The following is a 62,500-nucleotide window of genomic DNA, read 5'->3' on the forward strand; positions in this document are numbered from 1 at the left end:
ATTCAAGACTGATATCACCGGTAGAGTTAGATGTTGTTGGCTAGGAGGCAAGCACTTGGACGTTACGTGTAGAGAAAACTGGTGAAGAATAAATTCACAATCTAATAACAAAACATACGTAAAGGTTGTAAGGTAACTCACAGCATGGCTGCTAATATACGTGCATTTGTATGATTTCCCACGTGTGTGTGTGTGTGTGTGTGTGTGTGTGTGTGTGTGTGTGTGTGTGTGTGTGTGTGTGTGTGTGTGTGTGTGTGTGTGTGTGTGTGTGTGTGTGTGTTCAGTGCAATCAATCAAACCCTGTATCCAGTCTCTGAAGTCTCTAGTTCTAAGCAGCGTCTACGGAAGTTCTGTTACAGATGATATTTAGATCCATGACTTCTAAAATATTAGATAATGTTTCACTTAGACTGTATAGTATGTATGTTAGCGTAGACTCGAGCCAGTCTTTCCCCGCCTTTGTCATTCCCCGGATTGTGAATCCTCGCCGTGCCCCGCCTTCGTCATTCCAAGAATTGTCAATCCTCTCCACGGCGAGGATTCACAATCCGAGGAATGACGAAGGCGAAGAGAGACTGGCTCGAGTCTAATGCTAGCGTAAAAATTCATGTATGTGTGCTTGGTACGGTAACCGGAAGATAGACCGCTAAGTTGAGGGTTTCCGTAGTTTAAGAAATACAAATACAAATACAAGTCTCAGTCAGCTCTTTTAGGCAGTCAGTCTATGTCACGTGACGGTAACAAACACCAACCTTTTTTCTCCTCTACATCATACATGTCGACTGATAGTGTTCCGAGTTTCTGCTGAAACTTGTGAGAAGTTTCTGAAGTCAAGAAATTGTAAACAAAAGGAAGAAACGAGTTGACAGTTTCATTGACATAACTCTGATCGGGTTGTTTGATTATGACTGAAACGTAAACACCACAGTACTGGACAATCCGCCAACGCTAGTGGTCGTACGTTTCATTAACTAAATTCATCTTTCTTTACAACCTCGTTTCCACGTGCAGCTAAGAGGCCAATAATCCTAGCTTCCAAAACCACAATAAACGTTTCGCAAAGTATTACGAATTGAAACCAGTGACGCGCGTGAGGTGAATTTTCCGACTGTACAAGCTCTCACTTAATTTTTAAAAATTGATGCTACATGCACGACTTGCACGAGCAGCTGAACAGTAGTTGGTAGAATACATTAGAGATTGAAACTCTATGCAATGGGCAAGCAGTCTGTCTAAATTATTTTTGTTTGAAATCAACCGTCAGTCTCGTTCTTCAACCATTAAAATTTTATTAAAGATTTGGCAAAATATACATTGTTGGAGGACTTCTTAGAGAAAGTTTGCAGGTGTAGTAAACATGGAAGGTGTTTCAGCGTGGTAGGTAGTGGTAGAAAGCTAAGATGGACTTGCCATCTAAATACGAGGTTACAAACTATCGGGAAGTTTGGTATTGAGTAACATACGAACAACGGCAGGGATTCACTCAGAGATGCACTCGCATAGTCTACGTTCCACAGTCACACACCGGAAGTTTGTGTTGTATCAACCCAATTGTATATACGATGCCCAAACTTGAAATTGCATGTGTACGTTGGAATTTGTGTTATTTATCGTAATTAATTTGCCCAGGCAAAGAACGGGTACAGTACTCAGCTAGTTATCTTTAAGTACACGTTGGACACACGGGAAGTACAGCGAAATATTTTATACAATTATGTGTGGGAGAGGCTAGGGAAAGTCCCTACGACATTTTAACATGCATCTATTACTACGAGCAACATGTTGTCGATCGGATCTAGACTCTAGATTATACGCCAAATAGCGACTGTCAATAGACACACGACAGCTAGTAAGTTAACAAACTAACAATTATTGATCTACAACGACAACGTGCTTCAGTGAGATGAAGTTCGCTGTATTGTAGTTACAAGCCTAGCATCTAGAGACCATACAAACAGCAATTGATTATTCTACGTCTTACCTAGATTGCTGAGTCTTGCTGCTGACAATGGATAGAGATAAAACACTAGACATACACAGAGCGCAAGCATGGCTGACGTGTGTAGAGTCGGAGCTGTTTGACAGCCAAATGAAAAACAGCATGGCATTACCAGAAGTCATGCACGACAATCTGGTGTGTTTTTATAATGCGATTGGTTAGTTCCTAATATCTAGATCAGTAACTATAAACAATGAAGTTTGTGGCTAGTATTAGCATATGAGGTAATGTCTAGGAGCGCGTTCAATTTGCAGGCATTACTAGTAGAACCGGGAATGTGTCGCAACTGTTGGACTGCCAGAAATAGAACTAGACTGAACGAAAAATCTGCTTTGCATGTGAACCGGAACCGCTAGCCGAAGAAATGTCAACAGCTACGGATGCATCGACTACCAGACCGACTTCAGCTAGCAGCACCTCTCGCTGACCTTGTGATGAACGCCAGTCCTCCTCAAACGAAGCGATAAAGAGAAAGAAACTATCTAGAATAGCTGTTGCAAAAATATGGTGTGCTATCAGACTTCCGGAGAATAGAGGCGTGTCCGTTCTGTCACTTCATGAGCTTCAGCAGTTGTCATAGCCAGTCTCGCCTCGCCTTGTTATTTCCGGATTTCTGAGAATAACCGGGAATGACATTAGCGCAATGGTCACGAGTTGTCAGAATCAGTTCGAACAGTTCCGGAAATAAATCGAGTGCGAGTTCAAGCATTTGCGGCAGTTCTATGGACTGCAAATCAAACGCGTCCTAAATAGCTATCTAGAGACACAGCTTATTATTTAATTGTCTAGACTATGATCAGCAGTGCATGTCAATTGATCTTTCTCCAAAAGTCGAATTGATTAGAATAGCACGGTATGTAGGCTCCGAAAGACGCAGGAAGCAATAATACGCCTTTGTTAACCACGCCTTCTTCTAGCGTGCGTTAGCCATTAGTAATTGCTGCTCCAGTCGCGCACTCATTAGACCGTATTTCCTCGTATACAACCCCAGGGCTCTTATCATAATGAAGTGCTGTTGTACAGTATGGTTAGAAAATAGGTCAAAAGTCATGGATTTCTCTGAAAAATTGAGGACAAAGGAAGACATCACTGATGGCTAAAAGTTTGTAGCATGTTAGAACTGATCAATGACAGCAGTTTGCCAATTTTAAATTTGTCTGTGCAGAAAGCAAAAAATCAGAAATATGGCGATCAGTGATGTCTGCAATCCTCGTGGGAATTACATGGCTTCTATCCTATTCCCTATATCCATACTGAAATAGCACATAGTGCCAAAAAGTTTAAATATGAGCGCTGGGGTTGTCTAAACAAAGAAAATTTAATACAATATCATACACCAATCACTTCAGAAGAAAAACTACAATGAAGGTATACATGCAACTTATTAGAAATCCAGATGCATGCCAACATATGTATCTACATACTGTACTTGAAGTGCATGCATGCAATATCATTGAGTACCTGTAAGACAAGACGTATGATGGACTGCATTCCATACACTCGTTCACACCCAAGCACCGTCCCCTTCTGACGTCGCCCCGTTGTTACTCTCGACATTCACCTTCTGTTTTCTCTTCTCAATGATATCCATCAATGTGCTCGGCTTTGGTTTCTAAACAAGCGCAGCGATTGCATTAAACGATAGATTTATAATAAGCAAGGCATATATTGATAACCTATATATAATATTATATATACCTTTTCATCGCTCTCTTTTTTGTGTGATATAACAAGCGCAATGATCACGGACAGCCCAAGTGTTGAAGCTAAAACCGTAAAGACTCCCGTCATTTGTTGTAGAGAAACACTCTCTGCGTTGCTCGCATCTTCAGAGCTCGAAGTCCCGTCGCCGCAGCTACCCGAATCAAGCCACTTCGTTTCCAACGCTTTGATAACGCCTTCATCTCTCAACTGCAAGATGGCAAACGAAAATTGTTCGTGGTAAGGCATGTTGTGATTCATGGCCAGTGAGTAACCAATTTGTCCAAACGTAGAGCCAAGTATCTGGCTAGTGCAAGGTTTTTGCATTGCTGCATACTTTAGTAACGATTCTTCCCAAATAAAAATGTAGTTGGAGCCGTTGTTGACTCGTTCGATTCCTTCGGCTGATGTATTGACCATTGCATTAGGTGAAGATGACATAAACGCATACATATCTTGAAATGTAGAAATGCGAGAGTTCTTTAAAAACTCATATTCATACGTATCATGCACAGTCCCGTAGATAACTTCTGTCTGGTCTGCAAGTTCGTCCACGTTGCGAATCCGTAAAGGAAAGCTCTGTACCGTCAAAAATGCCGCCAAATTGGCAGTGTACGTCGAAACGATAACAAGACAGAAGAGAAACCAACCAGCAAAAAGAATTCTTCCCGACGCAAATGGCATGCCCTCGGGAGAGTGCTGAAGTATGGTTGACAATATATACCAAAAACTGTTGTAGAGTTTGTATGTGTATGGATAACCATCACTCAAGTCTTCACTTTGCAAGCCATAAGGACTAAGGCGATGCACAACAATAAGGAAGAATGAAAATGCTATCCAAGATGCCACTATCACTCCCCAAGTGTCCATTTCAAATGGATCCAAGAAAGACCAAATGCTGTAAGTTTTAGGTTCTGGCTTAGCTGCAAACAACGCAATGCCAGTGTCGTAATAGGGTGGAGTAAAACTGACGTATTTTTGTCTAGCTGTTGATCGTACAAATGTTGCTGCCACCAGATCAGCACTCTAAGTACAATAACCAGAAGTGCATAAATTTTAATGTACACACATTTTCCAACACACACACACACACACACACACACACACACACACACACACACACACACACCCACACCCACACACACGCACACACACACACACACACACACACACAGACACACGCACACGCACAGTCACAGGCACACACACACACACACACACACGCGCACACACACACACACACACACACACACACACACACACACACACACACACACAACCTTACACAGTGTATCAGCTCTGCCATCAATCCTGTGGCATTTTCACCGTCAAAATTTCCGTACTTGCCGTCGGGAGCTAACGACATCGTGTAGTCAAACTTCAACTTCTCAGCCAAATGCTCCATCATCTCTATCACAAATCCTGTCAAATTTTCTTTATGCACCCCAACAAAAGTGTTATTAGGATCGTTGATGACAAATGGTACCTCCTGTAAAGACATCAGTAAATTAATGAACTGTTTGTAGGGAAAAGACAGATGTAGTCTGGATGAGTAGAAGAGTAAGTGGGAAAGCATAATGAGCAAAAAATAGCAAACTAGTAGTGAAGCAGACAGACAATCTAGCAAGCAAACAGTCAGCCAGAATTGAAAGCACAAAGAATTGCATGTTAGTTTACAAGAATGTGATTGCTGGTAGGCATGGCCGGATCCAGAGGGGGGTTTAGGGCTTGCAACGCCCTCTTTTTCAATAGGCGTGTTTCAATACTTTCATATAATTTCAATAGAAAAGAGAAATTAGTAATGCTTTAGATAACTCCTAACGGTGAACCCCCTCTTTCAAAATTTCCTGGATCCGGCCCTGGGTAGGTGTAACCCGGTAACTGAGTAATGAAAGAGTAGACTGCGTTGGTCAGAAAGCTAAGGAACACCAGTTAATTGCGTACCACAAATTTGCATTCTATCGACAAAATCAATAAATAATAGCAAAATGTTGGAAAGTCTTCTTACCAATACAGTGCTAACTCTGTAGTGAGGTCTACTTCTATTAACAGCAGCAGGTAAACATTCGTCACCGGCACGTCTCACTCTAGTCTCAACGTCACTACTTGGCAACACAAATTTATCCAGCCATTCGGTTAGACTAACACTGTAAGTGCCAATCTGAAAATTATTAACGGATAACGTTACTCACATAGGGATTGTACAAAAAAGCGGTATACGTACAGATTTTATGAGATTTGAAGACACTTGCAGAATTCTGTAGTGTAGTTTCTGTCGTCCTTTTTCAATGGTATCCTATAAAATATATCATCAATTATTTAATAATAAAAATGCATTCTGACAAACTTTGATTTTGTTATAAATGCATGTTTCATGATAAAAATACAATTTTGCATAAAAATTATTTATAAATACACTCATCAAGACTGAAACTATTGAGATTTGAAGCATACAAATCACCTCAACACATTACAACAGAAAGATATGCATTGATGTTTTGCAGAAAATCAAGATGGGCATATTGTGATCAAACATCTCACAAAAATTCTAATCAAGACAAAACTATTCGTCAATTCTTACACGACTTTTTGAGAAATGAAGATCGTAGAAAAGTTGGATAATGTCGTATACGTAAGTTAGATCATAGCCACTCTATACACAACAAAATACAAAAGACTGTGCACAGAAACAAAAGCAACCAATAATAAGGTCGTATACTTGGGAATTGATGTCGTTGTAAGTTGCCATAGCGTGAACAAGTTCTTGTAACTTATTGCTGATATTTTGATAGCATGGTACTTCTAATCTCAGCAACAAGAAATTGTATCTGTCTTCAGCTAAGGGTATCACTGACTGCCAGAAAGGGTCCGCTACAACCTAAATTAACCAAAATACAAATCAACGTTACATGACAACTTAATATACCGAGAAACGTACACCAACCTTATCAGACAGTGACGAAGAAAAAACAAAATAGGCAGTTAATGATACTGGCTTTAGATCATGAAGCAACTGAACAAACACCTACACATACATAAAAACCCTCAACAAAATTGTCATTCAATGTAAATTTCACTACTAATTTTAGTAACCCGACCTGTCTGATTGTTCTGTGACAGTGAATACTTTCGCAATGCAAGTAGAAAGCATCTGCATTGACAGAGGATAATCTCCTTGCTAATACTTCAGCGTTCGTGCTCTCATCAATTTGGACATAAGATGTGGACAGTCGCTCAAAGGCATATGAAGACAGGTCCGCAATGGCTTAATAGTAAAATAGAAATGTTTACAATAAAAACCAAAATCATGTGTAAATTTATTAATTAATATAACTATTAATTAATAAATATAAAGCAGATGCTAACAGTGTGTCTGTTAGCATCTGCTTTAGTAAGGATAATAACTATTGGTTTCTTATATTTAAGTTTACTGGACACTAAAATCAACGTTTGTTCAAAATCAGTACATTTGATGTTTTCTTAGTCACTATACTCTTACTGGTATTGTACGTTGTAGGTATGCTTCGCTCCTCATGTATAGAACATGCGTTCTCTTTCCTGCTAGACTAGTAGAGTAGATGTATACTAATTAACATATACAGTGTTATTTGCTAGTAAGTTGTATTTGCCAGTAAGCTGTTGTATTTCATATCAACCATGCATGTGTACAAACGTATAACAGCTATACCACTACCACTATGCATAGTAGATCCCGACCCGCAGATCTAGCATAAACAAATTGCAGAACGCATACATGTTCTGTTACGCTGTTTCCGTTTCTGTGACGCAACTTTCGTGGCGCAACTTTTGTGACAGATGAACAGAGTCGCACGCACACACAAGCGCATTATGATCTAGATAGACTCTAATGCTGTCTAATTAGAACAGGCGCATTCCCTTCATGACACTACATGTCCAAAAATGGCTAACCTCTCGGAACTACACAGTAAAGTAGTACATTTCATGGTACGTTCATAACGTTACTATACTTAGATCTTGACTCACGCTTACGAAACCTATCTAATAATGCGGAAACGCAACCGATCAGTGTTTGTCCGTCACCGTAGTTGCGAAGTTCTGACGCCGTCACAGAAGTTACATCATTCTCTATTCAACTTTCTTAGCTAACTACAGTGTACAATTGTCTAGAATATACAGAGTAGAAGCGGAATTTTCTACGTGTGCATATTGCATGGAATTGGGACTACTTGGTATCTAATGTCCGTGCAACTAGTTCAAGATTTAAAGCAGTTGCAAACGCAGACATGAGACAACAGGCGCGCCGAAACACTAGAACAATTGGACTCAACCAGGATGCAATACTGATTAATTATATATTATAGAAAGTCAGACAAGTGCCGGCAACGCCTACCAAAGCCCTATTTCTCTAGAACAACCCCTAACTTTAATAGCTTCTCTTTGGAGTGCACTTTCTGATTGCGTTTTGACTGGCTAAAAATACTGTGGTACAATGATTGTGCCTGCGTAGATAGATTGGTCAACATCAATCAAAGAGGCGTTGGAGAATGTCATCTGAACAAACAGCACTGACAAACTGATTCGTTACCTCGTTTTATTTTTAGACAAACAACCCATCAATGGACTGTTATTTGCAACAGAAATATCATTTTAATTAATACGCAAAAGTTTTCTTCATAGATAATTCTTACTTTGTTTTGTTTCGACAACAATAACTGCTTTCTTCCACTCCAATTCCAAACTCAGAGCATTGAGTACATTCATCTCTTCATCCAATCTACCGTTTCGATGGATAAGCGTCGTCCCTAGATGAGAGTCGGCGACTGACACGACCGGAAGCGACGTCCCATCACGCTTTTGCAAGTTTCCAGTCAAACAACGTGGCGAGAAATGCAGCACAGTTGAATTGTTCACTACATTGCACGCTAAAGAGACAACACAGCAACATATGACTTAATTAATTAATTACAAATACTAACTCCATGCATGACCACTAACCATTTCCGTCTCCTTGATATGTCTTCAGTAGGCCAACATCCTCTAATCGAATGACGTCGACGTCGACGAGACTAGGAAAGATACAGCCGTCTGCGTTGTTGTCAGTCAGCAGTACACTCAAAGCGTCTTCCAACTGAGAGTTAGAGTCAACCATGACGACTGCATTAGAAGAAAAAAACCTACTAGTAAAACCGTAACTCTAGACAACAGCGCGGCGTGAACACGTACACGACTTGTCTGTATGTTCTAGAGATGAAGTCTGTACTTTAGAGAAAATGACGCAGCAAACCAGCAGTAAGTATACCGGCCAATTGATAGTCCACCACACAGTCATGTTCTACAGAGTCTAATTGTAACCCGGAGGAAAACCAGGATATACGCGCAATGGTCTGACATGCAAAAAGTATCCGGGGTAAGGAAATTGCTCACAAGTGCAAGGCTACGTTACAACGGTAAACAGCAGAAAGCAAGTAAAGGAAAGACAGTCAGTGATTTCTTTACGAAATCTGGTTAGATTCAGAGTGCTATGTAGTCTTGCGTAGCCAGACCTTACAGCCGGTAATCCGCGACTGTAGTTGACGAGTTACTAATTAATTAAATACAAAGGAGTGCTACCACACTATCTCTGATTGCGTTATTTATATATAGAGCAGCTGCATGCTACATTACCAGAACTAAATCACAAAAATTTAATTTAGCTTTTTCGAATCATTAATATGCAAAACTTCAATGCATGCAACTAATTTGTTACACACCGTTGACGTGGTCATGAGTAAACAAGAACTTGCAAGACCGTAAACAGATTTGCAGACGTCAGTAGAGCAGAAAATTTCAATTCCTAATAGCCCCCCATCCCCCAACCCCCCCATCTCCCAACCCCCCAGCCCCCAACCCCCCAGCCCCCATCCCATCCCCCATCCCATCCATTCTTTTCTTTCGAAACTATTCTTTATTGGTGTCTTGTACAAAACCACTGGTACAGCTATAGTCAACTGGCATTAATTAATTAGATATTATATTGATGCGGCTATATTGCCTTTCTTGGACCGCAAGTTATATATATATATATATATATATATATATATATATATATATATATATATATATATATATATACTTCTTTATAACCGCTCTATGGGCGAAACACTGAACAGTAAACTGCATACAGAGAGCATAGAAAAAAACCGGTTTGTGAGTTTAGCACATATTAAAGTTCCACTTATGTCTAAGATGAGATAAGAGAAAAGTGTAAACAGTAACAAAAGTTTGGAATGTAGATAGTCAAAGGTAGAGAAACAGTAACATGTCCAGAAGCAGGTATCACCAAAGCTGACAAGGCACGGCAGCCGTAGAGTGATATTGCAGAAATTCTTGACAACCCCAGAGACAGGCTGATTGATGGAATAGAAACAAGACATAATTGAAGAAGGTTGATAGTAGAAAGGAAAACCGAAAAAATGACGAAAAGATTCACCAACAGTTGACACCAACGTTGACAAGGCACCGCCGTTCGATAGGGGTAATGCAGAAATCATTGACGACATCAGGGAAAGGCTGATATATATATATATATATATATATATATATATATACACACACACACACACACACACACACACACACACACACACACACACACACACACACTTTATACAAGTGTAACTGAAAAAATAAAATGTACTAGAGATAAGGTAATGTTGGTGTCCCGCCACGAAATCTGCTTGAGTACTAAGCTTTTAATTGTCTAGGCAATGAGCCTCATACCTGTCTTGGATTCGAAAAGAACAACTGCAATCTTCCACGCAAATTGAAGCCCCACGGCAATGAATGCGCTTATCTGTTTATTCAATCAACCGCTCTGATGCAACAGCTTCATTCCCATAAACGAGTCGGCCACAGACACAACCGGAAAAGACGTCTGAACTTGTAAGTATTGTTTCTGCAGACACAACCGGAAAAGATGTCTGAACTTGTAAGTCTTGTTTCTGCAGCTTCTCGGGCAAACAATGCGGCGACAAATCTAATTGAGTTGTTCACTACAGTGCATCTAAAGCAGCAACCTAGAGCAAACAACGTTTGAACTACTAAAGTCGACGCCTGCCGTCTAGCTACTTCTGTCTTCTCTATAGTTACTTGCAAAGTGTCGAAACCAGTGCAGTGGCGACGGAACTGGGGGGGCCGTGGGGGCACGTGCCCCCACAAAATGCTCTCCGTTATCCATGTCATCTTGGCTGGTCAAGCTATTTTGGTAAAATCTAAGTATGTTTTATGTTGCTTAGTATTCCTAGGCATAGAGTTAGCAGTGTTCTTGGATTTCTATGGCCTGACAAACCGTTGTGCCCCCCCACTCAGCAGAGGCTTCCTTCGCCTATGCAGTGGCAACTTGAATTAATGTCATGTCCGTATTCGCGGTTGCCTGCATACTTCTCAGAGAGCAGCAAGCTTATAGCTTCTTCCAACTTTGAGTTAGAGGCAGACGAGACAACTAGAACGACTAGATACAAATGCATGCACACGTGCAATGAAACCGTTGAAACGACCTACAGGACTGCAGTATATTCTATAGAGATAGTATCTATCTAGCTAGAAACAACTTACAAGACTTGTCCTTTTGTTTTAGTGCAGTCTGTACTGCAACAGACGCAGAAAACATTACACTACAAACGAGAAGTGAGTACGCCAAGTTACAACACAAACTGACAGCCGGTTGTACAGTCATTGCAAACAGTCAATGGTATTTATCGTTCGGACTATAGTTTGTGTGTGTTCCTTTGTTTGATCGTAGGATTCACCAAGGATTTATTCTAGAAAAATATATATTTCTCACTTCTACTCTTGATAACGTCACATTATAACGTTCTGTATTTCTCTACTCTATACATATACGTGACTCGATCTGCACAGGCGTAGAAATTCTACAGGTTTGTGTGGCTAACGGTAGTAATCTTGTGCACCGTTATAATAATTATTCCATTCCGGAGTAATTTATATTTGCACCTTCGACCCTTTAGGGTTACCGTATAACTGTAAATTACAGACGTCAACATGCAATGTGTAAACTGCAAAATAATATTATGAGTAGTATTTATAATAAGCTAAGAACGTTGCAGTATAAATAATTTACTAAAAATTTCATTAATTAAGAAAATTACAACATTTAATTAATTAATCAAGAGAAAACATGACATGACCTGCTAGATTAGAGAGAATAAATCTTATAGTATTTAGGTAAAGTCTTTGGTGCTGGAATGCAAAATGAAACACAGGCGTAAGAACCGGGGGGGCTGGGGATAGGGAGATGGGGGATGCGGACATGGGGAATGGGGGATGGGGAATGGAGGGATGGAGGATGGGGAGATGGGGATGGGGGATGGGGGAAGGGGGAAGGGGAATGGGGGATGAGGATGGGGAGATGAGGATGGGGGTTGGGGATGGGGGAAGGGGAATGGGGCATGAGGAAGGGGAATAGAGGAATGGGGATGGGGATGGGGGATGGGGGATGGGGGATGGGGGATGGGGATGGGGATGGGGATGGGGATGGGGATGGGGATGGGGATGGGGATGGGGATGGGGATGGGGATGGGGATGGGGATGGGGGATAGGGGATGGGGATGGGGATGGGGGATAGGGGATGGGGATGGGGATGGGGATGGGGATGGGGGATAGGGGATGGGGGATGGGGATGGGGATGGGGATGGGGGATAGGGGATGGGGGATGGGGATGGGGGATAGGGGATGGGGATGGGGGATAGGGGATGGGGGATGGGGATGGGGGATGGGGATGGGGGATGGGGAAGGGGGATGGGGATGGGGGATGGGGAAGGGGGATGGGGATGTGGGATGGGGGATGGGATGGGGGATGGGATGGGGGATGGGATGGGGGCTGGGGGGTTGGGGGCTGGGGGCTGGGGGGCTGGGGGGGGTTGGGGGGGGAAGGGGGGTTGGGGGATGGGATGGGGGATGGGATGGGGGATGGAATGGCGGATGGGATGGGGGATGGGATGAGGGATGGGATGGGGGATGGGATGGGGGCTGGGGGGTTGGGGGCTGGGGGGTTGGGAGATGGGGGGGTTGGGGGATGGGGGGCTATTAGGAATTGAAATTTTCTGCTCTACTGACGTCTGCAAATCTGTTTACGGTCTTGCAAGTTCTTGTTTACTCATGACCACGTCAACGGTAAATCCCCCCGCTCGTAAACATCTTCCCTACGCTACTGCGAAGTCATTATTTGTAAACTCGCGTATCAGAGGTCTGACCTGCGAGCCTTATCCGGGTAGGCAAATTGTTGAAGCATGGCGAAGGGCAAGGCTGAATCTTCAAACAAAGCTACAGAGCCACAGACGGACAAAGAGAAGAAACCAGACGAAGTTACTGAACCTCAAGAAGATGAGCTTGTAACTATGACAAGGATTCTCAATTTAGGACTCGACATTCGAATATTTTTGTCATTTTTTTCAGACCGAGGAAGACAAGCAACTCAAAGAAGCACTAGCCATGCTTGTAGAAAGGATAACAGTGAATTGGACTAAATTGGCTTTGTGTTATAGTCTCTTCTACAACAGGTTTTCAATTTTTGTGTAGGAGCTCGACACCTCTCTTCACAGACCGGCGTTGGAGCAGCTGCGAACGCAGATTCGGACGTCGACAAGCTCTATGACTTCGGTCCCAAAGCCGTTGAAGTTTCTACGCGAGCATTACGATACGTTGAAGACGGCCTATGCCAACTGGCCAGACGGACAGAACAGAGTACGTAGAGCAGTTCATGTGTTGGTTAATTTAATTGTTTGACGTTCGCCTTCTAAGCGTGAGTTTAGACTTTCTTCGTCTAGCTTAGAAATTTGAGGACGGTGGGTATATCAGTTTATATTGGTAGCTGCACAGAACTGGAATGACGGGAGGTAGCTTTCATCTATAGTCTCCAAAATGTGCTGTATTGCCTCACATATAAGTGAATGCCACGTTATAGTGCAAGGTTTAGCAGACAGGCTCTATACCTCAAGGTGTATATGGACATGCCCTTCTGCACAAGGGAATAAACTGCAACATCTATTGCCTACACATTCTATGTAACTTACTGCGGAGGTATTCGAAGTCTTCGTCTTATAGGTGAAAGTCCATATTGTATAACTAAACATTTATGAGATCATGGGTTTATCCTTCCGGGAGTCTGATACAGCAGTCACATTGGTAGACTAGTCAAGTATGCTCAGAACTGGCAAAATGAAACTGTCTGGAGTTACACTACCTTTCGTATAAGAGCATGCCCTACTATGTGAGTTAATACAGTAGCTGTAGAATTTGGCTGTCAGTTAGGCTACCTTGCTTAGAACATGCCCTACTATCATGTGAGGCAATACTGTAGCTCTAGAATTGGCTGTTAGTGCATGTTGAGCTCTTCAAGCACTAGTAATTGCTGTGTGCTTTGATCCCTTAAAGGGAACTCCCACTTAATACAAGTTAATGTTTAATCGAAGTACTAGTTGCCACAACTCCATTCGCAGAACAAGTTTTTGCCTAGGCCTGTCAGGAAGAGAGAATCAGGATAGCAAAGTTGGGGGCGTGTCACATGAGTGCCGCCATCTTGGGATGATGACGTAGAAGTGTCTTACCTGTGGGCATGTCTCACAGCGGCTGAAGAGAACAATGGAAAGTATCCGTTCGTATAACATTGAACTTGTTCGAAATGCTGGACAAATGTCAGACGATGACCAAACAGTTCGTCCCTGTTACGCATACGGAACGAATAGAAATAACTGATTTCTGTACTTGTGGTATGCGGTTTGTGTATCGTCATGCTGAGCATTACAAAATGCATCTGCTGCAAGGAGGTCGATGCTCTGAACTGGAGACTTCATGGCGTGAGATGTGTGACAGCGCATGGCAGTTTTCACACTGTCTGCTTGCACTATGAAGTTCTACACACAGCGGTAAGGGTCATGAACGTGTCTCCAGGCTCCATTACAGAACCTCTTATTACGGTCAGGTATGATTTGAAGCTACGATCACGTTTGTTCTCACCTGCTAGTGCATGGTCACTCTGTGTTGGCTTTTGAGACTGGTGGCTTACTGCAAATTTGCTCACGAGAAGTTGGGGAGAGGAGTACGAGCAGTCATATACAAGTAGTCATACCATCGTGTGTGGGGTCTGTCGTATGCCGAATGTTTCCAGAAGAGAATGGGAATTATGTTGGCTCTAGAGATGCTAATGATTGTCAGTGATGTATTGGCAAATGAATAAATAGTTGACACAGACAACTGACAGAGTACTTCTAATGGAATTGAGTATCTTGGGAGGCTGTTCATGCCCAGCTATATTTGTGACTAAGTCCACTGGTGGAGGTTTTAGCTTTCTGGTGCCTGATGGGATTCTTCTCCATTGATCTACTCTTTAGCACAGACGTTTGAAATTTTGTGGAGGTATTCATACGATTTTGTCTCAGCTATAGGCTTTGCTACCCAGGCTTTAGCAGCTTTAAGAAATACAATGTTGTACCTCTTGATTCCTTTACTCTTTGTTGCTTGTTCTCGACCAATGTTGTGATCGTGGTCCAGAGCAGGCAGCCGAATTCTTGCCATCATACCCTTATACCCAAAATGCTGCCTTTTAGGATAGTACTTTTTGTAACAAGTGAGTGATACACTTCTAGCATGCCTGTCTGACAAAACTTGGTAGGCTTTTTTATGTCTTTCAGTAACTTTTTGTCTAAAACAACCTCTTTAGGGCCTCATGAGCATCGGAGCCAGGATTTTTGTTACATTCCTCACAAGTTAGCTCTTTGTGTTCACATCTTGTAAACTTGCTAGCACTTTCCCAAGAGTAGACATTTACTATATGGTGGATAACTGATGTCCACCTTTTAGTAAGTATTTGGGAGTCTCCATCACAATACTGAGAAGACCGCCGCAGGTGATTGGAGATGGATTGAATCCATGACAGGAGTTTAGTGCATCTCTTAGATGTTTCCTTCTGTGTCAGCGTTTTTGCTATTCCTTTAAACACATGCCAAATATCAAATTGATGGTCTACGTTGGGGTACTTTTTTCATGGTAGCTGCAATTTGGATGTCTGTCAGTTGTAATTTGTTTGATGTGCAAGTCTTCAGCTTGAAGATTTTGAAGTGAACGTTCAAATCCTTCCCGTTCCATGACAACAGAGTTGTCAACTTGACTGGCTTGAACAAGTTGGAAGTCAAGTATAATTCAGTTTCCTGCTCAATGTGAGTGTAGGTGCCATATTTGGCAGAATAGCTGGGACTATCACAGCGCTCGTCTCCTAGGAGACGTAGGGGGTGTCTTTGAACTGTTGAAGAATGGATCTCTGGTGTTTTTCCCAAAAGTCATTTATGACTGGAACCAGGTATACATCTCGGATTCGATAGAAGGTAGACTCGCTCATGAACTGCAGTTTAAAAGCATGGGAAAATTGCGAAAATTTTGCAAAAGCTTCCACCAAGAGAGGATTGCATTGGCTGCAAATAGTTGCTTGCTGGAATGTTCTTGACTAACGGCTGTGAGTTCCAAGTAATGGAATGACGATTGAAACACTGCAGTGTCACAGTCAACATGCTTTCTTGTGAGTATTGTGATGTGCTTTCAACAACTGCTCCGCAGGTTGGACAGAACCAAAGAAGGGTGTGGAGGCAGCTACTGAAACATTGTATTTTGGTTCTGCTCTTGGTGGTTATTTTTTGTTTTGTCTAACTGAACTGATGTTATTGATGTATCTGTAGCAGTTATATCTTTGAAAGGATCGTAGTGTAGCCCAGTATAAATGTCACATGATACCTCTCCCTCCGACTCTATACAAGAAGCAGTAAGACTCCCTGGGTCAGCTGCAATCAAGAATGAAGGGGATGAAATGCCCTATAAGCTGAAAGAATGAGAGAGGAGGTTAAACAATATGAATGTTTGTCTGGATTCACAATGTGTGACAGATCGTACTGCATTGATGCATCACACATTATTGGTAGTGTTTGACTCTGGTATCTCCTGGTCTTTCAATTTTTCAACTTCTTGCTGAGAGTCCCCTTTAGCTACTTTAGTAATTAGACGGTGACTGTTCTAGTACTTCAGCAACAGCCTGCACATTACATAAAGATTATTCAACTTCCTAGTTACACTATAGAAGTAGAGACTGTTTACGTGAACATGCTGTTGTTGCTTGTTTGTCACCCTCGCTGATGGACTGCTTACAAAAGAAAGAGTTTTGGAACAGCATTGGGCTTCAGGCACACCCTTTGTTTTGTTTCTAAGAGCTCTGCTTGTAAATCTCGCTCAAAGTAGTTGGAGTGGAAGTGCTCCGTACTCACACGACTGTTCGGTGACAAGGCGGATTCTTCAGACGAAGCTGGGACAACCACTTTTTCAGCAATGGTTTGTTATTTAGCAGTAGTTGATAGAAACGGGCACTACGCTGTCTGTCCTTATCTTTATTGTTACAGCTGTACGCAATGCAATACACCATTCTAAACAGATTTGCCTACACAGCAGTGTACACATGCGCGAAGGTAAGACACTTCTACATCATCATTGAAGATGGCGGCGCTCATGTGACACGCCCCAACTTTGCCTTTTTGTTACTCTCTTCCTGACAGGCTTAGGCAAAAACTTGTGCGAATAGAGCTGTGGCAACTAGTACTTTGATTAAACATTAACTTGTAGTAGCGTGGGAGTTCCTCTTTAAGACTGTGATACTTAGTAATACCGTATTTCTTCAAATAGTGGCCGCCCTTGAATAGAAGCCATAGCTGAATAGACTTGTTGAAAATAAAGGCCGCTCTAGTCTGCAAAGTTACTGGCCATGTCCATATCACATGCTTTTGATGCTTTGTTGTCAATCTCATCTTATTATGTGCACTTATCAATGATAACATAATCTCCGTAGCATTTACAGCTAACAGTGCTGTAGCAGTGCTGTGGTTAGCACTTCCCAAAGTGTCCAATTATGTCCAACAGAAGAAATGTGACGTTCAAGTACCAACGTGTCAGGGTGTCAACTAGAGACTTAAAAGTAGAGGCCGCGGCCATTTGGTACTTTGATTTTTATGCTAAATTAACTGGAAATATTGGTAATCACCACTAATATATCTGGTCTAGTTCTTTGCAAGATTTTGAAAGGATCAAAACTAAATGCTTAATCAAAGTTCAAACACATTCTGAGTATAGAGAAATGTGTTTCCAGTTTTGTTTTTTTGCGATTGATTAATTAAAGTGATTCGGTTGCCTCTGTAGCATTGTGCACTGATGGTAGTGTGTGCACCAATGTTAGGATATTTGTCAGACAGCATAGCATGACTTAATTGACAATGTTGCATCAATTAGTTGAGTTACTCGCCAAATTCTAATTTTGCCTGACATTATTTTGTAGCTATTTGTTACTTTACTTTTTGTGAGTGTGAGTCAATGCTGTTAGTCTAATCAGATTTATTGTTGTGTATGTAAAAAGCAGCTTTACTTTTTGTTACTTGTTTGTATCTATTTATCTGTTTTGTAGAAATTTCTGGCCGACGTGATTTCTGTTCTGGCAATGACAAACGTTGAAGGTCATGAAAGTCTTGAGTATAGGCTGAAGGGATCACAAGAACCGTTGGAATCGTGGGGCCATGAATATGTTCGGTATGTTTTGACGATGTGTCTGTAATGTCAGATCGAGTACAATACATGGTAGTACAGCTGCTCAAATTTCTTTGTCAGTTAATGTCAACTGATTACTCAATGCCCAGATATCCAGGCTATGGGTATAGTTGTCGTCTAACTTACGACCGTACGTACGACTGTATTTATACTCGATGAGCACAGACACAAATGAAGCTATTCCAACCAATAGACAAACGTGATGTCATTCTAAGGCTCTACCTCTCTTAGTTTGGTAACTGCTAACAACAATTTCGCCATCAGGTGTCCATCCTGTACATTGTGTTTAGTGCTATGCTTTACATAAGGGTTTAGCACATAGAAACAACGCCTAGTCTGCATTAGCATATGCATGTTTTCCCACCAACAACCAGGAGTCTAGAGAGCAAAGTTGTTGGATTCTGGCTCCATGCAGTACGTGTAGCTGTACCTGACTTGTAGTCTTTTGCATGTTCCACAGTGTTTCTGCATAGTGGTTCTGCAGTCTGACAGCTTGAATTTTTGTTGTCCGTGGCTGAGCGGTGGCGGTGTTGTGCAAAATCACTAGTGTTGTCTTTAACAGAAACTTGGCACTCCACGGGAATTTGTGAAGGGGAACGTGAATGTGCCTCTGTTGGTCGTAAGGCTTAATATTCTTGCACATCTAGTTTAGGATTTTGAGACTCGCCAATTGATTCCTGAAATGGTCATTGCAAATGTTGATTGGAAACTATTAATTAAACAGTTGCGGACTGTTCTTGTATAGCTCATTTGTAATTTTATAAAATTAGACGTAGTTTTCTTGTAAACTTTTCTTCTTACATGACAGCAAATGATGAATGATTTCAGCTCTGAGCCATTAGAATCGGGACGTTGTAAGAGATAGCAAGTAACACACTGGCTGGAATGGTTGTCGGTTTGGGACTATGTGTGTGTTGATGTGTGGTTGACTATTTCTGTCATGCTTACCAATGTGTTATGGCCATAATGCAATCTACTATCACTGACCAGTATTTGCGATTTGTTGTACATGGCAACCACAGACGATGGATGAACCACCAATCAGATTTGCAAATTGTCTTTAAGAGAGTATTTTACCAGAGCAGTCTAAAATTCATGTTTGCGATTGCCGGTTCATGTTGGAATAAGCAACAGGACTTACCTGTCTGCATCTGCTAACGTGATCAATCGCTTGGAATGCTATAGTTATACGAAAACCTAACATTGCATAATCAAAAGCTACATCTCATACGTGATAACTTTGATAATTACAGACTATTTTAACAGTGTTGTTGTTGCCTTTGTGGTCACATGACCGGGGTCAATATAGCAGCCGGCCGATGGTCGACAAAAAATGCCAATTGGCCGGCATTAGTAGACCACAGCCTGACATTTCACGGACCAAACAGGAGACACGCATGTGCATGTACATGCAGTGATTGGCTTGTTGTTGCAATTGTTTATACTAGGAACATTTGTTTATGTTGAGTGGCACCAGATGACTGTTATCATATTGTGTGCACTCAAACATAATAACCACAGGTGGATTAGGATCTAATCTGAGCAACACACACACACACACACACACACACACACACACACACACACACACACACACACACACACACACACACACACACACACACACAATTAGTGTGAAGTGTACAGTAGGCAAGTAGGTTTAGATAGCGTGTCCAATCCTAAAACAGGGAAACTGTTTCTAATTAATAGGCCTTCAGTCAGTGCTTGTCACCAGACTCATTAGTAAATTTCAGAGACTGCAGCAGTGAGTGCATGAGTGCATGGATTGAGTGAAAACCATGAATGTCTTGCAAACTGTGTGTGGTTGGGTGTCTAATTACTACATGTGAAAGCTAGCATCTTCTAATGTTATAATTGCATAGGGAAGTATGACAAATTTGATCCTTTACTACATTCTGTTTGAACACCAAGAACAGCTGTTTTGATATTTCTTCTTCACCACATAGGACCTTCCATTGCCAAAATATTCTCAATGTAGCAGATTTTTGCTTTAGATTTTTCAAGGTTTCCAGTAACAGATATCTATTTCACACCTTGTTGTGGTACACCATTTAGAACAGTTTTCATGATTGACATTGAAAGTACAGGGAATGTACAGCAGCTATACACGCGCTTGCATTTGTCTGACTGTGTGAGTCTGCAAGTAGATCTAGTCGCTGCTCAGTTGTGTCCAGCTGATGCTCCATTAACTTACCAACCATTTCAGGTTGCAGGGGATGGCAACTTCTTCTTCCATGCTGCATCGCTGGCATTGACTGGGTGCACTGAAGGTGAGCATGCCAAGCTTCGAAAGTAAGTAGCTCAGGAACTACAACACAATGCCATATCTATGCTTCTTCCATTGTCGCAAAGGCAAAATTCTGTGCCTGTAATATGAAAACATCTAACCTGCTAGTTGGCTCCATGCTACATGATGATACTTTGGACACGTTTACTTCTACAATGGATTATGGCAGCTAGACATTAGAAGAGAGCCCGTCGAGAGCATTGGTGGAGGAAGGAAAGAAGACAGTGCTAGATGGTAGATGGTGCGGTATCCACCATATCTGGGCACTAGCAAATGTCCTGAAGAGACCCATTTATGTTCACTATCCAGAAGTGAACAAACGCAGTCGGCCATTTTTAACACCATTGTGCAAACCATCCATATAATGTGATCTAGTTTATCTCTATCAATCAGTCTGCAAGGAAATGTTGAGCTGAATCACTTTGTGCCACTGTTGCGTATGTCTAGTGTAGATCAGTCAGAAGAATTTACTGAAGTTAGAGGAAGAAAGCGAAAGTTGTCCGAAATTCTGCCTAGGAGTATTTCAAGTACTGCTTCACTGTCCAAGAATGTTTGGCAATATGATGACACCAGCAGGAAAGCTACCTCACCAAGTAAGAAAATTAACCAGACCAAAATTTGCAATACATTAATCTCCTGGCTAGCAACAACGCCAGAGGAGAGGAAAGGCAAAAAATAAATAGTTCTTCCTCAGAGAATATCACTATATGTCATTCAGACACCGAACAACCGGATTTGACTTGTTCTACATCACCTAAAAACAACAGCCTCTAATGTCAAGCTCCACTCAGAAAGACGCCAGGTCTCTATTGAGGCATTTAAAAATGGCAACGAACTTATGAGCGAGAGTACTGTACCAAGCAATGTCATGGCTTCGCCTTGACGTAGAGGCTACCAACAGGTCTCGTGTTGCATCACTTTGGTGTGAATTGTGCCGGCGCTATGAAATGAAACTTTGTGGATTAAAGCAGTTTTCTAAGGTATGGCTTGATGGATCAAGTAATTAGAAAAGTAACAGTATTATGGATCACGCAAAGTGTGACCAGCATAAGCGTGCTGTCACACGACAACAAGAAGATCAAGCTAAAAAAAAGATGAGCCAATGACGGCATACAGCTCGATAGGCAAGGCTATTACAACAATGGATGACTTGACGAAAGAGCGCATGTGAAAGAAATTTGATATTTTATATTTATTGGCAAAAGAGAATTTGCCTTTTACAAAGTACCCAAACGTTCACGCATTAGAGGTCAGACATGGTGTTGATCTTGGTCATGTCTATCAAACAGGTGAGGCAGCGAAGCAATTTGTCTATTACATAGCTTGTCCATTACATGGCTGATTAAGTTTACCAATGGCCGGTCAAAATTAAATTTGATCTGACATTTGCCTGGCTCTTGAGAAAAATTACATTGATCATTGCATGAAACAGACAGTAGCAGTGTGTGATTTTATATATATATTACAAGTTGTGGAGTTAGAAGTCTACACGGAAATGGCATCTTACACAATACATTGTGGTTTTTGAAGGGTTATAGGTGTGAAAGCAATCATGTAAACAAAGCTTCAAGTACTAGGGTTTATCGGAATATAGTCAGGCTATCAAGATGTGCATTAGGTCAAATTGACCTGTTAATTACTATTTCTCTTTAACTAGCTAATTACCAAATAAGCAGAGATAAGTATAGGCTATAGACCACTGGCGAGTGTATAAACGAAATACATCCCGCTCTGCCCACGAGTTGGCACAAGGGAGAAGCCCGAGTGCTAACGAGCTGGGCGCAGCGGGGTGTCTTCGTTATACACTTGCCAGAAGGTCTATAACCGGCTTATAGCATACAGCTGAGGTGTTGATATCCTCTAGGCGCGGAAGGTCAAATCAGTTGTGTAGCAAAATGTTTTGAAATCGACTTGAGCATTGAAACAGCAGAATTGCCAGTTATTGATTTTTTGGAAGCTAGTAAACTGCTAGACGTTGATGTTGTTTCTGATCAGCAGTCTTCTGAATCTCGTTTCCAATTTCACCCAGTAGTTTTCATAAGTTTCTTGATTTGTGGTGATCCCCCTAACCCCACAATAGCTACTGCATGTGCGTGGTTAGAGTGGTCAACGCATGGAAGAAATGGAGAAACAAGCAGCCAACTGAAGAGGGAGTGGTCGGGCGGTACGTTCATGCTCTGCATGTTACGAACAACAGAAATGAACTACTGGCTTGCAATGTTTATGCATGAAGTTCGGAGGCAAGATGGAAAGCCGTATTCACCTTCTACCATGTAACTAGTTTTCAGCGTTCTGTGCGCGCGAGTATCTTTCTATAGCTGGACGCCTAACCACGTTTAATTTTTCCAGAAGGACGACTCTCAGTTTAGTTTGCTCAGGTCTGCACTTGCTACACGCATGAAAGAACTCATTATGATTTCTGTACGCATTCGTATACCCACGTATTGTTTGTTCTGGCTGACAGATATGTTTCAGTAGCCTAATTGTTATGTTCACAAACAATTCATATCTTGATAAACCAGTAGCCCCAGGCAGTTATACAGCCCGATTTGTTGACCAGTCAATATGTAGCGGAAGTGGGATATGTCATTGATTGTACGCGAATACTGGACACTGATTGGCGCAGACGAAGCTAGGGTGCCACAAATGTGCATGTTGTCCCAATACAGTCGAAGACTAGTGCTTGTGTAAAGAGTAATTTTTACTTTGTGCTAATTAGTTTAACAGTCGCTTCTGTGTTTGAGTGTTTTCTTGGACTTTTCATTTACAACGTTGTGATGGTGTCTAGTCTTGTGTAGCCAGACCCTTTCTCGCTTCGTCATACTTCTGGGCAACAGCCGTTGAAGTCGCCGTGTTGCTGCTTTCCTGAAATTGGTGACATTAATACAGGATTTGGCTTCTTAAATTTATCTTCTGTTGTTTTGTACAGAACAACTCGAAGACTACAGTTAGAGTCGTTGCTGTTTGTGAAATCTGCATGTCTACAGCAGCAAACAAGGTTGACGTTGACAGCGTCATCATGATCGACGTCTGACGTATACAATGTATAACCTTGTACTCTCTTGTCACAATGGACACTGGATGTGAACATACTGGATGCATGGATTGCGAACGTACTCTATGCTGTTTGCAACGCACAAAACACATGATATCATTACCCAAAGAAAGCTTGCTTCGATGACATCAGCACCAAGCCCTTCCAGATGTCACTTACTAACTATGGACTGTGTGTGGCCGCTTTGGACGAACAGCATCGACTACTGTATGTTCGCATCCAGTCTCCGTTGTGACACGAGCGCTACGTCAGACGTCGATCGTGACGAAGCCTGTCGATGTCAACGTTTCCCTGGTCTCGTTTGCTGCTGTACACATGCAGATTTCATAAACAGCAATGGCTCTAGCTTTAGCTTTTGAGTTGTTCTGTAAGAAACAAGAGAAGATAACTGAGATAGGATTGCACTGCGTTTATACAAATCTGGTCTTTAGTGAAGCATCTAAGAAACTAAATCCGGTATTTAGCAGGGTTCTCCCTAAAGCATGGTAACGTGGTGCAGCGCCATGCTGAGAAATCCCAGCCACGTGACCAAGTACAATCGCTCGTAAAAAATGAGGGAAGATCTGCATTCTAACTGATGGCGATAAAAGTTGTTATTAGAAGGCTAATCACTGAAGAACGAGTTTGTGGGCAACCACTTTCTAAGTTAATTTAGACGTCCAGACATTCCATTTACGCAAGAAAGGTTTGGAATTTTGAGGCTATGCAGATTTATGCATTAATGTGCATGTGCGTAAACGAACACGGAGATGAAGAGGAAAGTGGAAGGTTCAATAACTTTGTTCTTTCCCGTATTGGGGTGAAAGTCAAAGAGAGCATGTCCCGATTCCAGTTCCAGTCAAGAGCATGTCCGCAAACCAGTTCCAGTCAAGCGGATCAAGGAGCTCTGCTTTAGGCTGACCACAATAAGTCACAGTCTGACTCTGCCGCTTCCAACGACAGTACGGCTAACTCCAAGTCTTGAAGGCACAAACAAGGACAGTATGACCCGGATTGGGAGAGACAATACTCGTGGGTGTATCCAACGAGTGATGGAAAAAAGGAATTTTTTGTAAACTATGCCAGCACTTTAACACCCACAATGAACACAATTCGTCCACCATTTCAATCTTTCACCTGGTGTCTCGCTGCGTAAAGATGTTCTTGCACGACATGTTGATTCTCTTATGCATAAATCAGCTGTATTCCAAGAACAGGAGCGCGTAGCATTCCAACAGAATGATGGGATTGTCCAAGCACTTAGTTTGAAGTCATCAACAATAATATTAACTATCAAAGGCCTGGGTGTACGAGCATCTGTTGCGGAAAGGGGCATGCCTTGCAACTACCATTCGTCTCTGCCACGCTATTTTGAAATCCTTGGGAGAACCCTGAATTTTTGTTAGCCAATTTTTGGCTATGGGGTAACACAGCAACGTCAATTGCTGTTCATCTGACCCTATTACACCCGTAAGTATGACGTGGCGGGAAAGGGTCTGGCTAGATGGGTGTATTTGTAATGGCAGTCATTTCTTGTTTGTGTGCTTGCTTGTTTGCGCATTTGTATTATTATTTTCTTGCTTGCTTCTGGTCTTTGTAGTAAGATAACAAGATGACTACATGACATTGTACATTTGTCACACTGTTGTTTCATTTGAATTGTATACAGTCTTTGTAACATTTTTTGTTGAAGGCATTTGGCTGGTGAGATAAGTCGGGAGTATGCTGATCGAACTACTGCATCTGCAACAGCTGAAGTCGACGACTTAGTGTTGTTAGCTCAGGAAATTGTACCGTACAATATGAATCATAATGCTGAAGCGGAAGCGTGTGATCTGCTGATGGAAGTAGAGAGACTAGACTTGTTAGACAAACATGTGGATGAAGCTTCATATCCACGAGTGTGCTTGTACTTGACAAGGTGCGATGCTAGTTAGGGTGTTGTGGTGTGGGGCTGGCCAATTAGTGAAAGTGTTTTGCATTGTTATGCATGTAGTTGTCTTTCTATTTGTTTACACATTTGTTTGTGTAAACTGATTGTTCATATGGCTGTCTGCTCACTCACTTGACCGTTTATGTATTAACTTTGCTGTGATCTGTTTGTCTGCCTGTGAGTATGTTTGTTTGTCTGTTTGCTTGTCTGTCTGTCTGTCAGTTTATTTGTCTGTCTAGCTGCCTTTCCGTCTGTTTCTTGTTTGTTTTGTCTGTCTGTCTGTCTGTATTTTGGTCTGTTTGCTTGTTTGTGTGCATGGTTGGCTGTTGGCAGTGTTGTAGATTTATAAGTAGTTGGACAATTTGTATAGTCTGGATATCGTTATGTTGTTTGTGTATGTTAGTCAGTCTGTGTGCATCTTAGAAGGACATTTGATTTACAAAAGGAATAGTGCAATTGCATGATGAAAGTGATTGGCATGAGTCAATGGCATGAGATTGCAGTGTGATGTAGTTTAATAATACTGCGTTTTCGAATTGCCAAGGTTCTTCATGTCCCTTTCTATTCATTTGTTTGGCTGTTTTCGTTTTTCCAGATGTTTACCATTGGTATGATTTGTGTGCATTGTTGTGTGTGTGTGTGTGTGTGTGTGTGTGTGTGTGTGTGTGTGTGTGTGTGTGTGTGTGTGTGTGTGTGTGTGTTCGTGTTCTAACTGGTATTGTGCTGCAGTTGTGTGAACTATGTTCCTGAGCCAGAGGATTCAATGTTGCTACGTACAGCTTTAGCGATTTACCAGAAGTTTAACCGGCCAGCTGATGCTATGGTTCTTGCAATTCGACTAAATGACATGGATCTTGTGCAAGAGATATTTACAACATGTGAAGATCTGTAAGTAACAACAAACACTGTCTAAATTCGTGCACCGCTAAGCTGTCACTAAATTACAGTGCAACAAAATGTCACTATGTGTTTGCTACTTTTCTCAACCCCTAAAAGGATACTGTTCTCAACTAAAGGAAGTCTAGCTGGAGTTAACATAATTAGTAATGCATAACTTTGACACATGAAAGTTGCTTACAAGTTTAATGTCTTAGCTTGATGTTATGACTTTGCCACTTTTGTGTCCTGGTGTTGCTAAGTACATGGAAGCTGATTTTTGTTTACATTTTGGTTATGTTTGATATAGTGTGTGAATATGGTCTTCTGTTTAGATCTGTACAGAAGCAACTTGCTTTCATGTTAGGACGTCAACAGATTTGTTTCGATCTGGATCCTAGCATGTCTAATAGGGATGACTTAACTGAAATTATGGAGAACGTTCCACTGAATAACCACTTTTTGTCTCTTGCTAGAGAAGTAAGCTGTTTGAACCTTTGCTGCATGTGTGTGCATGTGTGTGGGAGACTGGGTGGAATGTGTGTGTGTGGGGGGGGGGGGGCAGTGGGATTTGTGGGGATTGCGTGGAGTATGGGGGTATGGTCGCGTGGGTGTGTGTGATTGTTGGCATGTAGAAGCTGCAAGTTTAATCGTTGTAAGCAGGTAGATGATGGTACCACTTTTAATTGTTTCTTGACATATGACATTGTGGTTTCTTTTGGTATAGCTGGACATCATGGAGCCAAAGGTTCCTGAAGATATTTACAAGAGCCATCTGGAGACTCACAGTAATATGCTTGTGGTCTATTTCTATATTTATAGTTAGTTAGATGAGTTTGTTGGAAGGATCGTCTTATGGACCATCCAATGTTGATTCAGCCAAGCAAAATCTTGCAGCATCTTTTGTGAATGGATTTCTTAATTGTGCATTTGGTCGAGATAAGCTGTTAATGGATGATGGAAGTAAATGGATTTACAAGAACAAAGATCATGGTATGTTTTAGTAATTAACTTTGGTGTGAAATTGGTACTGTAGGGCTTATTTGAAATTTGTTGTTATTGTGTGACACATGACACAATGCATGACACACACACACACACACACACACACACACACACACACACACACACACACACACACACACACACACACACACACACACACACACACACACACACACACACACACACACACACACCACATTCACACATGCATGCATGCATGCACTCATGCATTTTGGTTTGAGAGATTTGGTCTGTTTACTTTGTACTGATGTGATATTATTTGAAGGTATGATGAGTGCAACTGCATCTCTTGGTCTTATTCTACTGTGGGATGTTGACACCGGCTTATCTCAGATAGACAAGTATCTCTATGCAACTGATGATTTCATCAAGGTATTGTTTGTTGTGTTATGAAAGTGGCACCTCGCAATTTATGTTTGCATAATCAAGGATCCAATTTGATTTAGTGCTGAAAGGCTTTTGTGTGTTGATATTAGTCTGGCGCTTTATTGGTTGATATTAGTCTGGCGCTTTATTGGCATGTGGCATTGTCAACTGTGGAGTGAAAAATGAATGTGATCCAGCTCTTGCTATACTGTCTGATTACGTGTTGCATAATACACACATTATGAGGATTGGAGCTATAGTTGGGTAAGATGTCAGTTTTATCTTTCTAATGGTTGGTTAGGATGGCACACATGTGCTGCACATGCATGCAAAAGCACACACACACACACACACACACACACACACACACACACACACACACACACACACACACACACACACTGCTCATGTGTTTGTGGTTACTATATCATCACCAGATATGTTTTTGTAGTCTTGGTCTTGCTTATGCTGGCTCAGCACGTGACGAAATCATTGATCTTCTGCTTCCTGTTTTATCTGATGAAAAGTCTCTGATGGAGTGTGTTGGCATGACAGCCTTAGCATTGGGCATGATCGGCGTATCAACCTGTCATGCTGAAATTACAGCAATCATTTTGCAAACAATGATGGAGAGATCAGAAGAACAGCTGAAAGATCCATTTGCAAAATACCTGGCATTAGGACTAGGACTCACATACTTGGGTAAGCAGCTGTGATAGCTGTTACAGCTGTGATAGCTGTAACAGTGTAATGTGGACAAGCTATGCTTATTAATAATGATTAATGACATTGAAGATTAATTTCAGAAGGGATGGTAATGGTTTAAGGAGAATTATTAATGGTTTCATGTTTCTAATATTCCATCTAATACGTGCTCTAAATGATGTGTTTTGTCAAAGTTTTGCAACTTTAGCGAAACTTTAGTACCAAAGACTTTGCATGCACTGCACTGGAGTCCAAGGAACAATGATACCGTATAGTACTCTATTGCTGGACTTGCAGAAAGTACTGTATGCACTGCTAAGTAGTTTCTTGCAGATCTGCCAACAAATTTGAATTCCTGAGAACAGATGAGTTGGTAGAACTCTGATGAAAGTTTTGCATAACTAAATATTTTGTTGTTTGCAGTATCTTCTTTTCTTGCAGGCAAGCAAGATGCTGCAGAGGTTGTGGTTGCATCTCTTGAAGTTGTTCCTGATCCTCTTGGAACATTATCGAGGGTAATGGTAGAAGTGTGTGCATATGCAGGTGAGAGCAACACATAGCAAACTTGTAACAGCATTTTTCCGAAATATTAGGAGTCAGAATGATGTATTGAATAGAGTAGTTGGGTTAGGTTTGCTGTTGATGTGGAAAGACTAGTCATACAGTTGAGGTTACTAATTGATTTTATTGATTCTATTACAAGTTTACTTGATGGTTAGGAACCGGCAATGTGTTGAAGGTTCAGAATCTGCTTCATACATGTAGCGAGCATTACGAGACAGAAAAGGATCAGGAGAAAGAGTCAGGAAAACAGAAACAGGGTGAGACATGAATGCTTTAGTATTATCAAGAGTGATGGTACCCAGCAATGACATACACACACACTCTTTTCTCTTTTTCTAAAGCATAGAAATGATTGTTGTACTTTTTGTTTGGTGATCTAGAGTCTGGTCATCAACATGGTAGTGGTTCTGGTACACCAAACTCTGGAAGTGAAGCCAGCACAAAACCTGTTCAGGACGCTACTCATCAGGCGATGGCTGTTCTTGGGATTGCTCTGATTGCGGGTGGAGAAGAGATTGGAGCTCAGATGGCCATGAGATCTTTCAGCCATTTGGTAAGGAGACTTCTGTGTATAGATTTGAGGCGCTTAACCTAATACTTATCTCTTATGGCATACCTAATTCTAGTTCTTAGTTATTTCTGTAATTAGTCGTTACCTGCATGTCAATCATTGGTAACAAACAGTGTTAACTCATGGTTTGTGTAGAACAGAATATGAGTTTCTGTTGATGATTTATTTTGCAACTGTTGATGTGATAACTAGATGCAAACTTGATTTTTATGGCTTTCTGAGTGTCTCTAGTTGGCTTCACCAAGGTGCATATATCATTACCAAACAGTTAGGTTGGACAATTCTTAGGTTATAAGAAGTCTTACTTGGCATCCACCATTATTGCGTTTACTGTGCTGCATAATTTTAGTATTGTCCTTTTTCTGGTTTGCTGCTGTGATGTGACATAGGTGGTTGTGATGGAAATACAGTACAAGTCGTGCCTAATCCCAAGTGTTGGGTTATAGTTGTTGTGTTCACAACTGTTTGCTTGGTAAACTAGCGACTTGAACAGTGTCCGACACTTGAAGTCTGTCCACAAAATTTATAGAGTGTGGGAATCAGATTTGATAATAAGATATATATATAGGTGTTAGCAAAGGGAGGAGTCTTTCAAACCACTTTTTTTCGTTAGGGTGACATCAAGATTTAGTACACTGTATGACAAAGGGTAATACTCTGACCTTCAGACTTCTGGTTACAGCACTCAATTTCCAATTTAATATTTAAACACTTCTTAGATGTACATGTAGGCTAATGTATGCATATTGTAATTAACTATTGTTCTGAGGGTTTCTTTGATCCAAGTTGGTGGTAGACTAGGGGGTGTACCAGTTTATTTGGTCAACAGGGAATGGCTAATTGTAAATGTACCCTTGTTGGGTTTGAATAGGTGTTTCTTGATCTGACTATGACTTGAAAAGAATTTTCTAATGAATTGTGTAATTGGGAAATGCTGCAGAGCTAATCTTCAGAAGTTTTTCAGGGTTCAAAGTATTTCTGGAAAGGGTTTAGTAGCAATGGTTTGCTGTTTTGACATGACGTTGTACAGGTTTGGTAGTGGCAAGTTAGCAAGTCTTTGAGAGTTTGTTGACCCTCGTTAGTATATTGATGGTAGACGTTATGCAGTACTATAACAGCTCAGACAGTATGGTTTTACTTTGTATTTATTTTTAATTGAATTGTTTGTCAATGTTTTTGTAAGTTGGCACTCAAAGTTTGGGTTTGGTGTCATGCTTTTGTTCTAGGTTGTACAATTAATAGAGAGCTGTAGTGAGTCAGTATTTTCTTACTGTGACTTTGACAATTTATTAGTTGTAGAACACTGGCTGTATACCGTACAGTGTTTGAATGGTTTCTATTTATTTTGCAATTTTTAGTTACAGTATGGTGAACCGGTTATTCGTCGAGCCATTCCCTTGGCTCTGGGGTTGTTGTCGACGTCTAATCCTCAGCTGAATGTTTTGGATATGTTGAGCAAGTTGTCTCACGATACTGATGCCGAAGTGTCTCACAATGCTATATTTGGTCTTGGACTAGTTGGAGCAGGTACAATGTGGCTTGACACTAGCAGTGTAGCATGTTGGATAGAATGGAGCACGGTTGTAAGTTAGAATACTCTACAATGTAGTAAACTGTACTTTAGTTGTGTATTGCTTGTTTGTGTTTCTTCATTTGCCATTTTAGTCTGTTTACCTTTATTCTGCTGTGTGGATCTGTCTCTGAATCACTGAGTTTTGGTTCATGAGTTTGTCTATTGATGATGAGTAGAATTAGATATCAATACAGTACTTTCACTCTACATACGAGGAAGTAGTAATTCTCTTATTCATCCATTGACTAGTACAGATTTTTGTGTCTTTACAGTAAACCATTTAACTAAATCATTACAGGAATGAGTTGCTCACCAGGGAAAGTTGCTTGAACCCAAGATGTTTGAGGCTTTTCTGATATTTTTATCAGCTTCATGTTGTCTTGTTCATTCCCTTTTTGCAGGCCAGATTTGGTGTCCGTCTAATAATTCACGACTCAATATTCTGTTGTTTACATCTTTACCTCAGTGCAGGTTGCAATACCTGACACGTTATTTTTTAAGTTGCCACATGTGCGTTTGACAGTTTCAAGAATGTAGTATGAAAATGAGTAGAAGTTTTTCGTTGTTCTTTTACCACAATGGATGAATTTGTAATAAATAGCTAATAACTTATGAATTGAGCGATGGACCATTAGGAAGACTACTGACCAACACTACAAGTAAATGTGGTTTGTTTTCAACATACAAATAATATTTCTATTTTAGGTACAAACAATGCTCGACTTGCTGGTATGCTTCGTCAGTTGGCCATGTACTATCACAAAGACGCAAACAACTTGTTTATGACCAGAATTGCACAGGTCAGATAGTCACTACTTTGTCATTGCCATTTTGTTTTGATAATGTTTTAGTATTGGTAGATATGGTTGTTGATTGACCTGGGTGCTTCTGTAGGGTCTAACTCACGCCGGGAAGGGAACGTTGACGATGAATCCTTATCATCATGATCGGACTCTTGTGTCTCGTGTTGCTCTTGGTGGACTCTTGTCTGTGCTTGTTGCATGTCTAGATGTCAAGAAAAGTAAGACGTGCACTGGTGTATATACTGGAAGTTTGTGATGTCGTCCAGGACATGTACTTGTCTCTATTTCTGTCTTCGTTTGTATTATGTTTTGTGTGTGATTTACTGTGTTGTTGCATATGTGTAGTGATACTTGGTAAGAGCCATCATTATCTTCTGTACTACTTGGTTCCTGCCATTCAACCTCGAATGCTGGTCACACTTGATGAAGATTTGAAGTCGGTGTCAGTTACAGTGAGGGTTGGGCAGGTAGGTTGTATTAGTGATTTTTAATGTTGTTGCTGCTCGTGTGTGTGTGATGTGGTGGTGTGGTGGTGGTGGTGGTGGTGGTGGTGGTGGTGGTGGTGGTGGTGGTGGTGGTGTGTGTGTGTGTGTGTGTGTGTGTGTGTGTGTGTGTGTCTGTGTCTGTGTCTGTGTCTGTGTCTGTGTGTGTCTGTGTATGTGTAGCTGTTGGTGTGTGTCTGTGTCTGTGTGTGCACACATGCATGCACGTATGCATATGCACTGTTGCCTTCAAGAGGTTACTGTTTGTAGGCAGTTGATGTCGTCGGTCAAGCAGGTAAACCAAAGACCATCACCGGATTTCAAACTCATTCGACTCCCGTTTTATTGGCATATGGGGAGAGGGCCGAGTTAGCTACCGAAGAATGCAAGTTGCTTTTCTCATTTATAATGTATCGAGTCGACTCATGGTTGTTGATATTGTTTAGATGTATCGCTGAGCCCAATTATGGAAGGATTGGTCATTTTGAAGAAAGTTCATGAGTCATCTTAGATTTAGAGGGAATAATGCAACTCAGATAGACTGTATGTGTGAATTGTGCATATCAGTTGTGTGCATTTTGGCTTTGCTGGAAAGCAGAGAATTGTAGTAGAAATAATAGGATAATAAGTTTCTCTTGTACTGTATCAGTGTATGTGTTGTTATCGATTGTGCACAGTTTACTGGTCTTGTTTGCTTAAAGCTGATAATGTTTGCATCATTGTCAGATGCTATTTCTTGGCATGTTGCAGTGCTGCCAATTTTTGATAAGCAAGATGAGTGGAACATAGGATATGCATGGCTTAACCAGCTAGCAGAGCATGCAAGCTCACAGTCTGGTGAAAGTCGTTCACAAAAAACCCGAAAGTTGTATACTTGGTTGAACTTATAATTAGGATGTAGTGACTGTGGTAGAAAGTTTGTTGATCAATGTTGTGGGTAGTTTTCTTGAGATAAGGGGACGTCGTGTACTTACCCTAGATGTAGATTACGTGACGTCATAGTTTGTGTAAGTATCATATTTTAGTACGAGTACAGTGTACCTTGTCGAAGTTACGTTACTTGTGGAGTTTATAGTACTCTGATGCACGAACACATATAGAGAGCAGACCCAAGAAAAGCCAAAAGATGGTGGGTGGTGGGTGAGTTGTGATAACTATGCGCATATTTTGGGACCGTGATTTAGTACAAGGGACGTATCCCCGCGCTTGCGTATATGCTCAGAACTGCGTGTGTCATGGACTCAAGACAAGCAGGTCAGCCTCTAGTTTGTCTTCGTTTATCAGGGTTTGAGGACGTTAGAAAGAGGACTGTTCTCGCTTTTGTAGAGAATGGGCCTAGACGCAGCTTGTCTTCACCAGAGTCGCGATGCGTTTCAAACAATGCCGAGCTGGGTTAGCGCGGGCTGTCTCTACAAGCATTGCAGGGCCACGTTAACATAGCACCGGGATAGAGTGGTATTGCAAATTAGCGGGTATTTGAAATATCAATGCAGATCAGGAATGCCTTTCTATGGGCACATCATTTTATATAAGGACACTCCCCTAAATTAGCGTTTTCGTACACTAAACACTTACACTGAGTTTAGATCCTTTAGTTGTTGGCTTGAGTGTTTGTTCGGAAACGAAGTATCAATTCGTTAGACCTAGCCTCGTGTACCCTTTCCTCGCGCTGTTGTGCCCGTATGGTCGGAACGGTACAGATAATTGCCGAGCGTAGCGAGGCTTGTTATCCGGGTCGCACAACAGAAATGGGCGTGATCCTCTATGGCTTTTGGTGTGTGTGTGTGTGTGTGTGTGTGTGTGTGTGTGTGTGTGTGTGTGTGTGTGTGTGTGTGTGTGTGTGTGTGTGTGTGTGTGTGTGTGTGTGTGTAGCTGTATTGTCTTGATCACGATCGCAAAACGACGACTACCTATACCAGGCGTATATACGTAATCTAAACTACTAGGAAGTTTGCATGTTTACTTCCATGACAGGGTTTCAACAAATACGTATTTTCTAGCTAGGATTCGGCGTTTCAGTAGACGTTCTGAAAACTCCGTAGGACGTGTTACTCATGAACGCGAGGCGCCTACGGATACCGTACAACTAGTAATGTAATATTTCTCTTTTTAGACTGTTTGTTAAAACCAAGCAACCAAAGCAATAAGTTTTGTGAGGAAGGAGTTGCAGAACGGTCGTCTGTCGCTATCAGTCAGCTAACGGAAGAGCAGCCAACGTCAACAACCAATCAGAGTAATGGAGGAACAGCAACCCGTCCTCAAGAGTACGACTAGGATATATTACGTACAAACTGCATGTCAAAAATGTCCAAAATTCACGGGTATCATTACAAATTATGACCGTAAACTGAATCTCTCTTCATAGTTAATTGGGTTTGATTAATTTTAATGGAATTAAATAACGGAACGTTAATGGTACGTAATAGTCTGATCAGTTGCCAGACGTGTTTTGTAGGTTTTAGATGGACATCATTGAAGTGACTTTTCAGGGGTGGCCTACTAACACTTTATGTTGCCACAAGTATCTTGTTCACCGGGGACTATCCTGTTCACGTGAACAGTATAGTCGCCTGTGAACAGGATAGTCGCCATGAACACTCTATGGCTAGTGTCAACATGCAGAATAGTCTTCGTGAACAGGGTAGTCGCCTGTGAACAAGGTAGTCACTGTGAATAGAATAGTTCACAGCTAGAACAGTCGCTCGTGAACAGAATAGTCGCTAGAATAGTCGTCGTGAACCGCGTAGTCGCCGTGAACAGAATAGTCCCCGGGGAACAGTATAGTCCCCGCTAGAGTGGGTTCAAATTGCGTGGACATAAAGTCCCCGTTGAACAGAATACGAGCAAATGTGAACAGAATAGGAGCAAATATGAACAGAATAGTCCACGTGAACAAGATAGTTCCCGTGAACAGGATAGTCTCTGTGCAACATGGGATAGTTGTTTCTCATAGGTCTTCCTGGGAATCGCGGGAATAGTGCACCCGTGTCAACAATCATCTCTAAGTCTTGTCCGGCTACAGTCATATTGACTTTGATTGCGTCCTGACTTCCCAGACCATAAAGTGAACATACTACCGCTTTGTCCACTTGTAACGTGGCTTGTTTCTGGTACTTTGTACTCTTGGTACCCGTTGCTCCGCTCTTGAAATCGCCTTGCTTGTTACTTCGGCAGGCGTTTGCAATATGTCCCTTCTTATGACGTAAATGGCACTCACTGGATTTTATCTAACACTTATCAGGAACGTGCCCCTTGCCATTGCATCTGTAGCATATTTTCACATCAGACTGTGTTGTCTTTGACCTCCCACTGCTACTACTTTACATTCTAAATGCTTTCTCGTGGTCTGTTGTCCGTGTCTGCGCGTTTCTCCTCGCAAAGCTATCGTCTCTTGTCTTGCAGATTGAAAGGCTTGCGCGACTCGTACTGCTATATCGAGTGTTTAGTCACTTTCCGCCAGAATTTGTGCTGTACGGCTTCTATTCGTAATCCACATACGAATTGGTTCCTCAACACAACTGACAACTTGTCTCCGAACACATAATGTTTAGCTAGACGACGCAGTTCTGACAAGAACACTGTAACAGTCTCACCTTTCTGTTGTCTCTTGTAATAGCGGAATCGCTTGGCTATAACAATCTTCTTTGGCTCGTAATAATTTGTCAGTTGCTGAATGATGTCAGCAAGCTCCAAATCTTACGGTTGCCGAGGTCGTACCAAGGTCCGCAACAAACTGTAGGTCGATGCACCCACAGACGTTAAAAAGATTGCCTTCCTACGAGCTACGTGCTCGGCTCCTATGGGTACTGCCTGCTCGAATCTTTCCTTATATTCGTCGATGTTTTCTACTCCCGCTCGCAAACTCGCCCAACAACCCGTGTTTCAAATTTGCGGCTGCGCTCGTCATCTCTCGTCGCCACTGTTGTGTTGTTACCGACTATATATTGGTTCTATTGCAGCTCGCTTACAGTGTTTACGCAATACTACACCAGACTACACAAGACTGGCTAACTACATGCCACAGTCTACTATATAGTGCATACTCTATGCTAATGAGTACTAGGGGTAGTCTCGAGTCCCTTACTCTACTACAGAAGCCATTGTCTTTGCTTATCAAACTAGCTTGTTGACGCTATTGGCAACACGCCATTCTACTTGGTGCATCGTTGTGAACCACGCCTTGCAACGGATGTTCTCGCTGGTACTCCACGCGATCTGGACATTGATGCTCAGCATTACGGTTTGTCTCTCTCCCAAAGATGAAATACGCCTATGCAACTGCTCAAGCTCATCAAGAGTCAGCCGATCGTCATGGCAAACGCTATTACGATAACAGCCATCATCCGATTCAATTTGCCGACGGAAGCCTTGTCTTTCTTCATTCTTTCGCTCGGAAGCCCGGTCTTTCTCACAAGCTCACTAACCACTATGAAGGTCCTTTTCGAGTTCGACACAATGTCTCCGACGTGCTTTACGAGATATTCATTTCCAGACCGGTCGAGTTACTAAAGCCCGCGTTCATCAACAAGGACATCGGTCACTGTAGTTGCAGTAATATCAGGTACCGCAGCGAGTTCCGTCTAGCGAGAAAAGCTATCTACTATAACGACAACGTAGCGGTTACCGCGATTGGTAGAGGGCAGTGGACCAAAGATGTCGATTCCCACTACTTCAAAAGGTTGAGAAGCCCCCGATAACTGGAGTTGACCGGAATAACGTGGTGGTGGCGGTTTACGGAACTGGCATGGCAAACACGACCGGACAAAGGCTTTGATGTCTTGACCAATACCTTGCCAATAACACTGAGTATGAACGCGATGATACGTTTTCTTGTATCTCAGATGACCAGACATGGGGAGGTCGTGAAAACTTTTATCACAGCCAGCCGTCTAGAGGGCCGAATGATAGGAACATAATGATGTTGTCCATTGGTTGTAGATGTATGCAACTAAAGACCGGTATCCGAATCAACGGTAATGTGACCAGTATCAAGCAATACTTCTTTGACTTCTGTCCAGGCGATGCAGTGTTCAGGATGCTTGAGGAAATCAATGACGCCATGGAGCAGCGTATAATTCCTGTTGGAAACAATTGTCATCGAGAAGAAGATCGACAATTTCGAGAGCGACAACTATAATCGGTGCATCAACCGATCATTGTGGAACGGTACCGTTAGACGGCCAACGAGAGAGGGCGTCGGCATTGGTGTTAGCTTTGCCGGGCTTATGTCGAATAGTGAAATCAAATTCCTGAAGCCTAAGGATCCAACGAGCTAAATGGCCTGTTTGATGGTTGGCGGACATCAGCCATGAAGATTAGCGTGATCGGTCTCCACGGTACACTGAACTCCGAGAAGGTACTTACGAAAGATTTTGCATCCCCAAACAACTGCGAGTAATTCCTGTTGGCGAGTGTCATACTTGTGTTCTGATGCATACAGTTGACAACTAGCGTACGAAATGACGCGTTTACGACCATCAGGATAGACCTGAGCCAAAAAATAGCTGCAATAGCAGTACTAGACGCATGCAGGAGAAATGGTTTGCTCCAGTCAGCATGAAAAAAGAGGTGTTGAAGTAAGAAATTGTTTGAGTTTATCGAAAGAATGCTGTTGGTTATCAGACCATTGAAAAGGCATGCTATTACGAAGTGATCAAAGTAAAGGCTCAACAGTAGCGGCGTATGACGAAACAAAGCGACGATAATGTGACATAAGACCCATAAATGACTTGAGTTGAGACTTATTCGTAGGGATTTCAATATCAGTAACATCATCGATTTTAGCAGGATCGACACGGAGCCCGTGTGGCATAACCACATACACAAGATATCGGATTTCTTTGTGCGCAAATGACTATATTGTCGGAGGCGCTGGAATACTGTTTCCAAATCTTGAAGATGGCTGTCAAAATCAGTAGAAAAGCAAGACTATTATCAAGATACACGATGCAAGAACGCCATTTGAGGCCAGAGAGAACAGAATCCATTGCCCGTTGAAAGGAAGTGGGAGCGTTGCACAATCCAAACGGCATGGTGGGAAATTCAAACAACTCGAAAGGAGTGGTAAAGGCGGTTTTCTCAATGTCATCAGGAGCGAGAGGAAGCTGCCAGTATCCTGACATAAGATAAGGTCAAGGCTGGAAAAGAACTGCGTACCAGAGAGTAGATTCAAGCTGTCGTCAAAGCGAGGAATGCGATACCCGTTCTTCTTGGTGCAAACATTCACTCGGCATTAGTAGACACAGAAACGCTGACTGCCATCTGGTTTATCTACCGACACGACGGGACTAGCCCAACGCGAACGGGATGGGCAGACAACTCCTGTGCGCATCATGAATTCAATTTGACGTTCTACTTCATCTCTCTTGGAAGAAGGTAAACGATAAGGCGGGTTAATTGGCGAGTGATCTCCAGTGTCAATGTGATGTGCTAGCACACTAGTACGACCCAAATTGTCCGAATGCTGCGCAAACACGTATGAATAACTGCTCAGAAGTGCATTGAGTTGAGACTGTTGTGAAGACGAGAGTGAGTTAATCAAAGCAGACGAGCTGACGACAAAGCCTGAGCACGACGGAGGGTGCATCATTGCACAACGCCGACGACAAATCGCTATCAGCAACACCAAAAGGTGTGACGGTTGTCGGGTCTAGAATAGCGGTTGAAGAGTGCAAGACGGTAAGAACAACACAAAAGACGACCGATTGAACCACTACTAAGATTAACTAAAAAATCAGGGCGGACTTGATCGTTGGCGACACTAAATATTGGAAGTGTGACTGTGGCACTAAAACGAGGTGATTGAAACGTCACTGTACCGTCACAGTACAGAATAAGTGCGTAAACGTAGCGCAAGAAGTCAGATCCTAAAAGAATAGGAAATGCAGAGTCACGAATAACCACGAAACAATGATGAAATTGCATGCCACCAACAAAAGGCGTAAGATCAATCTTATCTACGACACCAAGTTGACCACCATTTGCTGCGATAAGATTGCCATGTACACCGGACGATTGGCTGACGTCAAGACCGACAAGAGGCGCTAGAAACGATTAAAGAAGCGGATGTGGAGTTGATGACACACCTTGCAGGTGCATTTCCTTCAATAGTAATTGTGTTGACAGGAACGGAAGAAGAAGGCTGAGAAGCCAGAGAAGAGTCGTCGTGAAGGACATACACAGGATTGCGACCGGAGGACGGTGGTTGGCGTGGGCTGACAACACTTGTATTGTGTGGCTGTTCACAGAATCCGTGTTATAGTTTGGTAGTAACACGGAATTGGCAGGTGCTCACTGACACGACTTGTGCGACTTGATTGCTCTGGCAAGACGTTTACGGCAATCAATAATTTTTTGACCGTATATGTATACTTATGACAGTAGTGACAGGTACTACCGAATGTGGGGGCTTAGGAACCCAAAACTTGAAGTACAACGGAAGACGAAACTTTGTTGGAAAACGCAGACGATGTCCGATTAGCGTCAGATTGCAAAACTTCAGAACTTCTCTCTGTTGGTCGCGTTCTAGCTCGAATTGAATCTCTGGACGGTGAACTTCCTGAAACCGCATAACATTAGTCAGCTCTGGTAAGATGTCATCTTCAGCTCTGTTGAGTTGAAGAAGGGTACGACGAAATTAAGACCAAAACTTATAAAAGCAGGGTTTTGAGTAACTTGTCGAACAGACATCAGACTGCGCGTAAAAGGAAATGAAGGTTTTTTGGACCAAACTGATTGCGCAGAAACCCTCGAATTTGTCCCACGTAGCTCCTTCTGCTGTTGCAGTGGACAGAAAAGCGCGATGCTCGGCACGAACGCGTCCAGCACGCGCGACAGTATCGAGGTGTAAACGGTGTGCTGGCGTCCAACGTTCCAGATCCGAGACAGCATGAACATGGAACAGCCAACTGTCGAAGTCTTCTCCGTCGTTTCTTCAGAAATTATCTAACAGAACGGGGACTAATGAGCGACGAACAGACTCACTCGCGTCGTGGCCACTGATGGGGTCAGGACTGACGTACAGAACGAACGGTCAGTGAACGAGCATGAGCTGTGCGGCTTCTCGACTTCGGCAAGCTAAGCACTTGAACCTTTGAAAAACGTTAACCTCAGAACAAATCGGTTCTCCACCAAATCTAGACGAGAGGCTGGAGAAGTACACAAGGATCGTACAGTAGACGAAAGGCAATGTATTGAGTTGTGTGTGTACTCTCTAAATAGTCAAGTGAGTAGGCGTAGCTACATTATAGTAACATTAACATAATTACTCTATAATGCATCCTGAGATGTTTGTAACGACAAGAAATATCTATACATGCAAAAGGCTCCAGTTAAGTGACGCGCTCAAAATCGTATATGACCTGAAGTTTAAATAATATCACTGTTGCTTGGTTTAGATCACCAGACTATTTATGGAAGAAATGGATTCTTCCTCTATTTTATGATTTGGTGCAAATTCTCCCAGTCGAACCCATTCTTGATAAGCTACTGAGTACGAATCAGGTGACACTAGAGGAATTTGACAAACTGAAGCAAATGAGTGGAGACGTCGAAAGAGCACGTTATCTATTGATTAACATCTTACCTTATCGAGGCAACGAAGCTTTTCACGAGTTTTGTGATACTTTGTTGGAAGTTGGTGGTTATGACCAAATATTACATCTTATACAACCGGATAAACATCCAGGTTATCAAATGAAGGAATGTATTGTTTACTGGAGTAAGAATAATATTTGTATGTATTTTATACAGATCCACACAAGAGAGAAACCAAAGGTACAAATTTTATCTGGTTGAAATATTATAATAAATTGATTGTCATGATTGTTAATGTAATGATAGAAATAATTGCACAGTTAGCACATGAGGCAAGATCTCGTCGGCTAGTTGCACCCGAAGAGTTTCCACGAGACAAGGGAAAGCCAGTGCGGAAAGGTTTTACAATTTATTGTATTGGTATTAGCACAAAACTACATTGTCGTTTACAGAACTTTTTCCGATTGAACTGGCAAAGAGAAATTTTCCTCATGCGTGTGGTCGGAACACAATTATCATCAAAATGTCGCGTTACCTTTGGAAAGGAGACCGTGAGACTGCAGTGAATGTCGATATTAATGATTGTCGTTTGATGGTAACAAAACAATCAATGTTTCTGTTTAGGTAGTAGTTGTGAGTTGTAGTTGACTATTATTTTTATGTTTGTAGTGCATTTGTGCTCAAGGTGGGGCTGGCAAATCATGTGTAGCAGCCACCTATGCAAGGATTTACAGAAAGGCATACGATGGAGGAGTTTTCTTCATCAGCTCGAGAACAAGCGCATCTCTACGACACTCAATTCAAAAATATGTAAGACAAATGAAAACGTCAATTTCAATTTTGACTCTACAATTGTATCTGTGATAGATCGTTCACCTAAGTTGTGAGAAAGATGATGTTGCAAGTCAATCATTGGAAGAAATGAATGCGCGCTTTTTAGATCTCGTCAGTCAGCGTGGAGGAAATGCTTTGTTGATCTACGACAGCAGTGATGATTTAGACGTCATCAGACGTATTGTTCCTTCTTGCAACATGAAAGTTCACGTTATCATTACGACGAGATGCAGAGATCACGTGCTAATGCAAGAAGGCAAGGTGATTGAACTCCCAGAGTTGGATGAAGACGCAGCCGTCGAGTGTTTCTGCCGTTGGGCTGGTAAATGCAACGATGACGTGAAGATGTCAGAAAAGGAATACAAGGAGATCAAAGGTATAGTGACCGATGGACAAGTGAAGCTATTGCCACTTGCCATTCGACGTGTTGCAACATTGACGAAGAAAACAGGGGTTACTTACAGGGAGATGAGAGAGAAACTGGCATTGAATAAAGAGGACGTGCGTTATCCAGTCGATGATCTAGAGGACATATTACGTGGTTGGGGACTGGAACATCTACAGCACAAGCTAACGAGTTCGGGTATTGCACGGATCGACCAAATTCTAGATGCCGACGTCGCCTCACTGGCCAAATCGTGCGACATTTGTACGAGTGATGAAGAGAAGCTGAAGAATATGAAGGAAAGACTAAGAGTCGACAGGGAAGCACCGATGCAATGGGATCTCGATCTAGAAGAAGTGGCAAGAAGGTCCGAAGTTGCAGAGAAAATTCTCAGTTTTACTTCTCTGATGGACACGAGCGCCATTACTACTGATGTTCTTCGTGCAGCTGTGATGCGGGACGGAGAGTCGAGGATCGGAGGAAATGAGTTTGAAGTCTCTCTATATCTTCTGTCCGACGACTTTTCTCTGCTCACATTGAATGACGAGGAACGCACGTGTGACATTCATGCGCTTGTTCAGCAGTCTGTTGTAAGCCACATGAAGAGAAGAGACAAATTCCTACCTTTTCTTATTTGTTTGACAAAATGTATGCAAGACATGTTACCAAATTCATATAACGCCATGAGACGCAACCTCAACAACAGCAAGATGATTGCATTGGCTCCACACGTTTACAGCGTTTGTGATCACATCTTGAAATCTAAATGTAAACAGCAAGAATGTCTAAAGCTCTTGAAGTTTTCTTGTTGGTTGGCAAAACATTTGCACGACAGTCCAACAGCCAAGCATTTAGGTGAAGAGAGATTGAAAATTCGTCGTCTACTCGTAACTCGCAGTATGAACGATGCAATTGAAATGAGCGACAGTGAGTATAATTTAACATATAATTACAGTTTAGCTTTTACAATTTGATATTTCAGGTCTGATTGATGTTGGTGATGCGTACGATCTAATGAGTAGACCTGACATGGGGAAGCCGTACTTTGAAGAAGCCGTGCAAGTGTTGCAAGCATTTGGCGACGACAGTTCTCTTCCTATGCTATATGGTGCTGGTAAGATGATGTTGAAATATTAAGTTAGAAAGTTTAGTTTAAGGCAATTATAGGTTAGTAACTCGAGGCCAGATGTTTAGTACGGAGGAAAGGAAACGTCTAGTCACTCTAATTGCCATTCAGAAATCATCGCTTGTTTTCATCATATTCTTACCGTGGTCAACGATGCGTTCTAACCTTCATTGAATCGAACTAAGATCACTAGCGTTTGGTGTTAGGGTTAAAGGAGAACTCTCACCAAAATCAACTATCTCTCAGATGAACGATGTCACTTCATGACACAACTTTTTGCAACCGTTTACTGCAGTAGTTTACCGTAACGAAGAAATAAAGCATTGAAATTACCTGCGCAGGTCTGTTTAGTACCCGTATGTAGCATGTTCGTAACTCTGATTGTTGGTTAGCAAGGAAGACCGATATTTGTGCACATTTCAAGGTAAGGATTGTGAGACGTATGGTGTCAAGTTGTGATTTATTAACTCAAGCAAACTGGGACCCTAAATTTATCACTCAAGTATCGACTGTGGCAATACAACCTCAGAAAGAGACCCTTCTTGGATTAGCTCATAGATCATGTCTCGCTGAATTTTGGGTGCGTCAGGAGCACTTGGTATGGTTAAACCTAAACTAGTTGCTTCGAGAGGGTAAGAGTTTGTGTCTAGACGTTGAATCGTCTGAACAACTCGTTGCTGATTCTCTGCTTCCGTGGCTGTCTTGACCGTAGGTTTCCTGCAGGAAGATACCTTGTATCTTTTGTCAACAGGTTTTAGTATTTGGTGAGAGTTCTCCTTTAAGACAGATTTGCTTGCTTCGAGTGATCACTCTCGAGTTGTGGAGCTCTCGTGGCCATCACGTTCTTTCTTGGACGGTAGCATGGTATAGTAGTGAATATATAATAGCTCGTTTACACGAGCACTTGTAAGCGGGCCGGCATATGCATGCAGCCCGTGTCAGCTCGGTTTGAAAGCTACGTGTAAACGCCCGTCGTGCCGAGCCGTGCTGGCCCAGCCCAGCTGGAATGGTGGGGTCAGCCCGGGCTGATCCGGGCCAGGTACGTTGTGTCAACGGTGTATGTACTGCACCGAGACCGGGATTAGAGCTGCGCATGCTTATTTGGTAGTCTCGCGTAGCCAGACCCAGAGCCGCGCCAGTTCGTGCCAGCCCAGCCCGCGTTTACACGACACACTTCGTAGAAGGAAGACCATGCGTGTAACTAACGTGCGTTAGTTCCTTGAGCTTGACATAGCTCGCGATAGCTCACGTTTGCAAAGCCAAGCTGCTCGCTCTTTTTCTCTACGGCTTTACAACAGTCATATCGAGAATGCGTAGGACATATACGAGACATTGTAGGTCTATCGCCAGGCGATTGTTGCGCACATGCGGCAACAGAGTTCAAACGCTAAACTTCTTGCTCATCATGGTCGCTCCCTAACAAAGTCTTCGTCTCGCTCCACTCTATTTGTATCATAGCCTCGAACTTCCAGACCAGACTGCGCGTGAAACGCGAGAACTCTAGTCTGGACCAAGTAGGTACTAAAATGATTTTGGAAATAGCCTTCTAAGCCAATCAGCTCCTCATAGCCGGAATGTCGGTTGTAAATTCTGATTGGTTTAGCAGTAATTGGTTATGCTAAGTGCACTAACGCTGATTGCGCTCGTGTGAAACCCGCGTGGGCGGCTAAGTGCACGCCAGAAAGACTCTGGTGCACTCACACATCTTAGTTTTAGTTTCAGCTTCAGTTCTTCGATATTTTCAAGCTTGCGGTGACAGGACATGGACAGCAGCGTCGCTAGAGCATCACCTTTGACAACTGGTCGAGCGGTAGTCTCGCCAGTCGAGCGGTTAGACTAGCTAGCGGTCTGCCAAAGAATCAAAGAGTCGTCGTTTCATGTCGTCCACCAAGATATCGCCGCAAACACTGCAGATGTCTCTTCTTTGTTCATGAGATCTTATGGCATTTACAAATTATATGTTGATCTAGGTAAAACGATCCTACGCTGTTAGAATGTTGTTTAACAACGTTAGACAGAGTTGATTCCACCCCGGAGTCGTGCGCGCTAGCGGTGCCGTTGCGCGCGTTGTAGCTAAGGGAGGAGTTATCTGCGCGATGTACTATATACTTGGTACTGCAGGCGTGTTGCGGTCATTGTATCAATTGCAATGCTATGGGCTGCAGTCTGCACGGGTTTCTTTGGTTTATGCGAGCGGGAGAGGTTACCGTGAGCTCCGTAGCAGCATTCGACGCCTCTGTTCACCTGGCTCCACAAGACGTTAGCATCGACTCACATGTCACTCCGGCTGTGGTGCGCATTCACCTAAAGCAATCGAAACAGACCCGTTCCGTCAAGGTGTAAACATCTTTTTGGGTCGATCGAAACAAGAAATTTGCCCAGTGGCTGCTCTGATGAGCTACATGGCGCTCCGAGGCAACGCGCAAGGCCCCTTATTTCTCTACGACGATGGCACGTCACTCTCGCGCAACAGGCTGGTCCGAGAAGTTCAACGTGCGCTCACAGAAGCCGGACGTGACTGCACAGGCTTTACAGGCGACAGCTTCCGCATTGGCGCAGCGACGACAGCGAAGGCAAGAGGGTTGGACGATTCCACAATCAAAGCCCTTGGAAGGTGGAAGAGTACAGCGTTTGAGTCGTACATAAGAATCCCTGGCAGCATTCTAGCAGGATTTTCGCAGTCACTCGTGTAATTAACGGTCGGCGTGTGCACTACAAACCTAGTAAATGGTTAACACAGCTTTACAATAAACGCAACTTAAACGGCAGCTGTTTCGCCCGCATCAGCCTCTTACGTACGGTGCTTGGAAATGCCACACATCGTCAGGTAGGAGATGATAGTTGGTACAGTGTACCGTGCTTGGGCTGGTGATTTTAAGAAAATCTCCAGATGGGTCGGAGTCCCGGTCTGATGACCGTCTCCTGCAGCACGGTACGGTTCACGCATGCGCATACCTGGGCTCCGATCCTCGCGCCGACGCCAGACTTTCCCTCCGGCAAGTCTGGCGAAGTTCGTCCGGTGAAGGTATCTGACGGCGAAGTTACCTGGTGATATACAAGACTATGAAGATCCGACGAAGGTAAAGAATCAACTACCATTTAGCATCGCTATTGATAAATACTTCCGGAATCATTTTAGTATCGACTTGGTCCAGACTAGAGTTCGCGCTCTTCGCGCGCTCTCTGGTCTGGAAATTCAAGGCTATTTGTATCATTTTCGCGCAGAAATATGACGTCTCGAAAAGGAGTCTGGCTACGCGAGACTACTAAATGAGCATGCGCGGCCCGTTTTGCAGCACACTATGAGTTTACACGATGTATTTGACCCGAGCCAGCTCGGGCTGGTGTGCGCTGGCCCGGCTAGAAATACCGAACCGAGCTGGCACGGCTCTGCCTGCGTTTACGTAATTACAAGACGATTATAAACCAAGCTGACCCAAGTCAGCACGGGCTGGCCTGCTCACAAGTGCTCGTGTAAACGGGGTACAAGCTGAGCTGGCACTACTCGGCAAGATTCGGCACGGATCGGCCCGTGTTTACACGCACCGTAGAAACCGAGCCAGCACGGGCTGGCCCGCTTACAAGCGCTCGTGTAAACAGGGTATAACTTTAGGTCATGACTACGATTAAAGCGTAAAGTATATATATACTATAGTTTACAATCTCCATTTCTTTTCCCATGTCAACAACAGTCATAACATTATAGTGTTTTAACAATACATTTAGATAAGACGAATTGTTGTTTTGTACTCGCACACGTGAGGTTTCACATTATTTACTATTTCCAACTACATGAAACATAATCGTTGCAAGATCAACCTAAGAAACGACGCAGTTAGGAAAGTGCCAACGTTACATGTTTTACACTATGGATAGTTGTATTTCTGTTAATTGAGCCATGTCCACAATTGCAACTGGATCGCGATTTGATCGTGATCTGATCGCGATAGATCATCCGATCCACATCGAGAGGTGGATTCGATTTACATCGGATCGCGATCGCTTGAATTAAATTAGAAATAGTGGGCGTTATCTTCACGTACGGTACGAGTGTAGTCGAAGCATAACCCTCCTCACTCATCTTTGTTCTCGCTTACCTTTCGTCGCTGTATCAAGTACTATCAACGCTTTGCACAAGCAAGGAAACCACACCTACACATCGGTTATTAGTCACGTGATGCCGATAAGTGGTGTGTGACGTAAAATCATGTGACATAATATGTAATCGTGATTGGTCAGTAGACCGGTGTTGGGTTTGACTGCGTAGATTTGACTGGGGAGCGTTAGCGAGTTTGAGTTACGTTGCTATATTCTAATAATCAGTATATTTAGATAGAATTAGACGGCACAGTCAGCCGGTGGTGCAGTCTACGCGCCATCTTTCGTAAGGTGCTCTGTCTGCCTTCGCAAAAGTCTGCGACAATGTGAAAGTATCGTTTGCAAAGTGCAGTGTTGACACTCGCGCATTCCCGATAGGATCGTAATTTTTTGTTGTCTAGTGTGGACGCGGCTAAGTGACATTAATTAAGTAGATCACACTACGAATTGCCATAATTTTAAATGTAATGAAGTTGATATTAAGTGGTATAAATCATCTGTAAGAATGGTCGACAGATCCTAATCCAGTTGTGTTATTTATCAGTTTTATTTAACCTAGTGTTGTGCTACTTCTATGTCTACTTGCCACATTCTTGTTACAGCTCTGGGACGTTTAGCAAATTGCTACAGGCAAATAGAAAACTTTGAAGATGCAGAGCGACTGTTCACTAAACAGCTTAATTGGACGAGAGAACGAGGAGGAGATGATAGAAGCATTTCAATTGGTATGCGTTCTGTTCGTCTGCTAGAGTTTGATTTCTTGCTAATTTAACGGAACACAAATAAGAATTTGTTGCATACTTAATAAAGTAAAATATTGTTGGTAGGATTTACATCTGCACCTCAATTTTAGTGTTACATCGTTATCTTCCATAAACTAATTTGTACATCACTGTACATGTACAACTCTACTCTACAGTTACATCGAGGCCATACCAATAGAATTTCTTGATACTCGTATTCGTCTGTCTTACTTTGAGGTTAACCAAAATGAGAATGGAAATTTATGTGGGCAAGCGTTTTGATATTGATAAAATGAAATGGTACATACATCCATAGTGAATGCATGAGTGCGTATTAATGGTTCCACAAGTGTTAACACTAAATGTGGTCTATCGGTTAGTTCATCGTTGGTACAAGGTCTCAGCCATGCTTCGGGGATTAGGGACACAATTGTATACAGGCGCCATTTTTACCCGAAGCCCGGATTTCCGGGCTAATGGTATAGTAATTGTTCGATGACCGACCGACCGACTGCGCGACCGTATTGATGCTCGATTAGCGCAGATGCGAATGAAGTTATTCCGACCTATAGAGGAGAAGTGGTGTCATTACTGACCAATAGACGAACGTGATGTCATCATGAGGCTCCTCTTTCTTCTCTTTGTTTGGTAGGCATCAATCAGACGTCTAGCTAGAGAAGCGGCACAAACGATGAGACGCCTAGAGAAGCTGCACAAAGAAGGAGACGTCTACATTGTTGTGATCTGGAAATTCGGTGGTGAGCTGCTTGTTTGCTCTCCATTTGTAACATATGCTTCCCACCAACAAACAGAACAATGATCACGCGCGTTACTTCATCACGTAAGGTGAAGATGGCCAGCCTGCCGGGCGTCGAGGCTCTCCGACTTGTAACATTTGGCTTGTTCCAGCACTTTGAAACAGCTGCATTTGTAGTATCGTTCATGTTTCCCTTATTACGACAACTACCAGACGTCTAGAGAAGCTATACAAACAAACAGACGTCTAGTTTGTTGTGAGCTAGAAAATCGGTTGAGAACTTTAGAAACAACGCCTAATCTAGATAGACTCGTACCCAGTCTTCCTCCTCGCGTGCTTTCCACGTGTTTTAGCATGTGCTTTTTGTTCCACTAGCCAGGGGACCTAAAAGCACATGACAAAACAAGTGGAGCGCGCTCGAGGAGGAGGTCTGGGTACGAGTCTATCTAGATAAACATTTGTAACGTTCATGTTTTCTCACATCTAATTTGTTTTGGCTCTGGTGTTACCTATCCCACGCCTAAAACCGGCCATAGTGGTTCCTTACGACCTCAAAAGCGGTACAAACAATCAGACGCCTAGAGAAGTTGCACAAAGAACCAGACGTCTAGAGAGCAAAGGCTGTAACATTATGCTTGTTCCATCAATAGTGTCATTTTCACAAAGCCCAAAATATTGTAAATGCATGAAATCGTGTTTTATTCACTGCAAATCAGTGCTGCGTCTTTTGTACACCTATCTAGCCCAAAGTTGGATTTTGTATGTGCTCTAAGACTTTCGCTCTGCGTGGCGGTTGGTGTTGTTTAGAACATTCTGTCAGCGCGACGAATTATCTCCGAAGTGCATACCGGCCGAGGGTTTGCACTTCTAATGCTTCTTCATTTAGAATAGTTGCAGGCATGTTGCAAAATAAAATATATCAGTTTTAGCTTCTTCTAGTTTCAAAAATTCAAAAATTTTGGTAATCGATTAACGAAGAGGTCAATCTGCATGCTCCAACGTTTAAGATGAATCTATTGTCTATACAGAAAAGAGAAAATTTGAAGTTAAATTGATTTCAACTCTATTTTAGATAGAAGCTAATTGCAATGATTACTGCTTCGTAGCTTCTATTTGAAGGGCCTCACAAGAAAGTTTCACTTATTACTTGAAATGTATAAGTGTATTTCAAAGAACGCTACTTGGAAGTCTATATGGACATCCAACAATGTACATTGTAAAAGCGATAGACAAAGAAATGTGGAATCTATAGCATTGGAGAAAACCAGAAGTTTGTCCGAGTCTTATCGTATACAGCTACAGTATAGCGATTTAAAAGTTAGAGGTTAGGAATGTGGAAAAAATGCATGTATCAATATAATAGTACATCTCTATATAGAGTTAGTTACGGATCTCTACGACATCAATTTACTGTCTATAGACGATAGAAAAGTATTAATCAATATTAACTCAACTCTACTCCAGCTACAAGTTACTCACAATGAATATTACTTCATAGCCTTTATTTGAAACGACGTTCGACGGATGTTGACGTACATGCGGCAAAGATATGGGCACGTTCTTCTCTACTTACTCAAGCAACTGAGAATTTTTACGCAATCGTCAACATTTTTATCTTTATAGTAGAATGGCAGAGCATGGTTTTCGTGAGAGGAATGATGTCATACCCAGAGGCGTATCGTGACCTCTAGAAATTGGGGCCTAGACTTCACGATTCTGCGAGACACGCCCACGTTTTGGTTTTTAATTGACTGATACGGTAGAATCAGTGACAGATCAAGAATGGAAGAAAGGCTGGTGCACATACTATATACAGCTTTCGTCCTCACACGTATGTACAGTCCGCAATTATTATGACGACGTCAAGAAATAATTGGGCTATAGGTAGGTGCGCGTTTCTTTTACATAATCCAGCTAATCCATATTAGATGGATTACTAATCCAGAATAGTCGGATTAGGTAGACGGATGAGAGACGGAGCGAAGCAAAGAAGCGTCTTGGATGTGATAAGCATGCGCACTGACTTTGCCTCGCCAAGATGGATATGCCGTGTGGAAACGAGTCTCGAACTGTCAGCGTTCTGACAAATTCCTTACTGCTTAGGTTGAGAATGGCTTCTCTGCTAAATCGACCGTTTATTTTCTAGTGCTATCAACAACTGAGCGTGCGCAAATCTTATCTAGTCCGTCTAATCCGCGTATCGGCTGTATGAGCTGGATTAGATAATGCAGCATCTCCGAGAAGGAGAAAGAAATGCACGCAAAGGTCATCCATGTAATCCATCTAATGTGGATTAGCTGGAGTAAGTGAAAGAAACGCGCCCCAGTTATGGTAACTCTGGAGTGATCTTGTGTTTTAGTTAAATTTTACTCGAGCGCAATTGAAACTTTACCTTTACTCGTTGAGATGTTCCTGCACGACAGCACACCTGCCAGGTCAGAAAGTGTGGCCGTGGCGCGAGGGTCGAGACCCCGAACCTCTGCGAATGCGCCACTTGCTTCTGGTTCTGTTTTTCAGGGCACGGGTATTTTTAGGCCGGATCCCGGTCCAAACGATGTTTGTTCTTCGAGCAAACGTTCGGTCCAGGTACGGTAACCAGACTTGAGACTGTAATCTAAGTCTGCCGATCACGAACGGTTGGGTGACTGTCCGATGGGACAGACAGCAGCTTGCAAAGACGAGGGAGTCCTCGGGAAGCATGCACGGAAAGAATTGGTGTCCAGCGAGCGTCCGGATGGTGTCTTCACAAAGATCCTACATCATTACGCCATGCTGCTTGTGTTCTCTACATTATATGTATTATAAGTGTATAGCGGTAATGACACACACCAGGAGGCTAATTGTGTTGACCAGCGTGCAAGATGCCTAGCAGGCAACTTTATGTATGCCTCGAACGCCTTCCCTTTCACCGACCCAACTCGTTGATGGTAGAGTCGTCTATGCCACGGGCCTTGCAGTATACATATATAGTGGTGGCAGCGATTCGGAAGCTGTGGCCAGTAAACCCTGAGCAATCTATTTCTGCTGACGACAACGCCCGCTGCGCCTCTTGCACCAGTCTGACGTGGGATAGAGGAGAGCCGTCGCTAAAGATAAACTGCGGTTCCGAACGAGTGCCCCTGACAGTCATGTATGCCAAGAGCGATGATACCGGCAGATATCATTGGCGCTCCGTCCAAGATAGACATCGGCACCGCGGCGGAAGAGGTCTGCCTTTGACTGCTTGAGGTGCAGACGCACAAGTGTTGGGTTCTCGTGAGAATCGGTTGTAATATCCTGAGGTGTGAGGTGAGATGCAGGGTGAAGGCCAACAATGATGACACGGTGAATTCGCCCGCCCTCAGAAAACCGAAGAAACCCGTGCAGCAAGCTGCCCAGAGCATAACGGTATCGTGGCTAAGAGGCTGCTAAGACCAGACGGCCTTGATCGCGCGCAGCTCCATCGGTGTGATGGGAAGGCGTTGACGGGTGTGGCGCTCACCCGGGGTGTGATTCGCAGGACATATGTTAGTTGGGGAAGAGCAGACGCAAACGGATCTCCGTGGCCATATTGAACACGCAAGTGACGTACGGCAGGTACGTAGCATTTGATGGTCTTGTGCTTAAGCTGCTGTTCCTTGAAAGCCGTGACGAAAAGACACAGAGTACGTTTGGATGTAGGCAGTGGAATAATTGAGAGTCTTTGGCAGAATCGGCGGTACCGAGATTGACCGGTAGCGTACGACCTCAGAGTCTCCGGAGCTAAGCCGAACGAAAAGAGTCGACTAGACTCAAATTCCAGTTGTGTGAGCTCCAGTTGATGTACGACTGTTGCAGGAGCGCTAGGAATTGCCCCGAGATTTGATCCGGGACTGAACGTAACTGTTGGTGAAAAGAGCGGGCTGTTAGTAGGTTGTTACGAGACAGGGCATCCGCGACGTGATTACATTTTCCCGGAATATGTATGGCCTGCCAAGTGAATAAAAAATGGGCTGCCACAAACGTGAGAATCCTCAGCAGGTGCATCACCAGCTTGTCGTGACAGGAGTAGTTACGCAAGGCGGACACAACAGTGGTATTGTCGCACTGAAACTGAATGCACTCGCCGTGCCATTGACGACCCTAAGCGACGCTAGCGGAAAGAACCGGCACGCACTCTTTTGCTGCGATAGTGCAATCACACCACGCTATAGACCATTCCCATTGCAGCCAGTGCTCGCGCCATACAGCCCTACAACCCCATAGACCAGAGGCGTCCGAACTCATTTGCAGCGTTGGGGAATGCGAGACAAGAGTACGTAAAGAGCACGTGCCATTCCACCGAACAAGGAAGGTATCCCATCACAGTAGATCTGCTAGCTCGTCCGCAGTTAGCCGAACCCAGTAGTGTTGGCGCTTGACGCGGCAAGATAAGTCGATAAGGCGGCGAATGAAACATCTGCCGGCCTTGGCTACCGACGCAGCGTGCTGCAGGGTTCCAATCAACGACAGCAGCTCTCTCTTGGTACAAGAGCGACGACCAAGCCAGTCGCTAACCATTCTACAGAGTTGTTGTAACTTTGCTTGTGGCAGGCATATTGTACCTGCATCCGACTTTAGCTGCAACCCCAGGAACTCAAGGCACGATGACGGCCCCTTCAGCTTTTTTTGCGGCAACTGGAACCCCGCGGCAGTTGCACGTGCGAATACCAAAGTTCTCTGAGCACTCACTTGAGTTTGTCTCTCCGAAAAATGGAAATCGTCCAGGTAGTGAATACCGGATGTGATCTCTCTGCGATACATGATCCAGAGAAGAGCGTCTGCCACGGCCGAGAATATCTTGGGCGCCGAGTGAAGACCGAAGGGGAGAGCACGATCAAGGTAGACCAGGCCCTTTCAGCGCACGCCCAACAAGTTGAGGTCATCTGGGTGTACCGGGATTTGGCGGTAGGCACTCTCTAGGTCAAGCTTAGCCATCAGCGCTCCAGGACCCAGCTGCAAAAGAAGCCGCGCTGCCTCATCGACACGAACATAGGACAGAGAGCATAGGTCCGTAGCGATGCCTTCGTTGGCGTTGGCCAGAGGAGGTGAGGAGAGATCAACGATGAAATGCCAGAGCCCTGGTTGGAAAGCAAAATTGCGTTGGCTGCCAATGAGGCTATGAGCGCAATGACACGGTTGCGGCGGCAGGACTACGCATATACACTTCTTTTCGATGCTCGCGCTACGTTTTGGGGTAAAGTTAACTCTGTCTAACTGCGTTAAACCGCATTGATGTAGACGGTATAGATGGTACTGTAGTACGTAAGTTGTTTCCACCCTGAACAGTGTGTAGACTCGTGACAATGGCAATATACCGCTCTTTCGTCATTCCAGGATATCCAATCCTCTATCGCGGCATCTAGAATCCGTGCTGATCGCCAAAGCTGAGCACACCGAACTGCTACTAAAGTTGACGTGGACGTACGACTAGAGAACAACAAGAAGGGGCGCGTCCACATACGCAGGTTTCTCGAAGAGAAACTCTACGCCTCCTTGACATACTTGAATCTTATGCGTGTTTCTCCTCATAAATCAATAGAGCGAAGGCTGACGCTAATTGCCATTGAGTTTCATTGCTCTAGCTTCAACATCTGTGAGAGGAGAGGGTCAAGTCTGCTGGGAGAAAACGGCCTCTAGCATCCTACTTTCGTTACAAAGAGCCTTTCCAGGGTCTTAAAACACAAGATTCATCCATAGTTATCATTCCCGTGTAGTTTTCGTGTAGTTTGCCAGCAAGATAACTGAGCTAGGCAGGCAATTGATTTGGTGTAGGCGGAGCTTAGAGCTACTGATTTATGAGCCTGGCACATGATCCGTACCTAACACACGTTTTCGCGGCTACCAAAGCGACAGTTTGCCAGAAAGTAGCGCAGCACGAAGTTTCACGATGAAGCCTACAATTTGAAATAAGTTTGTATTTCCTTTGGAGTTCTTCTATTATTAAACCAAGAATTGAGTGTAAAGAGTATTAACAGATTTTTGTCACAAAATGTCGCAAATTGAAATATTTGCACACGATGGAAACATTAAGGAAAGGTTGATATAGAATATAGTAGATCAGTGATCGAAAGAGATTGAACTATGAATGCGGCGAAAGAGAAGGCAAACAAGATGATTAGTCAATAGTATGGTTGGAAATGAAAGAATCTAGATTATTTAATTTACACAAAATTGAATGTTTTGACTGTTTTGTAGTGCTAAATAACCTTGCTCTCACATATGAAGAAGGGGGAAAATACAACGAGGCGATAAAGACATTCCAAGAGTCGCTCGAGCTGAAAAGGCGATGCGATTACGGGAATCTAGTGGAAATGTCTACGAGTACGTAAATGGAAAGATGCAGCGATTTTCGCTTTCCTAATTGTACATGTTGGGATATTTGAAAGATGGAAATTATAAGTCAATCTTTTCTATTTTAGCTCTCATGAATCTTGGTTACTGCTACAGAGAGAGCGGGAAACTTGAGAAAAGTTTGAGTTTATTGGAGGAGGCAGTCACAATCAGCCGATCATGCTACTCATCTTCTCATCCCTTCTTGGCACTTGGTAAGAATCGTGAGTCATAAAAGATATAAATACATATTTATTAATATTAACATGTTTACCTAGCTATATATCACCTTTCCTCTACGTACGATTTACTTGACAGAAAAGATGAAGCTTGGAAATTGGCAAGAGAAGCGTTGGATATTGCAAGCATATCATTACCGTCGTCACATTCTCAATTGGCCGTGTGTGAGTACAGTAGTCTAGACTTTCTTTTTAACGTAATGATCTGTAGACCGCGCTCACTCACCCAATCTGCATCACGTGATCATTTACATGCAATGTACAAGGTACCTCAAACTCACCAGTAACTAATGTTAATCTCTGCTTAAGTATCCATGTCTAAATTTAAGTTATGAGCCTGTAACCGCAACGTTTGCAAAACTTTGAGCATGATGCATTCATGGAATGAAAATATTGTCTCGCTTGCATTTGTGTTCAAGGATGGTCTGCTCTTGAGTGATGGTACTTCCTGTGAACTAATGTTCATTGCAACTTACCATGTTACAGATATGAACCTTTTGGGCAATTGTTGTCGATCACGAGGAAACTACAATGAAGCCATATCGTGGCATGAGAAAGCAAGACAATTGCTGCAACAACAACATCAATCACCTCGACGAGACGAAGTCGTTGCTGCAAGTTAGTTTACATTTCGCTCTAACGTGAAGTTGGATTACTGCAATCGAATTAATAATTAGATTTATATTACTTGTCTCGCGACCATGACGAGAAAGGATGTTATGAAGAAGCTATAAAGTTGTGTTTGGAAGCACTAAAAATAGACCAAGAAAGTCATTCTCCAAATCCTCTTCATATTGCAATTGGTAAGTTAATTGATTATCAATCCTCGTCACATCAGCTGGTTGTAATGTGAATGTGTGTAGATACGATGAGGTTAGGTTCGTATGAAATGAAGGCCTCAAGACTTGAAGCGTCTATAACCCATTTGCAATCTTCCTTATCATTTTTGCAAGACACACTACCTACTAGTCATCACATCGCAGATTGTGCGTTGATCTCTTTTCGTCGTTCGTTTTCTGATTGTATTTGTGCAGGTCATTTTTACCTTGCTACGTCGTTTCTTGCTATGAAAGAAGCGTCCCAATCCAGTCTACATGTAGAGAAATGTCTTGAGATACGAAAGACGATATTTCAAGTTGGTCACAGCAAAATAGGGGAAGGTGAGAAAACATGTCATACATTCATTCTTTAATTAATAAATCTATTAAACGATAACTCTTTCTTTCTATTTCTTTTCTAGCCGAGCGTCTCAAAGAACGAATTGAAGGGCTGAATGAAAATGCAGGTGACTGACATGATATTCTTACTTTGCTGATTATAATTATGTGTTACGGTTTGCTTGTGCATGTTCTTATTAAAATCGATGGGATTGGTTTGCATGTCGCACAAAGTCTCTAGGTATGGATAAGATTGCATGGAGCTTGCACCTTGACAATATCTTAGCCTATAGTTTGTACACTGTTGCACTCTTTCGTTTAGTGACAAGATGATATGTATGTTCACTATGATGTTACACTGGTAGTTCAGACCCAGAAGTCTAGGCCTGGGTTCACTCATAATGGGTGGCTCGTGGCTAATGCGCACTAGTTTGCCGTCAATTGCTCAATACTCTTTTGGAAACGTGTAGGTATTACCGTTGCCGTTGACCATATCCTACTTTGCGTAGCAGCTGACTGCTAGGCCAGAGTCTCGGTAACAATTCTAACGCAATCACACCACTTCACCAGAAATCGATGACAGACTGAGACCATCATCATTACTGCTCAACAGCATTGCAAGTACGTGTACCAGGCGAGCTAGGGAGGGGGAATGAGCAGGCCTGGGCGTCCCAACTTTGAGCACAAACTCAATCTTTTATGCAACTAGTACTCTTGTAGTCCTTTCATGCCTCGCCCATTCCCCCCAACTTGCGAGTGGCTACGCCTCTCCTGAGTACAGTACTTTACCGCACTACACGTAAGCACCACGTGATAGCCTTGAATTCCAAATCTTGCGGGACTTGGGACACGAAACACCAAACGAGGGCACTAAAGTCGGTTCGGACGGGGACGAGAGTCCAATAAGTTTATTTGGCTTATCGCGTTGCCTGTCACGTTAGGCGTACAGAGTATAAGTATACTTCTAATAAAACTGTGGTAAATACCACAGGCCCGAATATTCGGGCCAAGGGTATAGTACAGTCGTCCGACGTGCGATCGTACGACCGTATTTATACTCGATTAGCGCAGATACAAATCAATCTATTCCGACCAATGGACGAAATGTGGTATCTTTACCGACCAACAGACGAACGTGATGTCATCATAAGACTCCACCTCTCTTTGTTTTGTAGCTGCTAGCGAGAATTCGGTCATCGGGCGTCCGTCCTGTACATGGTGTTTATTCCTTTGCTTAACGGGTTTAGAAACAATGGCTACAGTCTACATTTGCACGTGCATGTTTTCCAACAACCAGGCGTCTAGATAATGTGCGTCTACATTATTATTATTTGTTAGACAAATAATGTGCGTGTAGAGAGCGAAAGTGCTGAATAGGTGCCATGCGGTACGTGCCAAATGCGGTTAATTGTATAACATTTTGCTTGTTCTTCAGTGTTTCTGCATAGTGGTTCTGCAGTCTGACAGCTTGAATTTCGGTTTGGGTGGCTGAGCGGCCGCGATGTTGTTGCAACCATCACTAGTGTCGCCTTCAACAGAAATTTGGCGCTCTACGGGAATTTGCGAAGGGGAACGTGCATTGTCCATGACAGCGCGTCTGCATGTTTGTTGGACGAAGCGACTGACCTCTAAGTACGCTAGTGCGTCTCTATTCAATTTTTTTACGGTATCCAAAGTCACAGCGAACACAGACGCCTAATCTACATTTGCACCTGCATGTTTTCCCATATTAATGTTTTGTTTTGGCTGTGGCGGCTGTAGGGTCATCTCATTACGACAACCAGTGGTTATTTAGCTATTTTGCGGTTAGACGGTGATAGCTGTACTCTACGGTAGGCGTAACCACCACGTGAAGGGATGTCAATGGTGTCAATTCATGAGCGTTTGTGCCTTCTGATCCTCGGCTGCCTTATACATACTATACACATGTCCTCGCATGTGGTGTGCATGTACACCATATGGCCAGCCGAGGGTTTAGCACTGTAGTTCATTTCTATTCATTTAGCTAGAAGGTTTGCGCCATCCCCTCCCTTTTCGACTTCCGGACGACTGGAAAGGTCTGGCAAATTGCCTTTGAAGGTGTCGTTTGCCGCACTCAATTACTCCCTGGAGGATTCCGGGAGACTAAAGATATCATTAGTGGTCGACATACATCACTGTCGACGCGGAGGTCACTGGTGGAACCGAGTGAAACCAGACCCTTTTCCCGTCTGAAGTCGAAATGAGGAGAGGCATATAGGAAGGCTACATGAAGTACTTTCGCGAAGTCACACTGCCTAACTCGGTGAAAACTACTACTAGTTCACACGTAAATGTCAGTCGAGAGAAATGCACAATGACGATAATACATACATACATATATATATATATATATATTGTGTGTGTGTGTGTGTGTGTGTGTGTGTGTGTGTGTGTGTATGAAGGAAAAATTTCAAAGCGTATGAAGTACGACACCCAAGTGTTTTCATCGGGTTGCTCTCTTCTTTCCACTTGCAGTTGAATCATTTGGGACATGGTCGGATGTCAGCTTGAATACATTAAAGACAATAGCATCTAAGACTGTTTCTGTTAATTCTATTCCTTTTGTCAGTCTTTAAATAATTTGTTTCAGCAATTGTCAGTTAAGTTGTGGTCGTATAATACATGCATGATTCTAAGTAGATTGTTGTTAGACAATAATGACATTAATGTTAGTTTATGGCATTTGCCTCTATCGTAGATTGGTTGTATTGAAATATATATTTAGCTATATATATATGTATATATATATATATATATATATATATATATATATATTATATATATATCTGCTATTACGGAGGCAAAAGCCATGTTCACAATACAACGCTGACGTTGACGCTGACGCTGACGCTATCGTGAGCGTCATATCGTGAACATGTCAACGTCGACGATGATCGTCGCAGCGTTCGTCCAGCGTTTTTGACGCTGGAGTTGACTCGAGTTCAACTCTAGCGTGTATTCTGCAAGTGTACCAACGTAACCGGAAAACACGTAACTACTTTCTACAAATCAAAGATCCGTCCTATTAAATCCCGGATTTGGCATGGAGGGTCTAATCGACAGCGTGCGCAGTTATCCTTGTCTTCGGCACGTGCATTTAAAAGAATGCAAAGACCTGCCGCCTTCGTTGAAAGATTGGTCTGGCCCACATTTGCCGCTGTTGAGATTCTCTAGCTCTACGACTACGGCGGCAAATGAGAAGTAGAAAAATTACAACTTCTTCGTCCATCTGTGATACACACGTGGTATCACAATAACGTGCGTTAGCATGCGCTCAACGCTCGAGTTACCAGACACGTGCTGGCAAACGTCTCATGACGCTCACAGTAAAATATTGTAAATTGTACAGCGTCATCGTGAGAGTCAGCGTCAACGTCCAGCGTCAACGTCCAGCGTCAACGTCCTGCGTCATCGTCAGCGTCGTATTGTGAACTAGGCTAAAGGCTGCCAGTTTACTACCACGTCACATTCTAAAGTCTCATCGTGACCGTCTACACCTCCTTTCTGCATATTCCAAATCGTCGATCTAGTACTCAGGTGCTGGCCATCCGGGGGTTTGATCCTGGTAGAGCTTTCAATAGCGAACCACGAGATATTACACTGGCGACGAGGATGGCGACGCTTGGGCGATTGGCAGAATTCGATGAAGCCAAAGACAACTGGCGGCAGTACGCCGAACGGATGCAGCAGTTCTTCGTGGCTAACGAGATAGAAGATGCCGCCGGAAAGCGCGCCATTTTTTGAGTAGCGTGGGAGCTCGTACGTATACACTGTTGAGGAGCTTGTTACATCCGGACAAGCCAGGAGAAAAGCCGTTTGCAGACATCTGTGCCACGTTGGAGGTCCATTTCCACCCAAAACCTTCTACTACGATGCACCGTTTCAAATTCAACAGCAGAAGCTGCCAGCCAGGTGAGTCAGTGGAGAATTACGTAGCGAAATTACGTAGGCGGCCGAATATTGTGAGTTTGGGGATTCGTGGAGTGATTTGCTGCAAGATAGACTGCTAGTGGAAGTTCAAGATGAGAGGATTCAGAGACGGTTGCTGTTAGAGAGAGATCTGAAATTCCAGAAAGCATGCGAGGTGGCTCAAGCGATGGAGTGGGCAGCTAAGAATGCTGAACAGTTGAGTGCTAGCGCAAGTGTGGATGTCAAGCCTGAGACATCACCAGTGGTTGTCCAAAATGTAAACAGCCAGAAACCCACTCTGTCAAGCTGCTATCGATGTGGCTACAAGGGCCATGTTCCATCAACCTGTCGTTCTAATCTACATTTGCACGTGCATGTTTTCCCATATTAATGTTTTGTTTTGGCTGTGGCGGCTCTAGGGTCATCTCATTACGACAACCTGTGCTTATTTAGCTATTTAGCGGTTAGACGGTGATAGCTGTGTACTACGGTAGGCTTAACCATCACGTGAAGGGATGTCAATGGTGTCAATTCATGAGCGTTTGTGCCTTCTGATCCTCAGCAGCCGTATACATACTATACACATGTCCTAGCATGTGGTGTGCATGGACACCATATGGCCAGCCGAGGGTTTAGCACTGTAGTGCATCTCTATTCATTTAGCTCAAAGGTTCGCGCCATCCCCTCTCTTTTCGACTTCCGGACGACGAGAAGGGTCTGGCGAATTGCCTTTGAAGGTGTCGTTTGCCGCACTCAATTACTCCCTGGAGGATTCCGGGAGACTGAAGATATCTATAGTGGTCGACATACATCACTGTCGACGCGGAAGTCACTGGTGGAACCGAGTGAAACCAGACCCTTTTCCCGTCTGAAGTCGAAATGAGGAGAGGCATATAGGAAGGCTACATGAAGTACTTTCGCGGTGTAACACTGCCTAACTCGGCAAAAACTACTACTAGTCCACACAATCACGATAATATATATGTATATATATACATACATATATATATATATATATATATATATATATATATATATATATATATATATATAAAGGAGAAATTTCAAAGTGTATGAAGTACGACAGCCAAGTGTTTTCATCGGGTGCTCTCTTCTTTCCACTTGCAGTTGAATCATTCGGGACATGGTCGTATGTCAGCTTGAATACATTAAAGACTATAGCATCTAAAACTGTTTCTGTTAATTCTATTCCTTTTAGTCAGTCTTTAAATAATTTGTTGCAGCAATTGGCAGTTAAGTTGGAGTCGTATAATGCATGCATGATTCTAAGTAAATTGTTGTTAGACAATAATGACATTAATTTTAGTTTATGGGATTTGCCTGTATTGTAGATTGGTTGTATTAAACTAAATATGTGGCTATATATATATATATATATATATATATATATATATATATATATATATATATATGCTATTACGGAAGCAAAAGCCCTGTTCACAATTCAACGTTGACGTTGACGCTGACGCTAGCGTGAGCGTCATATTGTGAACATGTCAACGTCGACGATGATCATCGCAGCGTTCGTCCAGCGTTCTTGACGCTGGAGTTGACTTGAGTTCAACTCTAGCGTCTGTTCTGGAAGTGTACTAACGTAACCGAAAAACACGTGATTACTTTCTACAAATCAAAGAACCGTCCTATTAAATCCCGGATTTGGCATGGAGGGTCTAATCGACAGCCTGTGGAGTTATCCTTGTCTTCGGCGCGTGCATTTAGAAGAATACAAAGACCTGCCGCCTTCGTTGAAAGATTGGTCTGACCCACATTTAAGTTGTGGAGGTTCTCTAGCTC

The 62,500-nt window shown here is 42.9% G+C and overlaps 4 protein-coding genes across 4 annotated transcripts; 2 read left to right on the forward strand and 2 right to left on the reverse strand.

The window, feature by feature from the left end:
• Window positions 1-3,297: 3,297 nt before the first annotated feature.
• On the reverse strand, window positions 3,298-9,021 carry LOC134180832 (glutamate receptor 1-like). Its single transcript, XM_062648018.1, has 12 exons — window positions 8,906-9,021; window positions 8,678-8,836; window positions 8,371-8,604; window positions 6,799-6,965; window positions 6,645-6,725; window positions 6,420-6,578; window positions 6,282-6,353; window positions 5,925-5,996; window positions 5,709-5,861; window positions 4,986-5,189; window positions 3,698-4,726; window positions 3,298-3,611 (listed from the first exon to the last, which is right to left on the reverse strand). Exons 1-12 carry the CDS (start codon window positions 9,009-9,011, stop codon window positions 3,504-3,506), a joined length of 2,544 nt encoding a protein of 847 aa, XP_062504002.1. The 5' UTR covers window positions 9,012-9,021; the 3' UTR covers window positions 3,298-3,503.
• Window positions 9,022-10,526: 1,505 nt separating this feature from the next.
• LOC134180833 (uncharacterized) lies at window positions 10,527-12,840 on the reverse strand. Its single transcript, XM_062648019.1, has 4 exons — window positions 12,837-12,840; window positions 12,130-12,763; window positions 11,695-11,701; window positions 10,527-10,616 (listed from the first exon to the last, which is right to left on the reverse strand). Exons 1-4 carry the CDS (start codon window positions 12,838-12,840, stop codon window positions 10,527-10,529), a joined length of 735 nt encoding a protein of 244 aa, XP_062504003.1.
• On the forward strand, window positions 12,833-33,196 carry LOC134180973 (26S proteasome non-ATPase regulatory subunit 2-like). Its single transcript, XM_062648153.1, has 21 exons — window positions 12,833-13,071; window positions 13,136-13,192; window positions 13,259-13,423; window positions 18,171-18,292; window positions 25,346-25,573; window positions 26,315-26,473; window positions 26,797-26,941; window positions 27,189-27,249; window positions 27,308-27,454; window positions 27,753-27,859; window positions 27,990-28,117; window positions 28,305-28,555; window positions 29,000-29,101; window positions 29,278-29,379; window positions 29,503-29,675; window positions 31,052-31,220; window positions 31,972-32,066; window positions 32,161-32,287; window positions 32,415-32,536; window positions 32,822-32,936; window positions 32,998-33,196. Exons 1-21 carry the CDS (start codon window positions 12,970-12,972, stop codon window positions 33,060-33,062), a joined length of 2,742 nt encoding a protein of 913 aa, XP_062504137.1. The 5' UTR covers window positions 12,833-12,969; the 3' UTR covers window positions 33,063-33,196.
• A 62-nt stretch (window positions 33,197-33,258) lies between these two features.
• On the forward strand, window positions 33,259-57,032 carry LOC134180834 (uncharacterized). Its single transcript, XM_062648020.1, has 18 exons — window positions 33,259-33,388; window positions 34,665-34,815; window positions 40,948-41,237; window positions 41,303-41,326; window positions 41,393-41,485; window positions 41,539-41,681; window positions 41,756-41,896; window positions 41,954-43,232; window positions 43,288-43,419; window positions 48,132-48,254; window positions 55,225-55,350; window positions 55,449-55,574; window positions 55,638-55,763; window positions 56,085-56,216; window positions 56,276-56,401; window positions 56,462-56,584; window positions 56,633-56,758; window positions 56,839-57,032. The coding sequence occupies exons 1-18, from the start codon at window positions 33,259-33,261 to the stop codon at window positions 56,889-56,891; spliced, it is 3,444 nt and encodes a 1,147-aa protein (XP_062504004.1). The 3' UTR covers window positions 56,892-57,032.
• The last annotated feature ends 5,468 nt before the right edge of the window (window positions 57,033-62,500 follow it).

Source organism: Corticium candelabrum, chromosome 6, assembly GCF_963422355.1.
Source record: "Corticium candelabrum chromosome 6, ooCorCand1.1, whole genome shotgun sequence".
NCBI classification, from domain to species: domain Eukaryota; kingdom Metazoa; phylum Porifera; class Homoscleromorpha; order Homosclerophorida; family Plakinidae; genus Corticium; species Corticium candelabrum.

Coding starts and splice junctions, on each gene's coding strand:
- LOC134180832 (XM_062648018.1), bottom strand. CDS start 9,011: ATGACTGTGTGGTGGACTATCAATTGGCCGGTATACTTACTGCTGGTT. Junction 6,579..6,644: donor CTTCGTCACTGTCTGATAAG/GTTGGTGTACGT, acceptor TGGTTAATTTAG/GTTGTAGCGGACCCTTTCTG. Junction 4,727..4,985: donor TGGCAGAGCTGATACACTGT/GTAAGGTTGTGT, acceptor TATTGTACTTAG/AGTGCTGATCTGGTGGCAGC.
- LOC134180973 (XM_062648153.1), top strand. CDS start 12,970: ATGGCGAAGGGCAAGGCTGAATCTTCAAACAAAGCTACAGAGCCACAG. Junction 18,293..25,345: donor TGGGGCCATGAATATGTTCG/GTATGTTTTGAC, acceptor TTTTTGTTGAAG/GCATTTGGCTGGTGAGATAA. Junction 27,860..27,989: donor CAACTGATGATTTCATCAAG/GTATTGTTTGTT, acceptor GGTTGATATTAG/TCTGGCGCTTTATTGGCATG.
- LOC134180834 (XM_062648020.1), top strand. CDS start 33,259: ATGTTTGCATCATTGTCAGATGCTATTTCTTGGCATGTTGCAGTGCTG. Junction 43,233..43,287: donor TGCAATTGAAATGAGCGACA/GTGAGTATAATT, acceptor TTGATATTTCAG/GTCTGATTGATGTTGGTGAT. Junction 55,575..55,637: donor TCATCCCTTCTTGGCACTTG/GTAAGAATCGTG, acceptor ATGTTTACCTAG/CTATATATCACCTTTCCTCT.